The 72,089-nt window shown below is 36.0% G+C and overlaps 1 pseudogene; it reads right to left on the bottom strand.

The window, feature by feature from the left end:
* Window positions 1-21,828: 21,828 nt before the first annotated feature.
* LOC125281489 (acyl-CoA-binding protein-like) lies at window positions 21,829-49,174 on the bottom strand (annotated as a pseudogene).
* Between the last annotated feature and the right edge of the window lie 22,915 nt (window positions 49,175-72,089).

Raw genomic sequence — 72,089 nt, forward strand, 5'->3', positions numbered from 1 at the left:
ACTGATTGAATCTCCATCTTCAGAAACCTGAAGCATAGAGATGTTCAAGATATGAGTGATTTCTGAAAATTGAGAGTACTGGCAGTTCCTGGACCTCAAGAATTTAAAGAAAATATTGACTAACCATTTGCTATACACATGTAAACTTGTATAAAATCTTATTTCACCCTTCCTTCCGAATGAAATAAGAAGATAAATTAGAGGACATTTTACCATTTTACTTAACCCCAAAAAACTCCAGGTAGTTTCTCTCATGAAGATTACATTTCAGATGAAATTACTGATATCTTGAGGGGAGTGAAAATTCTCTGTAACTCTTCCTGCAGATATTGCATTTCCTAAGCAGTGATATTCATGTGTGCTGTGTCCCACATACACCCATTTCCCTTCTTGGCACAGGGCTTTACTGTGGCTGGATGAGGACATGTGACTATGTGACTATGTCTTGACAACAAACCTGGAGCACAAGTGATACAGGTCATTTCTAGGGTGGTAGGAGGCTAAGAGCTCTCTTTTATTCAGGCTTGGCTACCAGTAATATTTGAGACACTAAAACACTGAGGTGAGTATGGTCACCCTTCCTCTAGCATGCAATGAACATTAGCTTACACAGGAAATAGGTGTCTTAAGTCGCTCAAGATATTGAAGATACTTATTATTGCAGCATGAGGCAAACGAACCTGGCTGATGCAATTATTTATAGCAGAAACTTAAAGATTATTGTTAATAATTCTGATAATGGTGATGGCTTGGAGAAATAAAGACATGAAATATATTACATGTCTTACACATGCATGAGTCATACTAAAAAGCACCTAAGTGTTCTCCCAAGATTATAAATGTTGGACTGATAAAGTTCTGTCTTAACATAATCAATTGAAACTAAAAATCCATTAAATTCATCAACAACTTAGGCTCCTTTTAAATTTTCTTTACTCTTTCTGACATTAAAAAAAGTGGATGAACATAATGATCTTTAGCACAGATTTAAATGGGACACAATATTTACTTAAACATATTAAAGTATATCACATATTAACAGAAATTGAAGTTTCATTTATATTAACATTGTTAGAATAATATTAAATATACCAATTCTCATGAAGCTATTCCATTCTTTGGAGTGCTATTATAGATTCTAAGTCGATTGTATAGTGATAAAAGATAAAATGAAACTGTTGAATAGAGCAAGAAAGATGTTTCAATAAGTCATATTACCTGAACCATTTTTGAAATAAATAAACTTCCTGGTGTCTTCAATGTCAGATTTCCTTCTCTTGATTCATTTGAAATTAGGTCTTCTTGAAATTGTAAAACTAGAATCCACAGCATGAATGAAATTCTTACAAAATGATATTGAAAATGTTATTTATGTCAAAATTTTACTATTTTTATTCAAATGCATCAGAAAATTTTATGTATGCATTTTTTTCAAAGGTTCCTGGCTTTATTGATAAAGTATTCTGAATGTCTATGAAAAGTATATAGATGTATATAAAAATAATAATTTTTCCTTTTAAATTGAAAGTCTTGGCTCCTTGCTTATTAGGAATTCAAGAGGAGTATATTTTCTCAGACCATGTGAAGTTTAATGCCTGGATTATTACAAATCAAAATGATACCACTTACGTACTACAACTCAGTAAAACAGAGGACAATAATAATATAGTGCAAGTATTTTGAACACTTTTATGTTTATTTTTAGAATATTTTGATCTTGTAAGAAATCAGTAATCAACTAAAATTTATTTTGTGATTCCACACCTTTTTATACATTAGAGTACATGTCACAATTTATTTATATTTCATTATCTGAGTATTTAGAGGTCTCTGTGCTATACCATGAGCTGCTTTATGTCAATGACAATGTTATTTTAATTTTTTAATCCCTAAATCAAGTACTGTTGGATAACACTTTTTATTTATAAGCATTCAATGAAGTCTGTATAAAGAAAGATAAACCCTGAGGTTTCTTCCCTAGAATCTTATGACTAAAGTGTCTAGCCTTTCAGAAGGGCATACCATGTAGAAATGACCTTGCATTGTGGAAATAGGAGAAGTTATAATGGTCAGTAATGCATGGTTTCTGCTCAATTAGTACTTAAAATCTAGCAAGGAAGCAAATTTTTAATTTAAGTCTATGAGCTAATATGATAAGCCCTTTAATATAATGGTGTACTGAAAAGTTTGAAATTCAGAGAAAAGAGCAGCTAATTATTGCTTAAGTACTGAGAGAAGGCTTTATGGAACAAAGGGTTTTGCATTAAGCTTTATTTTTTTTAAAGATTTTATTTATTTGTCAGAGCAAGAAAGAGCACATGAACAAGCAGGGAGAACAGCAGGCAGAGGGAGAAAGCTGCTCCCCAATGAGCAAGGAGCCTGATGCAGGACTCGATCCCAGGACTCTGGAATCAAGACCTGAGCCGAAGACAGATGCTTAACCAACTGAGTCATGCAGGTGTCCCTGAACTGAGCTCTAAAGAATTGTGTGGGAAATGTTCAAAAGAGAATGTTTAGTTTAGACATAGGGAAAAACATACACAAAGGTATAGAGGTGTGAGCATGGCAAGTCCCACCATACTCATTATTAACCTCATAGCTCTGTAGTTTGGTTATGTTTGTAGGGATTGAAAAGGAACAAAGAGCAGTGAACAATGAGGCTTCAGCACTGGTACGAAGTGGAAATGTGAAGGGCCTTATATTCACATTGTGGAAACATAATTTTTAACTCTGCAGACAGTTCTACATTTTAGGAAGATTATCCCTGTGAGAGTAAAGAAGTCTTTGAATGTGGTGAACTTAGATGCACAAAACACTAACTAGAAAACTGCTAAGTGTTTAGGTGAGAGAGGAGAACCAAAACTAAAGCAGAGAAAGCAGGAACTAATTGGATGTGTAGTTTCGTCCTCAAAGATTGGATCAAGGAAAAAAATCAAGAAGAATAGTCCAAGTGATTCAAAGGGAAAGTTTGGGCAACTCACTATACCATGAGAAGAAGACATTTTTTACTAGGAATGCCTATAACTTTTCCAAATAAAGTTAGATTGTGGGAATTTTGTAGAGGGTCAGAATAATAAAAAGTGAAGAATACTGACCTGACAAGTCTAACAAGTGCCATTGTCCCGTGAGTGTTGAGATGAAATTTTTAAGAGTGAAGGGTGTGAAAACATTTCCTAATTGACAATAGTAACCCTAAAGCTCATTCAGAGATCTAAGTGACCAAATTGATGAAGAGCTAACCACCCTTCCCAAGGAGACATTCTCAAGTTTTCTGTGCACCTCATTATTTTGTCATTTTCTGTAAAATCTAAGATGCTTTGCCAAAGATAGTGACTATTCCATTGCCACTTGTACCCACACTAAATGTATAATCTGTAATGATTAAGTCTTAGTAGAGTTTAATGGATATGTTGTGGTATTTAGTACAATGAGAAAACCTGGTAATAAAAAGAAAAGAAAAGAAAAAAACTTGGAAGATAAATTTTGGAACACCTTTTAAGTACTTAAACTGAAATTGAATGGAACTTTGATAAAATGCACAGCTGCATTGGTCATGAAGCTTGACCACCAGGTGCTAAGGCCAAAAAAGTTCCCCTCAACTTGGATGACCTACATCATCTACTCATGTAGACAATATTAGAATATTAACAAACATCATTTTCTTCTTTTTCTAAATTGAGAAAACTTTTTTTTATAAAATCATATTACTAAGGCATGCAGTGTATTTTTCAAAATCTACTGAGGGAAAAAAGTGAAAATAATAACCAAAAAAATGCTCTGAAGAATGATTAGAAGTCAGTAAAAGAATAATTATGTAACATATCCTACCCATGAATCAAAAATAATAAAAGTAGAAAATATTTATTAAGCACTTACTGTATATCGTTTAATATGTAATGCACTTGAGACACAGAAATTAAACAAGACTCTGTGAGATCAGTATTTACATGAGTGGTTTCTTCATTTCATGATTTTACATAATCTAACATGAGATATGTGCACGTTTTTGCAGATTTTGCAGTATACATGAATTTGTCTTACAAATCCAACCTCATTCAAAGACTACAATTTTTACTTGAAAGAATGTTCAAAAATGTTACTTTCATTTGAAAGCATTTCTGTTAAATTAATAAATGGCATAATCTCATATCTAAATTCAATCTGTAATTTTATGGATTACATATGAAATAAACATATTACTTGCAGCTATTCTGTTAGGACTAATGTGTATTACTTTATGGAGAAAAGCATTGTTGCATATTCATCCACAGTGATTAATTTGGTTATTTATTGGCAATTTTTAAAATAGTGACTGTGAAGCCTATCTCAAAGTATAATTTTTAAAAACATGAGAATAGTTTAAGGTTATAGTCTACATCAATTCTATTTCAACATAATATTTGATCTGTACTTTTGGAGGTGAATCAAAAGCGAACTTCCTCTAATAAGCTAACTTAGATGAAATTCTAAAAATATTCCTTTAAGACTGTATATTACATTTTCCTTTTTTTTCTTTAACAGTTATTGAATTTTGGGTTAAAATTTTATCCTTTTGGTGTGAATGAAGAGATAGTTTTCACATAAGAACATGGAATATCTTTTGCCTATGAAAATATTTTAAAGTAAATTTGCTAATCCAAAGTTAAAGAGGTATATTTTAATAATAGTGAAATATGAATTAATGAGAATAACACTATGTTCTAGAGTTTGAATTCAGACTGTGCTAATGTAATTTGTTTAATACTGAAGTCAGTAATTTCAAATATTTTTTACAGAAAAAAAAGCATAAGTGTCCGATTACATGCAGTGTTTCAGACAATAGGTACTCTTCTTAATGTTTATCCATAGCTGAGTTCATGGAATTTAATCTATCTAGTAAGAACAAATCTTATAAACAAAAAAAATACAACAAAATTAATTCCCATATTTATAAAACATTCCATGAGTGACTATTATGTACTAAGACTTTTCCTAACCAATATAGCAATAAAGGTGATATTAGGCTTGAAAAAATAAATAAGCTTGAATAAAACATTATTCCTACAAATTTACAAGACATGGGAGAAGAACTTTATGGAGGTGAATTCATGGCAGTAACATTATCTTGTGATGTCAATTGCCATAGCAAATATCTATGAAAGCCACAAGAAAATTAGTGGTTTGGTAATAGTGAACGTCCATTTATCAATTAGAGTGTTATTAATGGTTCTACTTCTGTAAAAAAAAAAGTTATGGGATGATATAAAGCTATATAATTGTCTTAACTTGGCCTCTTTAGAAGCTGCAGAAAGAACATGACACAAATATTTCACTTTATATTCTTATAAAGAAGCAGAAGTAAAGGAACGGGAAGAGTAAACAAGGAAGGAAGACAAGCTAATGAAGGGTGAATTACTGAGTTAGTTACTATTGTTGGCAAATGGGATTAATTGTGCTACTAACCCTTTGAGGAACTCTGTAGAACATACCTCAGAACTGTTCTCCTAAACAATGGGGAGGATGGGCTTTTATTTCCTGATTTTGGGTTTCACATTAGTTGAGTTTTGTTCTCAGAGGCTCTAACTTCCTAGCATTTTCTGGCTGTGCCTACTCGAAAACTAAGCCTTTTTGAGCTTCCAAAAACATTGCATTACACTCACTGGAAGATCATTAGAAAATTGAATGCGAATAAACACCATGGTTTCACTGAAACTGGTGGACGAAGGAAGTGTGGCCCTGGGTACCAGGCAAGGTCTGTTACTATAATCCTGTTTAATGATTACATTTATTGTGGCCATTAAAAGTCATTTCAGGTATTACTTTATGAAATAAATAATATTCTTAAAAGCTACTATATTTGAAAGTTAAAACCAAGTTTTTAACATTATATGTCTCAAGTTTTATTTTCAACCTCTGTGACCCATATTATATATTAAAGTAAAAACTCAATTAATAAAGGAGTAACATTCCAATGACAAATACATTTTTTCAAACACGGCAAATCAAAACATATCTAGTCTAGTGTCCTAGAGGGCATTTTAGAGTATTAAATGAAGGGAAAAGAAAGAAACATAATGGTAAAAAATATATCATTAAATACACATTAAAATTTTTAAACACACTAAAATGTATCCCCCAAAAGTTGACAGAGCACTCTTAAAATATAAGGGGGGGGGGAGCTGCATTATCATTTGGGAAGATGGAGAGAGGGACCAGAGAAAGATTGGTTCTCCTTGTGTTGAGGTCAGGGTGAGGGGGTTTCAAGTATTAAACAAACTCAAAACAGAAATTTGAATTCAGCCACTATCAGTTTGCACCAATCTCCCCAGGAAAGCACTGACCTGCCTAGGGAGTGAGGAGGAAAGACCCCTGAAATGGAAGAACCATAACATCATATATGTAACCCTTAAAATAAAATAAAATGAAGTTTTCTTTGAAGTTAACTATATTAGCAATTCTTAATTTTAGTTGACTTTCTGTCTTCAAAATATCTCTTATTTGGTTTGATACTTCTTTACAAATGTAAAAGATCTGTCATTTTATCATTAAATTTATTTCCTTGCAGGGTAAACACCACACACAAATGTGAAAGAGCTACAAATAGAGTATAATTGGTTACCTAGATCCACTATGTCCAGATGTGAAAAGGTGAAATGAGACTAAAGAATCCTAAGATGACATCAAAAAGGAATATTCAGAAAGAAGAGGTTGCAAACAAAGGTTAACATTAAATCTTTAATATGTTACACTAAAGTTGACTTTAGAATCATGGATGATCTGAACCAAGAACTTCATTTGAAAGATGATAAAAAGAAGAAACACTAGGAGAAAAGATTATCAGGATCTTACATGTGAGTGTAGCTCAAACCAACACCAGATCCCAAAACCCCTTTTTCTTAACAGTATTCTACCTTCAATTTAACCAGGAGTGATAGACATCTTTCTGGGTGCATAATTTATCCACCCCTCCATCTCTCACTCTAGCAGTTATTGCTAATGCTTTTCTCTATCAATTAAACAAGATGATAAGTTTTTTTTCAAATTTTTATTATTTAAGTATAGTTGATTAAAATTGTAGGTTTATTTCTAACATTAATACTTTGATTTATATATTACCTTTATTTCTTTGTTTTAAGTTTTTATTTAAATTCCAGGTAGTTAACATACAGTGTAATGTTAGTTTCAGGTATACTATGTTGTGATTCCACACTTCTATACATCACCTGGTGCTCATCACAACAGGTGGACGGACTACTAAATTCCCATCACCTATTTCCACCATCCTCCACCCAGCTTCCCTCTGGGAACCAACAGTTTGTTCTCTATAGTTAAGCCTGTTTCTTGGTTTGCCCCTCTCTCTCTCTTTTTCCCCATTTGCTCATTTGTTTTGTTTTTTATATTTTACATATGAGTGAAATCGCATGGTATTTGTCTTTCTCTGACTCATTTTGCTCAGCATTATAGTCTCTAGCTCTATTTGTGTCCTTGCAAATGGAAAGATTTCATTCTTTTTATATATATATTTATATATATATTTATATTATATAAATATAATATATATATAAATATATATATTTATTAAATTTATTTTATATATATATATATATATATATATATATATATATATATATATATATATTACATGTTCTTTATCTATTCATCAGTCTGGACACTTGGGCTCTTTCCAAAATTGGGTATTGTAGATAATGCTGTTATAAACCCTGGGCACATTCACTTTCCTTTCTTATATAATTTCATATAAGATTGCTATCTCTGCAAATTATTATAAAGTAAGCATTCCTATTCTCATTTTTTGAATGGTGTACAATAAGTGAACAGCAGATAGGAGCTAGAACCACCACTGTGTAACTACTAAGACAGGCCCTTTATACTTTTTAATTGCACAATAATATAAGGTCTTATGGTGTCTTTTACTTTCCCCTGTCCCATTGACCCCTAAACACATTATTTAAAAGAACTATTTTTCACGTCTTTCCTAATAAGGGTTATTTATAATGTCAACACCTGCTTATTTATGCTAGAGGCTAAATCAGAACTTAGGGTTAATTTGGAGCACTTCCTGTCATCTTAGTGGTGGGGTGCCTTTCTCGAAGACAGAATAAGGCAACTTTTGATTCCAACTCTGCATACTGGGTAGTAGCTAATGATTTATTTTTGTGCCCCAGCTCCCAAAAGGAGGCTGGAGAACAGTCGAGCTGTTGTTTCTGACATCAGTGGTTTTGGCAATTATAGCATAAGAGAGAGAAATGGTCACAAGTTGAAAACACAAGCCAGTTTGCCCTTTTAAATACAGTTGCAATAAAAGAATTCACCTATTAATAATAATAAAGTGAGCCTAAAGTTAAAATTGTTTTTATAGCTTGATCTTGATATTGGTATTCTCTAAAGGAATGTTTTCCATATCATTCGCCAAAGCATTCTTTTCAAACATACTAAAACTTCCCTGTTAATTAACTTACGTATTTCCCCAATGACATTGAAGGGCTCCTGTTCAAAACTGGAGATGGGTAACAACTTTGTATTGGTGAAAATGAAGTTTCACTGTTTAAAATATAATTTCAAAGACTATATGGGGAAATGATAAAAGTTTATATTAAAGGAATAGTTAAATAAAATTCTTTCAAGTGTGTTTTCTATTTTCTGGTTAACTTTAAAATAATATTTAAAAGTTAATGCAAAACTATGGTTTTTACTTTACTATATAATCTTACTCTTGGCCTAGAAATTGGTAAATGCTGATGAAATATAAAAATCATGTCTTGTTCTGTTGAGTTAGCCTTGGCTTCACAGCGGTGGTTTGCATAAGTAGTTGGAAGTGTACACTTTTCTTTTCCCCTAAATCTGAGGTCACTATTCAGCCCAACTAACTAAATTTAATGTACAAACCTGTATTTAACTGTTAACACCTAAATATACAGCTGAGTTTTCAGCCATCTAACAGTAAATATTAACTTCCCAAACAATTGGCCTTAACATCATGTTTTGAAACCAGAAAGAATAAAAACAGATTTTTTATTTAAGATCTTTTAATCAATATCCAGTGATAGCTTGTTTGAGAAAACCCAGATTCTGACAGTTCTTTAATATTATGTTCCATATGTAACTGAAAAACTTCATATTAATTGACAGAAATGTGTAAGTCCAAATGGACCTAATGAGAAAATTATAATTTAATGCCTTAATTGACAATTTAAAATAATTTTACTTAACCGAAATACTAGGTTTAGAAAAGTCTATTCTAGAAACAAAGAAAAACATAAGTTGTTTGGGTTTCTGATTTATTCTAGTCCTGCAATAAGTTGAATAATCTTCTATGCAACACTGGACCTGTGGAGGGCCAACAGAGCTCCTCTAAGTGAGAATGACTTATTTCAAATAAATTAATCCTACATGGATACAATCTGTACACACACAATTTGTGAACATTTTTTAAAAAAGATTTTATCTATTTATTTATGTTTATTTTTTAATGATTTTTATTTTTATTTATTTATTTTTTAAAAGATTGTGTCTATTTGAGAGAGAGAGAGAGATAGCGAGAGAGAGCATGAAAAGGGAGGAGAGGGAGAAGCAGGCTCCCAGTGAGCAGAGAGCCCAATGCGGTGCTCAATTCCAGGGCCCCAGGATCAGGACCTGAGCCAAAGGCACACACCTAACCATCTAAGCTACCCAGGTGCCCAATTTGTGAACTTTGTGCTGATATTAGATACTAGAACAAATAGCACGTTATGAACTATCTGTCCAGTGTGAATGCCTTCATGGAAAAATTTGTCTGGAGCAATGTCTGAAACTGGGATTATCTCTATCATTTGAGATGCTAGGAAACTTCTGGGTGATTGCTGCTTTTGTGTTTTTTGAGGGGATGGGCTGTTGTGTCTCATGATTGGTAATGAGACTTACTGCTTGATCTGCAGATTTAGAACACATCAGAATACAAATTTTATGGTGATAAGATCCATTTTTTTAAGTGAGATATTTGACATTTGTTGAGCCAAATTAAACATTGATGAATCAACTATTGAAGGAAAAAAAGTGTATGAATGGTTTATACCTCGAATCTTGGGATTCCACCCTGGATATATCTCTAGATTTGTCTGCCCAAACACTGTATTTGTTGCTGCTAATGTGTCTCCTTGTCTTTTCCCATCAATTATTATCTTAATATTAGTGAATCTTTGATTTTCAGAAAGTCTATCATTAACCTGGTCATCATTATTTCTATCCTCATTTTATTTATTTTTCTATCCTCATTTCAAAAACTGGGGTTTTCATTGATAGTCATTGAATAAACACTTGTTAAAAACTTACCACATTTCAAACCCATTTCAAAGGAGATTCACAATGGAAAATATTGACTAATGAAGAAGGCATAGGGTCCTAAGGTATAGGGAGGCCCCCAGACTCTACTGTGGTAAGGGACTACATCTTTTGAGAAACAATAGGCTTCCAGTAGGGGGTTGGATTTTCTTTTTGTATCCCCCCTTCTCCTTTTCTGCCTATACTTCAAAATTGAAATAATGACCAAAAATGGCAGAAATTGAAACTTAATTCTACAAAAAATAGCACTTAAAAAGAAGCTTCTATAGAACCTTTATTGAAACTAAGTGGCTGAACACAACCCAAATAGTTCTACTTAGAAATTAAGAGACAGATATGCTTCTGTATCTTGGTAACAGATGTCTACAGTTAACAGTTGACGTGACATGAATTGTACTTTCAGTTACTTCAGTGATGGAGTCTCCATCTTTTAAAGATTATTCTACGTTGGCACCTTCACACTAACTTGGCCTTGCTCCTCTAAATGTCCTTGGCTCAGTAATGTTTTACAATAAACTTCTAAGCCAATGCAGGCAGAATCTTGGCTTCTATGGAACCTGCCTCTGCCCACTTCAGGATATGTGTTATAATAAGCAGATGTACTGTTTTTTCTTTATTAATAATTTAACATATTCTTTCATGTTAATGAAACCTCAAAGTTTTAATTCAACTCATTTTGTAGAGTAAACTCCAGTTTGTTTAAACACCTTTTATACCTGGGAAGTTGGCTTGTCTTTAAAAGCAGAAGAAAAAAAGAAAAAAGAGCAAGAACTAGGTACAAAGGACTAAAATTACAACATTGAAATTAAGTACCCTAGCTTTTGGATAATATACTCTCTGTAATTTTTTTTAGGGAGGAATAGTCCCTCTTCCAATAACATGTATTATTGAATGATAGTTTTATGTAGTGTATTCCTCGAGATTTTTCCTTAGTCATGTTAGCAGTGAAAAAAATTAAATGTTAAATGACTGACTACTTGTTTAACATTTCATTTTCACTGTTTTATTTCTCTATACCCACTTAATCTCACTTTACCTTTTCTATCAACAAGACAATCCCCTTACTTAATGGAACTCCCAAGTATTAAATTTCTCTTTATGTCAACTAATTTTATGCACAAATGTAAACTCAGAAATACATACCACAGTTAGTTGTCATTTAAATCATGTTTGAATTATCAGACTATTCTTCTGTCTTACTGAATATGCATCAAATGATCCTGGACTTTGCAGTGAGGGTGTCTGGGCATCACAAATGTGCCAAGACCTGAGGGTTCTAAGGTCTGTGCAGTTGGAGAAAGCCGAAGCTGCCCCAAACCAATTATTGACCTCTTCTTACCAGAGAATATAAAGGAGCATGACGAACGCAAGAGTGGTCTGCTGTCCTAGCTTGTGAACTAAAGTTACCTAGGAAACTTTTAACATTTCCTAATGCTGAGTCCTATCTCCAAAGATTCTGAAAATTGCTCCTAAATTTATTAAGAAATATAATACTTGGAATACTCTCAGATGTATATTAAGTGTATTCACTTTGGGGAAGAATATTAAGGAAAGAATAAATCCTTTATTGTTATGCATTGAAATTAAAAGACAACTTCTATTTAGTGCTATTTTAGGCAATTTGATATTTTAAAGGGAGACTTGAAGATGGGGATAATCTGACTACATTTATAAACTTGGTATCCATGGTTAGTTTTATTTCTACAAAGAGTTAATCAGGGTTACCATTCCTGAAACTAGAAAGTGACTCTACTTCTGTGATTTGTAAGTACTAAGCATTTTTAATTCACTTCTATAGGATGAGAAAGTATAAATTAATAAAGATGAAATACAAGTCCCTGAGTCCACTTGGAGTATCTGTTATACTATATAAAGATGTACAAAAATGTACTAAAAATTTAAGGACAAATAATAAAAAAAACTGTTTTAACACTTGAAACTTGGTCAAAGATTGGTTAACATGTCCTTTCCATGTCATATTGGAGCACTGTTTAACAGTATTATTTAAATTTTCTAGAGAACTATGCATTTGACTTTGAAATTAACTATTTGATCAGAGACGAGACACTGTGAAAGTACATATGAACTTGGAGACTTCTGCCCAGAAGAGTATATATTGCTAAAGACTATGTATTAATGCTCGTTAGGACATTAGCCAATTTGCAAGTATCATGGTAGTCATATTCTAAGATTCTTTTCTCAAAATGCCTGTAAATATCCACTTCTTCAAAATACTCTTTAATCCATCTTTATCAACATACTGGTTCCCTTATTAATCAGTTAAATACATTTTTAACACATGCCCAGTAGATAGACATTATTTATAAACATGTAAAAGTGAAAATGATAGTTCTTAAAAATCAACATATAATATACATAGACATTTGAAAGAATATAATCTATTTAATTCATTTCTTTTTTAGTGCATTACTAAAAGCATGTTAGGTATATGTGCATGGGTATCTTATTTTTCATGCATTTCAAGCTCATTTTCAGCATGAATTTATCATTTTTATACAATACAATAGATTTTTCAGTCGCAAAGATGAGGGAGGAATCTTGCAGTCCTACTTGATAACTGATTTCTTTTATGCACATCTAAGAGAAACATTGCCAGGATCAGACAATAAACAATCAGTCAATTAGTACATCCATGGTTCTGCTTCAGGAGAACTAGAACAGTGGCCCAGATCAAGCAGGGAGTCAGAAGCAGGTGATTCATGACCTGCCTCATTTGGGAGTGGAGGGGAAAGCATTGTTTGACTGGGATCTCTACTATATTGAAAGCAGTATATTGAAATAAGTTTAAAAATATGTCCAGGGTCCTACCTGTTAAATTCATTGGCCTTTTGAACATTTTTCTTGAAGTGTTTCATGAGATGCAAGTACTCTTCCTTTTACAACCTCTACTCCCTGACCTTTCTTACATTTGTCTATCTTTGTTCTCCACCTACCTCTTCGCATGGCAGTAATCCCTATTTTGTGTCTCCATGCTCCCCTTCTGTTCTCTATATTGGTGGGGACCATCACAACGTCATGATCATCATCACCCTAGCTACCCCTAAAGAGCCCATGGTTGCGCTAGACCCTTTAAATATACTAAATTGATGGTTGACATGTCACTGCAAGATACACATATACATGTGAGTCTGAGTGTGTGCGAAACCCATCTTAGATGAGATAACAAGCTTGGAGAGATTAAACCACATGCTCCAGAGCACATTGAGAAGTGACTACTGCCCTATGACTCACAGAGGCTTCACAAAGGGGCCTGCTAAGGCCGTGCTTCTTAAATTTTAACATCCGTACTGGTAACTTTCAGATCTTGTTAAAACACAGATTCTGCTTCACTCAATTCAGGAGGCTGCCTGATATTCTACATTCCCAGCAAGCTTCTTCATGAAATGACTACTGCTGGTCTGTAGACCACACTTTATTTTTATTTATTTATTTATTTTAAAGATTTTATTTATTTATTTGACAGAGACAGATAGTCAGTGAGAGAGGAAACCCAGGCAGGGGGAGTGGGAGAGGAAGAAGCAGGCTCCCAGCGGAGGAGCCTGATGTGGGGCTCGATCCTAGAACGCCAGGATCATGCCCTGAGCCGAAGGCAGACGCTTAACGACTGAGCCACCCAGGAACACCCGTAGAACACACTTTAAAGTAGCAAGGTGCAGGGTAAAGATAGATGAGAAAAATTGCCTACGATTCAAACTTGAAGTATTCAGGAGCACACTGTTGTTAAGAGTTACTTGATCTTGGTTGGCACATTGTCAAAGATTTGAAAAGATCAAGAGTGTCTTGGAAGGTGTGCAATAAAGGGTTAATTCAGCATACCCAGGGAGTCCCAAACCCGGCACATTCTGAAGGTCTTCAGGACTGTCCCTTGACCTATGAGCTCTAGGAACATCCTGCCTGATAAGAGTCTTTGTACACCTGAGACTTTAGACCACACCAGATAGTTTATGCTAACAATGTTTATGCCAACAGTGTGATTTACTAGGAACATCTGTTTCTGTGTGCTGGGGCTTGGCTCCCTGATGTATCAATGCGACTTTTGTTGGGAGGTAGGGAGGCTGGAAATTGAGTAGCTATGGGCGCTCTCTACAAACATGCTGAAGCCCCCATAAAGCCTTAGACACCAAGGTGGAGGTCAGCCTCCTGGTTGTCAACGGTTCACACATGTTGTCACACATCACTGCAAAGAGAGTTAAGTGCCATCATAAGGTTCCACTAAGAGGACAGCTGGAAGGTCACATCTGGTTTCTTCTATTTGCTTTGCTGATTTTAATCTGTATTCTTTCATTGTAATAAACTATAACAGAAAAAACAGCATTTCTGAGCCATGCGGGTTCTTCTAGTGAATCATCAAAACTGAGGGCAGATTTAGAGATCCCCACACAGAATGCACATATTTGAAAAAGGAAAAAAATGGCTGTAACAGACACTGTTGATAACTTGCACTCTATCCCCGGGGTCCACTGGGTATACCTGAAATTCACCTGTATGTAGCTCATTGACAGCTTTCCATCTCATGCCTGCATCTTTCTGATTCTGGGTTTATAAACTTCTACCAGTTTATTAGTGCTGCTCAGTCTCAGGCAGGAGCAAAGAGCATGTTACGGAAAGGGGCTTAATGTCTCTTAGGTAACCTTTAAGCAGTGGAAGATGAGAGTAGATAGGGAAATGTTCCAGTCTCCTTCTCCATGACACAATTTTGAAGTATGTTCTAGATGGACCCAGCAAGAGTAAGCACATAACAATGATCATTCACTCACATTGGCTTTTCTCCATTCTTTGTCTCACTTTCTCCACTTTCACTAATGCTTTCTGAGATTAATTTATGAATAAATACCTGCCCCCAAGTCTTTGTCTCAGAGTCAGCTTTAGACGGAACCCAAAACGTGGGCACTGGGTGTCACAGTCAGTTAAGCATCTGACACTTGATTTTTGGCTCAGGTCATGATTTCAGGGTTGTGAGATCGAGCCCCATGTTGGGCTCTGCACTAGGCGTGGAGCCTGCTTGAGTCTTTCTCTCTCTGCCCTGCCCCCCCACACACACTTGCACTCATGTGGGCTCTCTCTCTCTCATTCTCTCTCTCAAAAAAAGAAGAAACCCAAAACTAATTCAATAGTAATGGTAGTTTTGCAACTGGGCCGAGGGGAATCTGATTCCGAAGAAAGGGTATGTACCTACCTTAATGACGCCAATGGGAGAAGATTGCTTAATTAGGTAAATACCAAAAAGTAACATTGCTGGATTGTGTATAGGAAGCATATGTTTCGTTTTGTAATAAACTGCCAAACCATCTTTTACTTGGGCTGTGCCAATTGGCATTCCCACTAGCAATGAATGAGAGTTCCTGTTGCTCTACATCCTCGCCAGCATTTGGTGGCATCAGTGTTCTGGATTCGGGCCATTCTAATAGGTGTGCACCAGTATCTTGTTTTAATTTGCATTTCCTTCATGATATATTATGTGGAGCATCTTCTCATATGCTCATTTGCATATCTTCTTTGGTGAGGAACCTGTTAAGGTCTTTGGCCCATTTTTAATTCAGGATTTTTTCTTATTGTGAGTTTTAAAAGTTCTCTTATATTTCAGATAAGAGTCTTTTACTAAATGACTCTCACAAATATTTTTTTTTCTCATACTGTGACTAGTCTTCTCATTCTCTTGACATTGTCTTCCACAGAATAGAAATTTTCAATTTTAATGAAGTGCAGCTCATCGGTTCTTTCATGGATTGTGCCTTTGGTGTTGTATCTGTAATTTTTTAAACTGAAAACAACCGTCAAATAATTTTTATATTACTTCACATATGGTTTAAGAACATTACAACGTTATATTTCTATTCTTCTTTCTACAGTTGTTAGTTCTTTGTTCTCTTGTTATCATATATTTTTTCTTCTCTATATTATAAACCTTGTAATACATTATTAGTTTTGCTATAGAGGTCAATTGCCTTTTAACACTATTTGAAAATAAGAAAAATCTCTTTTATATTTATTATTTCCAATATTCCTCATTCCTTTGTAAAAATCTATCCTTTTATCTCCTGTTATTTTCTTCTTATGTATCATTTCTTCTAGTGTATGTGTACTTGTGATGAAATCTGTCACCCTTGTTGAAAAAATGGCTTTATTTGACTTTATTTAAAATTTTTCATTTATTTTTTAATATTTTTATTTGAATAGATTTCAAGATTAACTTGTATGTTTGCTCATTTTGCTTTGAGTACCAAAATGTTGCTCTATCATTTAATGACATGAATGTTTATGATGAGAAGTATTTATTATATTAGTTTCTTTGTCAATAACATGTCTTTTTTTTTCTCATTTTTAAATGTTTTCTCTTTGTAACTAGGTTTCTCTAATTTGGTCACTATATTGATGCTGCTTGGAGGCCACAGTGTTTTTGTTTCTTGTTTTTTGTTTTCTGGTGGCTTACAGTTTTATCACGTGTGACAAAATCTCAACCTCTGCTATTACAAATACTGTTTGACCTCTGCCATTTTCTGAGATTACAGGTATTGTTAATCCGTTTGATACTGTTTTAAGGGCATTGATTTTTTTGGTTTATTTTATATATATATTTTTTTTCTTTGTGCTAGATACTGGTGGTGACTACTGCTAGTTGTTCATATTCACTACTATTCTCTTCTATTGTTTAATCAACTACAATATTATCCAGTGTGTTTTTCTTTCCAGATATTATGCATTTTCTCTCTAAGTGTTCCAGTTGAATCTTTTTTTATCTTTCAGTCCCCTGCTCATAATATTTATGCTTTCTTTTAACATTTGTGTATTTTATAGTATATATAATAGCTGACAGATGTAACTTCTATTTCTTTTTTGCTAATTCAGTCATCTCTGTCATTTCTTCGTCTGTTTCTATCAGTTGATTTTTCTTGTCATGGATCATTTTTTCCTGCTTCTTTTCATTTCTGGTAATTTTTTAGTGTATATTGGTCATTTTGAATTTTGTGCTGTTGAGTGAAGGATTTCATTCTACTTCCTTAAAGAGAGATGGATTTTATTCTTATATGCAATAAAGGCACTTGGGATAAGTTGAATGATTTTTGTGCCTTGCCTGTAAGCTTGGTGGGTTCAGAGCAGCCTTGATTCTGAAGCTAATTTGTTACACTAGTTAGGTGTAATTCTTCTGAGAACTCGACTTGATAATCAGTGTATCTGCCACATGTCTTTCCTTCTGGCCGGAGCAAAGGTGAAATCTTCCCAGGCCAATTGAGCTCCAGGAATTCCTTTGGCTTATTGCTTTTGATGGTTCTTTTCCTCTCTCATGCAGGCACAGATTAGTACTCACCCGAAGACTCCAGGGGATGTCTCTGTAGATCTCCACAGTTCTCTTTCTGAAGGCTCTTCCCTGCTGTTAGTCTGTTTGCATATATTCAAGTGCCTTGGCTTCCCTAGACTTTGATCTCTGGCTCTTACGTTCAGCCAATCATGCTACTTCCTTTTGAATTTCACATCACTGTGCAGCAGGCTGCAAACAGCTTTCAGAAAGTAAACTGGCACAATCGAGGGTATAGCTTCTGATTTCCCACCTCTAATACATCACAGTCTTGTGCTGTCTGTTGTTTAATGCATGAAAACAGTTGGCACATATACTTTTTCCTGAATTTCTATACCCTCACAAGACTTCAGTGATATTGGAAGTCTCAGTGACTTGCTTCGACTGCCTACATGCCAACTGTGTCATTTCTTTATTCCTCAAATCTAGTAATTAAATCAAGGTCAGTCTCGGTGTTGACCATTATCTATATTTTTTTCTCTTAAAAGTAGCGTGCTAGTTTTATCTATAGATTCAGGTGTCCCTTCTTTTCTTAAAAATTTTCAATAGGTAATGTTTTCATTGTAAGTGCTTATTCCTGTTCTTTAAAACACCAATTCCTATTCTTCAAAACACCAGATGTTAAGTCTCCATTTTCATGTTTTAATATCTACCAGCATCTTATTAACCATCGCTATGCTTTTGTCATTTTTTTCTTTACTTTTTTTGATGAAGATTAATTTTTATGGATGATTATGTTGTACTTTGAGGATTGTGCACACTCTCTCCCTGCTCGAATCAGTTGATTTTGAGAAAATGTGCTTTCACGCTGAGAATTCATCTTGTCTAATGAGTGATGTGTACATAGAGATTTGCCCTCATCTTGCTTCTCTTGGCCTCTTTTTATTCTGTTGTTTGCTGTGCTACAACCCTGTGGATGGATGGGATGCCATGAAAAATGTAAAGTCTGTGTAAACCACGTAACAGCAGGACAGCCTATTATGACTGAACATTTTCTTTTTCTCTAGCTTTATTGAGATTTAATTGACAAACAAAATTTATATATGTTTAAAGTGTACAACATGATGTTTGAATATACATATACATTGTGACAGGATTACCACAATTGAGCTACTTAACATACCCAGCATCTCACATGGTTTCTTTTGTGTGTGTGTGGTGAAAATACATAACTACTCTCTTATCAAATTTCAAAGATAATAAAAAGTACAAAAGATAACAGATGTTGGTGAGGATGTGGAGATAAGGGAACCCTTGCGCACTTGGTGGTGGAATGTAAATCCGTATGGAGCATTATGGAAAACAGCATGAAGGATCTTCCAAAAATTAAAAATAGAGCTACCACATGATCTGATTATCCCACTTCTGAGTAGATATCCAAAGGCAATGAAATCAGCATACTGCAGAGATACCTGCACTCCCAAGTTCATTTCAGCATATTCACAATAACCAAGATACGGAAATAATCGAAGTGTCCAACGAAGGATGTGGTATTTACAAATCATGAGATGTAATGTGAGATTTACATTCAGTGGAATATTATTCAGCTTTAAAACACAGAAAAGTTTCCCATTTACAACAACATTACTGAAGCCGGAGGACATTATGCTAAGCGAAATAAGCCAAACACAAAAAGGCAATGACTATGTGATGCCACCTATATGTGGAATCTAAAAAAGTGAAACACATAAAAACAGAGTCGAGTGATAGTTCTCAGGGGCTGGAGAGAGGGGGTAAATGGGAAACGTCATTCAAAGGGTATAAAGCTTCAGTTACACAAGATAAATAAATTCTGGATATCTAATATGCAGTAGGGTGACTATAATTAATATTACCATATCATATATTTGAAAGTTTGTCATTTTAATTCCATTTTGTGTGGTTTCTTCTATCTATTCACCATGTTTTTGGTTATAGTTTCTGGTGTTATGGTTTCTATGAATTTCTTTCCTGTAATTCCTTAATATTTTTACTTAAAGTTCTTTTTTAAAAGTTTTTATTTAAATTCCAGTTATTAACATACAGCATAATAATAGTTTCAGGTGTACCATATAGTGATTCCACACTTCTATACAACATCCAGTGCTCATCACAACAGGTGCATTCCTTAATCCTCATCACTTATTTTGCCCATCCCTCCCACCAGCCTCCCCTCTGACAACCATCAGTTTGCTCTCTCTAGTTAAGAGTCTGTTTCTTGGTTTGCCTCCCTCTCTCTTTTGTTTTATTCATTTGTTTTGTTTCTTAAATTTCACATATCAGTGAAATCATATTGTATTTGTCTTTCTCTGACTGACTTATTTCACTGACCATAATACTCTTTAGCTCCACCCATGTCTTTGCAAATGGCAAGATTTCATTTTTAATGGCTCTGTACTATTCCATTATATATATATATATAATAATTTTTTTAATCCATTCATCAGTCAATGGACACTTGGGCTATTTCATAATTTGGCTATTGTAGATAAAGCTGCTATAAACATTGGGGTGATTCCATTATATATCTATATAGATAGATAGATAGATAGATAGATAGATAGATAGATGGATATAGATATAGATACATAATCCATTCATCAGTCAATGGACACTTGGGCTATTTCATAATTTGGCTATTATAGATAACACTGCTATAAACATTGAGGTGATTTATCCCTCTGAATTAGTATTTTTGTATTCTTTGGGTAAATACCTAGTAGGCAATTGATGGATCATAGGGTAGTTCTATTTTTAACTTTTTGAGGGAACTCCTTACCATTTTCCAGAGTGGCTATACCAGTTTCATTCCCATCAATAGTGAAAGAGGGTTCTCCTTCCTCTAAATCCTCACCAACACCTGTTGTTTCTTGTGTCACTGATTTTAACCATTCTGACAGGTATGTGGTGATATCTCATTGTAGTTTGGGTTTGTATTTCCCTGATGATGAATGATGCTCAAACATCTTTTCACGTGTCTGTTGGCCATCTGTACGTCTTCTTTGGAAAAATGTCTGTTCATATCTTCTGCCCATTTTTGGATTATTTGTTTTGGGGGTGTTGAATTTCATAAATTCTTTATACACTTAGAATATTAACCCTTTATCAGATATGTCATTTGCAAATATCCTCTCCATAAGTGGCCTTTTAGTTTTGTTGATCATTTCCTTCACTGTACAGCTTTTTATTTTGCTTTTTATTTTGATGAAGCCCCAACAGTTTATTTTTGCTTTTATTTCCTTTCCTCCAGAGTCACATCTAGAAAGAAGTTGCTAGGGCCAATGTCAAAGAGGTTACTGCTTGTATTCTCCTCTAGGATTTTTATGGTTTCAAGTCTCACATGTAGGTCTTTATGTCCATTTTGAATTTATTTTTGTGTTCAGTGCAAGAAAGTGGTCCAGTTTCATTCTTTTGCATGTGACTGTCCAGTTTTCCCAACACCATTTGTTGAAGAGACTATCTTTTTCCCATTGGATATTCTTTCCTACTTGTAGAATATTAATTGACCAAATGGTCAATGTCAGTTAACTTCAGGGTTTTCTATTCTGTTCAATTAATCTATGTCTATTTTTGTACCAGTACCATACAGTTTTGATCACTACAGCTTTGTAATATAACTTGAAGTCTAGAATTGTGATACCTCCAGCTTTACTTTTCTTTTTCAACATTAATTTTCCTATTCTGGGTCTTATCTGGTTCCATACAAATTTTAGGATTGTTTGTTCTTGCTCTGTGAAAAATGCTGGTGGTATTTTGATACGGATTGAACTAAATGTGCAGATTGTTTTGATTGTTTTGGGTAATATAGACATTTTAACAATATTTGTTCTTCCAATCTGTGAGAATGGAATGTTTTCCCATTTCTTTGTGTCGCCTTCAATTTTTTTCATCAGCGTTTTATAATTTGCACAGTAGAGGTCTTTCTCCTCTTCGGTTAGTCTTATTCCTAGGTATATTATTTGTTGTCATTGTTGTAGTTTCAAGTAACATGGACTGTTAATTGATCTATGGATAAGAACTACTCAGTGCAGGTCAGTAACCAGGTCAGCCCCTACTCTGTTAGAGTGATGTCCTGTAGAGTCTTCAGGACCTAAGTTAACAGGCTATTTGCATGATTTCATGTCATCTACAGGATTTCATGTCATCTACAGTACTAAGAAAACGAGGCGCTATATCAGTTTAGATGAAATGCACTGCTGGCAGTCAAATCCAGTCCCTTATATCCCATATTTTTTCTACAGCTCTCCTACTTTGTTGATGTAAGCTTTCATGGCATCTTCCTTGGAAGTCCCTTTCAGCTGATTCCAGGCATCCCACTTGGCCTTGCCTTTGAGATCCAACAGCCCAGGCCATTCTGTCTTTAGGTCACCCACAGTTGCTTGTTTGTAGTGGCTGTAGATGAACAATATCGCATCATCTGCTGGTTTGCAAGGATTCCAGAGAGTCCACAGAGGCAGCAAGGAGCAGGGAGCAATAGCCGATGATGTGACTCAGGTATCTTATTGTTTTTGGTGCAACAGTAGATGGGATTGATTCCTTAATTTTCTTTCTGTTTCTTCATTATTGGTGTATAAAAATACAATAGATTTCTGTACATTGATTTTGTATCCTGTAACTTTACTAAATTTGTGTATCAGTTCTAGCATTTTTTTTTGGTGGAGTCTTTTGGGTTTTCTATATAGAGTATCATATCATCATATCATCTGCAAATAGTGAAAATTTTACTTCTTCCTTACCAAATGGAATGCCTTTTATTTCTTTTTATTATCCGATTGCTGTGGCTAGGACTTCCAATACTATGTTAAATAACAGTGGTGAGAGTGGACATTGTTGTGTCTTTCCTAACTCTCAGGAAAATGGGGAAAAGTCTCCCAGTTTTTCCCCTTTGAGGATGATATTAGCTGTGGGTTTTTCATATATGTCTTTAATTATGTTGAGGTATGTTTGTTTCCTCTAATCCTACTTTGTTGAGGGTTTTTTTTTTTAATCATGAATGGTTGTGGTACTTTGTCAATTGTTTTTTTCTGCATCTATTTAAGTGATTTGTATCTTTTCTTTTATTAATATTGTATCACGTTGATTGATTTGCAAATTCTGAACCACGCCTTGCAACGCAGGAATAATTTCCACTTGATTGCGGTGAATGATCTACTTAATGAATTGTTGGATTTAGTTTGCTAATATTCTATTGAGAATTTTTGCATCCATGTTCATCAGGGATATTGGCCTGTAGTTCTCTTTTCTAGTAGAGTCTTTATCTGGTTTTTATATCAGGATAATGCTGGGCTCTTAGAATGAATTTGGAAGTTTTCCTTACTTTTCTATTTTTTGGAATAGTTTGAGAAGAATAGGTATTAACTCTTCTTTAAATGTTCTGTAGAATTCACCTGTGAAGCCATCTGGCCCTGGACTTTAGTTTGTTGGGAATTTTTCGATTATTGATTCCATTTCTTTTCTGGTTATCAGTCTATTCAGGTTTTCTGTTTCTTCTTGTTTCAGTTTTGGAAGTTCATATGTTTATAGGAATTTATCCATTTCTTCTAGGTTGTCCAATTTGTTGGCATATAGTTTTTGATAATATGCTCTTATAACTGCATTTCTGTGGTGTTAGTTGTTATTTCTCCTCTCTCATTTGTGATTTTATTTACTTGGGTCCTTTCACTTTTCTTTTTGATAAGTCGGGCTAGATGTGTATCGATTTTATTGATCTTTTTAAAGAACCAGCTCCTGGTTTCACTGAACTGTTCTATTGCTTTTTTGGTTTCTATATCATTTATTTCTGTTCTATTCTTTATTATTTCCTTCCTTCTATTGGCTTTAGGCTTCATTTGTTTTTCTTTTTATAGCTCCATTAAGTGTAAGTTTAGATTGTTTATTTGAGATTTTTCTTACCTCTTGAGAGAAACTTACATTGCTCTATACTTCCCTTTTAAGACTACTTTTGCTACATCCCAAAGGTTTTGGACCATGTGTTTTCATTTTCATTTGTTTCCATGTATTTTTAAATTTCTTCTTTGATTTCCTGGTTGATCCATTGTTTAGTAGCATGTTTTTAGCCTCCATGTATTTATGGTCTTTCCAAATTTTTCCTTGTGGTTGACTTCTAGTTTCAGAGCATTGTGGTCAGAAAAGGTGCATGGTATGATTTCAATCTTTTTGTATTTGTTGGGGCCTGTTTTGTGAGCTAAAATGTGATCTGTTCTGGAGAATGTTCCATGTGCATTAGAACAGAATGTGTATTCTGCTGTTTTAGGGTGGAGTGTTCTAAATGCGTCTGCTAAGTCCACCTGGTCCAGTGTGTCTTTCAAAACCAGTGTTTCCTTGTTTATTTTCTGTTTAGATGACCTGTCCATTGATGTAAGTGGGGTATGAAAGTCCCCTACTATTATTGTGTTATTATTAATTAGTTCCTTTATGTTTCCTAATATATATATATATATTCCCATGTTGGGTGAATATATATATATATATATATATATTCCCATGTTGGGTGAATAAATATTTACAATTGTTATATCTTCTTGTTGGATTGTGCCCTTTGTGATTACATAATACCCTTCTTTGTCTCTTTTTACAGTCTTTGTTTGAAAGTCTAGTTTGCCCAATATAAGTATTATTATTCCAGCTTTCTTTTGACATCCATTTGCATCATAAATGTTTCTCCACCCCCTCACTTTCAATCTGAAGGTGTCTATCAGTCTAAAATGAGACAGCAAATAAATGGGTCTTTTTTTTTAATCCATTCTGGCATGCTATGTCTTTTAATTGGAGTGTGTAATCCACTTACAGTCAAAGTAATTATTGATTGATATGTATTCATTGTCATTTTATTACTTGTTTTGTTATTGTTTCTGGAGATTTTCTCTGATCCTTTCTTGTCCTTGTCACTTTTGGTGTCTCCTTTTAACTCAAAGAGTCCCCTTTAATATTTCTTGTAGTGTTGGTTTAGTGGTCATGAACTCCTTTAGTTTTTGTTTGTCTGGGAAACTCTTTATCTCTCCTTCTATTCTGAATGATACGCATACTGGGTAGAGTATTGTTGGCTGAAGGTTTTTCCCAGTCAATATTTTGAATATATCATGCCACTCCCTTCGGGCTTGCCAAGTTTCTGTTGAGAAATCTCCAGCTAGCCTTATGGGTTTTCCCTTGTAAGTCAAGGACTTCTTTTGTTAGAATAGATATAGGTATTACCTAAGGGATACTTCAGGGAAGGGTGGTATGGGTATTGCAGTTTATATCATCTTTTATCTAGGTTTCTGTTATGGAATACTATCTCACTAATTTTTCTACACAGGGCAAATGCCTACTATTAGCATTCACTTTTCCAGAGATATTGTGACTCAGATTTAGTTTCCTGGGGCTATAGGATATTTGCACTATCAACTGTGAGTTAATGCTTTTCCTCTTCCTTTTACTTCTCTTTACCTCAGTGAGTTTCTTTCTTCTTAGAGCCCAGTGTATCTGAAATAAAAATGGTACATCAGCCTGGATTCTCCTTCGACTTCAATTTCCTTCCACTTTATGGTTACACAACACTGAGTTACTCTACAATGGCTTTCCTTCTTTCACCGTTACCAAACCATTCCATAAGATGTTATCATTTTAAGAAAAATTTTTTGAGTTACACTTCCCAGAATAGAGATAATGACATTTGGCAAAATGTTCATTCTGAAGATACATATAATATGAATGTGAAAGCATGGGGTTCCTGGGTGGTTCAGTTGATTAAACATCTGCCTTCAGCTCAGGTCATGATCCCAAGGACCTGGGATCAAGCCCTACATCAGGCTCAGCAGGAAGTCGGCTTTTCCCTCTCCTTCTGCCCCTCCCTCTTCCCACGCTCTCTCTCTCTCTCAAATAAATAAATAAAATCTTAAGAAAAAAAAATGAATGTGAAAGCACTCGGATCCTCCTTGTTTTACTTAAGATATCAGAATATTTGGCAAGGTTGCTCCACAGTTTGTGGTTTTGGGGTTATAATTCTTTCTCTGAAGATGTTATCTTTTCTTTTTCTAGTTTTGTTTTTGCCGTCAGTAAGTTTTAATAGAGAAGCAAGAGGTAAAATGCTTTATTCAATGCCTTATAGTGTCCATGTTTCTGAACACTCATTTTGAGATTAAATAATAATTGTAAATGTATGTGATTCATTTTCTACCCTTTTTTCTAGTCATTTGAATACATGAAAACCAAGTATAAATTTTTTTTTTTAAAGATTTTATTTATTTATGTGACAGAGAGACAGCCAGAGTTAGAGGGAAGACAGCAGGGGGAGTGGGAGGGAAGAAGCAGGCTCACAGCGGAGGAGCCCGATGTGGGACTCGATCCCGGTACGCTGGGATCACGCCCTGAGCCGAAGGCAGACGCTTTAACGACTGCGCTACCCAGGCGCCCCAAGTATAAATTTTCTGAACAATAAATCAAATCATTTGTTGATGTTCTGATTCCTATAATTCTATCTTCCAGCCTACCTCCACTTCCTATGACAACTACATGAATGTGAAACAAATGATTGACTAAAATTTTAAAAATAAAAATAAGTGGTTTTAAAAAATAAAAATAAATAAAAAATAAAAATAGGCAGTCTAAAAATTTTGTTGGGATAAATAGCTAAAGATTTTAAAAACTGAGTTTTCAATTTGTTTAAAAAGAAAAGGGTTTAAGAAAGCATAAATTTTGCTATTTTCAAGATTAATTTATATCTCCATAGATTTCTTATTTATATGTATAACATTAAAGTAAAACTTATTTCAGGGCTATCATGTTGAAACCATTTACATTTGTGTGTGTGTGCGGCGGGGGGGGGAATGTGATTCTTTTTTCCTAGAAAAATAGTTAATGAAGAGGAAATAAAAAATGAAATAAGGAAATCTTCATAAATCATAGTATAAATTCATGTCATGAGTGATTCAAATCAAGCACTACACAGGAGAGAGAGAACTGATTCATCCAGCTCAGAAATATTTGAAGAAGGAATTTGAAAAGGTCCTTGCAAAGCACATTTTGTGTGGATTGATGAAGACGTCTGGGCTTGCATGAAAGTTATAAACAAAGGCACAAAAGAATCAAGTTGAACAAAGGAAGAAAAAATGAGCAGAGGTTGACAGGCTACTGAACATGTATCTCACTCATATAATTTTCTTTGAATTATCTAAGCACATGAATAGTTTTTTTCATAGATTATAAACACCTCAAGCAACATGTCTCAAGTAGGGATTACCTATATCTAAGTGTATTTAAGATGCAATTTGAGTATATTTAAACTGCAGATTCCCAGTTCACGTTCTATACCTATTGAATTAGAGTCTCTGGGCCTGGAATCGAGTTGAATATCTGCATCTTTGCACAAAAAATCCAAGTGATTTCTGCCCACTAGGATTTTATTTTTTTATTTTTTTTAAAGATTATTTATTTATTTATTTGACAGAGATAGACAGCCAGCGAGAGAGGGAACACAAACAGGGGGAGTGGGAGAGGAAGAAGCAGGCTCCAAGCAGAGAAGCCCGATGTGGGACTCGATCCCGGAACGCCGGAATCACGCCCTGAGCTGCAGGCAGACACCTAACGACTGCGCTACCCAGGCATCCCTGCCCACTAGGATTTTAAAACTACTCATATCTTTGTGTCTACATGAGATGAGGAATGTTCACTACACTGATTGTGGAAACTGTTTCACAACATGTGTGAGCCCAGTCATTGTGCTATACACCTGAAATCTGTACAGTGCTCTATGTCATTATGTCTCGATAAATCAGAAAGGGGAAAATTACAAGCACTCATCCAAAGAGTAGGGCACAATCTCTTTAGTAATCTTTATTCAATCTCCTGTGCAATCTTCCTAAGATTCTAAATAAATATTTAAAAGTGGTAATGTTAAGATCTAAGATGTTTCCCAAGTGAAGCTGGTTTTCTTAGAAATGAGAAGTGTACTTGAATCTACATATCAGGAAAATGAAGCCCAAAAACTCTCCTTAAATTTCCAAGAAAGGCAATTTTCTTAATCCATACTCCTTTTAATAGTGCATCGGCTTTGGGCGTCTTGTTAATTTTACAGCTAATAAATCTATCAATGAATCTACAAATCCTTGTTAATAAATGACTATAATTTAGCAACATAGAGGTGATGCAGGAGGAGAGGAGTTGTATAAGTCACAAAATGACCCAGGAGTTTACGAACAAGTTGAGAAAACAGAAGAAAATTTGTAAAAGTAGAGATATTTGCATGGTATTAATTTTAAATGTTGCTGCTCTTCAGAGGCTAAGGAGGAACAAGATCTTTTTGTAGTAAAGCCAGGTTTCAATAAGTCACTGGGCTAAGATCTGGATTTAAAAGCTGAATAATTTGATTTACCCATTACAGAAAACACCAAAATAGTCACTATCCCACAATTTGGGGGAGGGGATCAAATATAAAATAGCATTTGTCTCATAATAATCTAGTACTTGTCATTTAGCTTCTTCTAGTGTAACATGGATTTCATAGAATATTATACTTCAATAGCATTTCATCAAAATTTCATTTTCAGTAAATCCAATTTCCTCATTCTTATAAAAGTTCCCCACAGTGCTAAGAAAACAAGAAACTGGCCTCTAGATGATGCCTGTTCTTGTTCACATTTATTTTTAAATTTGACCTTTCTTCAGAGGAAAAGTTCTGTTGTCATATTATGACAATACAAGGGGTATCTTTAATTTGAATTTACTTAACATTCTTTTCTATTAGAATCTCACAATATTGCTAATTTTTAACATCATTTTAAATCTGAGAGCCTGAATACAGGTTTCTACAGTTTTATATTTCACTTTTATATGTTCTGTTATTATTTGGGGGCAGGAAGAGTTAACTTACACTGCAATTTTAGCATAATCTAGAATGCAGTTAAAGTAAAAAAAAAAAGTTGATACATGTGCTTATTTCTCCTTTATTTTAGATTGCAGTCTTATATAGATTTAAATTAAGGCTTAGGAGTCCCCTTGATTCAGATTTACCTTTTCCTATTTGGTAATTTTGATGTATTAAGAACAGAAAATTAGGTAAAACTAATGACTAATAATAAATATGAAGATAAAGAGACATATTGTTGACAAATGGGGCCAACTTCAAAACTCATGCTCTTGGGACTGTTTCCTCACCTAAAAACTATATTGTAATTGATTGATCGATTTGGTTATAATTTTCCTTTCAATTATCTCCATTTAGCAATTGCATAGAATTGAAGAGCAAATGCATTACAATTGAAATTATTTCTACTACTACTTCTAATAAGGCAAACGCATTGCACTAAGTCCATCATGTATGCATGCAGTTACTCTAAGGTGTATTCAGGTAAATACCTCATGCATGAGTCCAAGGAAGGCAGTAGAGAGTGATGTTTCTCTATCTAATTCTCTTTTCTAGTAGATGCTAAAAGAAAACATTCTTATCACTGTGTATATGCCAGACCTAAGTGTTTGGGCATGTGTTTAATACAGGCATTTGCAGAAGTCCCTCTATCTAAGTCAAATAACAATAACTTCATTATTAATTCAAAATTATGTGTTTCACAGCATAGACTATTACTGAGAAGTTCCAGTATTGTATTTTAGACAGTAAGTAGATAGCCAAAATATTGGGGAATTCTAGGCTTGCATCTCAGGCATGGAAATATTTAGCAAATTTTTTTTAAAAGATTTTATTTATTTATTTGACAGAGATAGCCAGTGAGAGAGGGAACACAAGCAGGGGGAGTGGGAGAGGAAGAAGCAGGCTCCCAGCAGAGCATAGAGCCCGATGTGGGGCTCGATCCCAGGACCCTGGGATCAGGCCTTGAGCCAAAGACAGACACTTACCGACTGAGCCACCCAAGGCCCCATATTTAGCAAATTTTTGAGCTAGCCTAAGTATTTGTTCCCATACAATGCGCAATGATTAGGAAGCTTATCTTCTTAACACTGGAGAATCCCCAGGTGGTTCTCAGGACTCGGAAGCAGTCATATGACCGTGTACTCTCACCAACAATTTACAGAATGCAGCTTTACAAAACAGCAACATCAGTAAAGACACTGACCTTCTGAGGTGGGAAAAAATGTTAATTTTGGCCTGGAGTGTCTTAGCCCCTGGACAAGTCTTACTGTTTCCTAACCTGTAGTTTGCATACACTCGTGTGATAATTTTGACCATCTACACCCAGGAAACTTTCAAAAGATAGAGTCAGGAAATTACATGTGGAGGAATAATTCAATATGTACATTTTTAAATGACATTTTCTACAGACTGTCTTCAAAAGTTTAACACTGAAGTAGAATGAGACTGATCCTTTATTATTAAACAAGCTTTACAAATAACAAAGGGAATTATGGCATCTTAGCTGTAATGATTAAGAGAAATGTGAATGCTGATTATTCACTGATTATCCATAGAATGAATCATGCTGTTGTGTAGAACTTTGGCATGACACAGCTTTCCCTAAATTGTCTAAGAAGGAAATTGTTAGAATTTACATAGATCAGCCCATAAAGGTATTGCATAATTTTATACCTTTATAATTTAAGTTAGGATATAAAACAAAATTGAATTAAACCGTGATTGATAATAGTAGAAAATACGCAGCAGTCTAAGTATACTTCGGAGTTTTACATGTTTAAAATTATCCTGGTTGTGTGGTAGATTTTTAAACTAGCTGGTCTTTCTTCATCCTTGAATAAAATTATCTTGTTGCCATAATGTACCAAGGAGCTTACCAAGATGAGCTCAAAGCATTCCAGGGTTTGCTTTCATGAGTTTGATGGACGTTCTTGTAAAACTAGTGTTCTCTTAGTCACATGGCCAGCAGGTGTGTAGTGCTTTGTTTTAGTTCTATTTCAGCTGCTGGTGTGTTGCTTATCTCTTTGAAGTTTTCCTTTGAGAACTTTGAAAGAAATTGTGTTTCTCTCAGATTTCTTGTAAATCAGATAATCTCGCATTCAGTGAGGATCCGAAGACAATTGTGTGTGTGTAGGCTGATTTTCCAGCTCTGAAGTCAGGCTGGCAGGGTTCAAATCTTGCTCCCATTTTCTTCTGATGATTAGTTTGTTTCCTTACACTCTCCTTGCCTTCTTTTGTCATCTGCAAAATGAGTATGATGGTAATAGTAACTATAATTTGTCAAGCGAAGGGTAATTTAACTAATCAACTTACTTATAGCAGAGGTTGGTGCAAAGCAAGTACGCAATAGGCATCATTAGTATTACATTATTTTATTTTGTCTGACGGGTCAGGAAATAGCTATGAAATGCTTAATCTTAAATAAGGAACATTAATAGAAATAGAAATTAAGAAAATATACTTATTGGAGCAACCTATTAAGAATATAAAGTTTCAATCTAATTGTTTCTTAAGTGGATTTGAAGCACATGAACGTATACATATTTTAAAATACATTATTACAGGTGTGCCTGGGTGGGTCAGTCAGGAAAGCATCTGCCTTCAGCTCAGGTCATGTTGCTGGGATCAAGCCTCATGTCAGGCACCAGGCTCAGCAGGAAACCTGCTTCTCCTCTCCATCTGCCCCCCACCCCCTGCTCATTGTTCTCTCTGTCAATAAATAAATAAAAAATATTTTTTAAATGTAAAAAATAAAAAAGAATAAAATACATGATTACATAGTTGAGGAGAAAATACTACCTCTTACAGCAATACCTAGCACATTAGTAAAAACTAGCAATTGAATACATCCTAAAAATTAACACAGATTATAGTTTACTGACCATAAAGAAAAAAGACAAATATAAGAAACAAACAAACAAACAAAATACATAGTGTCAAGAAAACGCCAAGACTGCTCACCTACTCTTTTAACTATTCTTCAAACTTAGCATTCGTTTCAATTAAATGAGATAAACTGTGTTGAAATGCATAGAACAGTGTCTGGCATCTGGCAGGTATTCCAGAATGCTCATCTCTGTGCTTTGCTCTCAATTGCCTGGGTTGTAGCATTATTAAGACCAGTGACATTTTGGCACCACTAGGCTAATTAGGTGATAGTTTTCTTTTACTCACTATGGAATTTGTACATCCTGAAGTTAGTGCTCACCTGCTGTGTGGGTGGGTTACGTGGGATGTGCTAGAACGTAATGGTTAAAAGAGAGCATTCAGGAGCCAAACCATTTAGATTCATCAGATTGGATCATTTATTGGCTCTGAGAGGTTAGGCCATTTATTTATCTTTCTGAGCTCTCACTTGTGAGAATCAGAAGGGTTAATATATAAAGTATCACTTATAGATTCTCAGCTCAATAATTATAATGTTTGCCATGATTTTATTACTATTATCATTACCATCATTATTAATCACTTCAAGCATCCTTACTGGACAAAGCCAAGTAGAAGGACTGATATCCTACTACTCAAGGAAAAAAAAAATATGAGCGCTAAAAGGCATTTAACTCTCGACACTTGAGTATTTAAAAGAGTTCGCTTTATCTCTTTGCTCATATTTTCTTTATCATTTAGTCTTTTTTTTTTTTCCTTTACTCAGGGGTTTGGTGTTGGGTAGTGGTTCTGCTAGGCTGGTCAAGGTTCATACCACAGGCAGTGGATTTTATCCAGATAGTTCCTGGTTTCTTCCTTTTTTAAATAAATCAAATTCATGGCTGAGGTTGATAAGAGGGCTTCTGTCCATTGGCAAACGGCACTGTAGCCACAGGCCTCTTATTAAAGCTTGAGAGAAAATGGTGATTACTAGTGTTTGTGGCCAAATTTTGTGCATGCCTGCCCACTGGGTTTGTTTGGATACCAGGAAATTATGGACTGTATGATTTGAATTAGGGTAAGATATTAAACCTTTGGAGCCATTCTGTAGCAGAAGACTGTGTTGTAAAAGAATATTGGACAGCACCCGTTTGACCAAGTCAGTGAGCTTAGCTTAGTCATGAGAATTCCAAGTGAGTTTCCTGACCTTGAGATGTAGACACAGTGCCAAGGAAATATCATCAGGAGACCAAGGGTAGATACTGATCTTTATTTTAATGAGAGGGTTTTAGTGCTAACGTAGTCATCTAACTCAACCCCATCATTTCCAGGCCTTAAACATTCTAGCTGCCTGTCTCACGAAATGGGAGAAGTTCCCTCAATATTATCATCAGAAATGTCACGTCATGCCTGTCCTTCCAGTTCAGCTACTTAGCTCATTTTCTTTCTTTAAAAAAAAAATTGTTTTGTTGTTTTATTTCGTTTTCCAAAACATGTTCTTCAGTTAGTTATGGCTAGTAATAGCCCTTCATTGGGCTGGATGCCCGGGGTTCCATTTTCGTACGATTTCCACGGCAATGTGCTGATGCTGACTGTACTGCATCAGTATTACCCCCCACTCCTGGTGGCTTTGTTCTTCCTTTGTTAAACCACTTCCTGCCTTTTGTGGTTGCTTTGTTATCACCTAGCAAAGTAACTAGTGTCACCTGGGAAATTAATTGCAAGGTCAAAGTGCTTTAATGGCTTTAATCCTTAAAAGACATAAAATGTCTTTTCACAACGTTTCATGCGTGAGAGAAAGGACCACACCACCAGTTAACTCCATGGGTAATGAATTGTCTGTAGTAATGGGCAGGGCATCAAGAGAGCTGTGTGTCCTGCCATAGAAGTAAGAGAGCAGATGCTGAGGCAGGGCCCAGTGGTCCTTTTTCAGCCTATGTGGATTTCACATGCTAGAACAGCTATCGCCTGTTTTCTTAGGTAAAGGGTATTGTTTTATACAGCCACAAAGATAACTTTTACCAGGAGACTAAATACAGATCAGCTATTATCTTCTCTTATTAAGAGTGTACTACAAAGAACTTTTGATTAATTTTTTTGAGGCAGTGGGGTATTCATTCATTTATTTATGGTTTCATTAAGCTTGTGTTTTAAGATTTTAATAAGAACTTGATGAACTTCTTCCTTTCTTTTTTTTTTTTTTAAAGATTTTATTTATTTATTTGACAGAGATAGAGACAGCCAGCTAAAGAGGGAACACAAGCAGCGGGAGTGGGAGAGGAAGAAGCAGGCTCCTAGCAGAGGAGCCTGATGTGGGGCTCGATCCCACAACGCCAGGATTACGCCCTGAGCCGAAGGCACGCTTAACCGCTGTGCCACCCAGGCGCCCCATGAACTTCTTCCTTTCTATTTAAGCCTTAACTTTCTCTTTAAAAAAAAAAATGATTTATTTCTTTATTTTAGGGAGAGAAAAAGAGCACGTGCAAGATTAGGGGGAGGGACAGAGGGAGAGACAGAATCTCAAGCAGACTCCATGCTGAGCATGGAGCCTGATATGGGGCTCGACCTCATGACCTTAAGGTCATGGCCTGAGCCAAAACCAAGAGCCAGACACTCAACCAACTGAGTCACCCCGGTGCCCCTAAACTTTCTCTTTTTAAGTCCTGCATACAAGCCATAATCTCATGTAATGTCTTGCTGGATGGCTATACAGAGGATGGCTTATTCTTGCATGGCTTTGTGCTAGGATTCAGATGTCCAGTGCCCATCCCCAAATTATGTCTCAACCTGGGACAGGGTGGCCTTGGTAACATCCTTATTACTGTCCTTCATATGTGTATTCAAAGCCACGGTTTCTCAGATTGTCAGTGAACCATGCTTGCTACTTGTCAGCAGACATAAGAGAGATTTTCACAAGTCAATGCCAGCCTGACATAGGACCCAGTGGTACAATACATTGTAACAGAATCCCATGGATTGTGGGTTTAGTATCCCTTGCAAAACATCTTTTTTTGACCCACTCACTGTGACTTGGGTAGTTCTCCTATGCCTGAGCAAGAATATGAGTGAGTGGATCCCTTCAGGACAATTATTTCTATGTTTCTCTGTGTCCTTTCTTCATCATGAAAGCTACAAAGAAAGCATCGGAGTAGGTGGGACAATGTGTGTTTGTTAGTCTGGTTCTTTTAATAATAAGGTCACATATCTAGTATATTAATTCCCTAGGATGGCCTTAACAAATCACTACAGACTGTGTGGCTTAAAACAACAGATATTGACTGTCTTACAATGTCAGAGGCCAGAAGTCTGAAATCGGGGTGTTGAAAGACCATGTTAAAGTCTCATTTCCAGATTAAAAGCCAAACAGATAAAAAAAAAAAAAACCAAAAATCTTTTTGATATGAGTTGTCCAACCAAAGGCACAAAAGGTCAGCACACTTTCTCCCATCTTAATTCTTCTCTCTTGATACAAAACAGGGGCCTTCCTAAAGCAAGCAGCTACCCACAGAATGGCTACTGTCGATAATAAGAATACTGAGAGCGAGCCCCCTCAGAACAGGGGTCAGAGGCTGTACAATCCCAACTTCAACTACTTTCATGAAAAATCAAAGAGCAAATATGATCTCCATGCCTAATCTGAGCAAGCAGGACATTCTCTACAGCACCCTTCCTCCATGATTGGGACTCAGACTTCTAATACGTCTTATGCAACTCCTAAGATCAAAAGAAGAGTCTTGGTCCTCTTAGCCCATCTCCGTAGGTTAGGGTGCTTCATATTTTCAATTCACTCTCTGTAACTCCATTTTTTTGCCTTGGGAAGCTGACTTTGTGGGCTGCCTCAAGAGGCAGCCTTCACGCTGGCTTCCGATGGACTTTAAGCTACCCATAAGAAGCATTAGCAGCAGAATGGAGGATGGGAAGAGTGAGGGGGTATTTATTCCTCAAGTTCTCTCCCTTGTGGGTTTCAGTAGGCTGAGTGTGTTGCTTTACCAGAAGCCGCAGCTCCTGTCATGCAGCTCACTGGGCATAGTTTCTTTCTCAAACAGTTCTGTTAAATGTTCCTTCCTGTAACTTTTCCAGGCCAAGGAGTAACTTTTCCTTGCCAAAGTTTACTGGGTTGTCCCTATTTGGTTTCACTAAACTCTGTCATAACTTTGCGATTAGTCCCTTTATTAAATACTCATCAATTACCTAATTTAAATATCTCCTTTCTTTCCTTCCTGCACCCGGACTGATAAAGATTGCTAGACCAGAAGAAAGGGCTTTCATTTTATTGATTTATTCCTGCTCAAATGGGAGCTTATTACACATCGAGTCAACCACTTCTTTCTTTTTCCCCTTTATGTTTATTTAGATATAATTTACATTCCTTCAAGTTCACACTTTGAAAGTGTAGAATTCAATATGTTTAGTATATTTGCAAGGTTGTGCATGCGATCACCACCACTCTCTACCCACAGCACATTTTCACCATCCCCCAAAGAAACTCAGTACTCACATTCACTCGCCATCCACCCTTGCCATAGCTCCTGGAAACACTAATCTACTTTCTGTAGATTTGCCTCTTCTGGACAATTCATGTCACAGGGTAATGGAATATGCAGCATTTTGTGTCTGGCTGCTTTCACTTAGCATAATATTTTCAAAGTCTGTTCGTGTTCTGTCATGTATTAATGAGTACTTCATTCCTTTCTATTACCAAATGATGTTCCATTATATGGATATACCACTTTTTACTTATACATTCATCAGATGATGGGCATTTGAGCTATTTTCACTTTTGAGCTATGATGAATAATACTACTATGAACATTAATGCATAAGTATTTGTGTAAACAAATAGAAAAATATTGTCAGTTTTCTTGGGTATATACCTAGGAGCAGAATTGCTGGCTCTTATGGTAATGCTACATTTAATTTTATTTAGAACTTCCAAGCTGCTTTTCAAAGCACCTTCATCACCTTACATTCCCATAAGCATTCTTTTTTTAGGAATATGAAATTTCCCAGAAGAATTCTCACTTCATCTAAATTACCATAAGAACACTCATAGCATTTCCTTATAGTTTTTATTTCTATAATTTCAATAGTGATGTTCCTCCTTTCATTCCAGATTTTAGTGATTTGAATCTTGTCTCTTCTTATAATGGCCATATTAGCTAAAGCATAGTCAATTTAGATCATCTTTTCAAAGTATCATCTTTTTGGCTCTGTTGATTTTGTATCTTATTTTTCTATTTTCTGTTTTATTTATTTCCACTCTAATCTTTACTGTTTCCTTCCTTCTGCATCCAATAATTCAACCAGTCTTTGCTAAGGGTCTTTGTATGCAATTGGGGCACACCTCCAACACCCAGCCAGGCAGTTGAAACTCTGACTTCCTCTTCATGTCCTGCTTTCCCAGAGCCTCCTGGTCAGCCGGTGGTGAGAGCGTAGGCCCTTCTCATATCTTCTTGAAAATAGGTTCTCTGCTTAGAATGTATGCCACCATCTCTCTGTATGTGGATTTTTAGATCCTCAGTAACGTCCCACAACTTTTGAAAGCCCTTTTGAAGGTATCTGGGTGGCTCAGTCACTTAAGTGTCTGCCTTCTGCTCAGGGCACGATCTCAAGGCCCTGGGATCAAGATTCGTAACGGCCTCCTTGCTCAGCGCGGAGCCTGCTTCTTTCTCCCACTCTGCCCCTCCCCCTGCTCATGCTCTCTCTCTCTCAAATAAATAAATAAAATCTTTTTTTTTTTAAAAAAGAGAAAACCCATGTTGACATCTCATTCTATAACTTTCTCTTTTAAGCATTATGGCTACTTATGATTTGTTCTAACCATTATTCCTTGCCTCGGGCTTCCATAACGTTAAAAAATTGCCTCTAAATATTTTCAACAAGTATCCCAGAGAAAAGGCTTTTCACACTGGGTAAGCTCCAAGTTAGGTCACATGAAGATAGAATTATAAGTGGGGTTTCCCACTGAACCACCTACCAGGTCAAATAATGACAGTTCTCTGGGAATGACACTTGTGGTTGCCAGACTGCCAGTAGTCATGATTGAGAGCTCTTTGTTTTAAGTCTACCAGGGTACTATAGAAAGGGACATGAGAATAGAGCAAATTAAAACACCACAAAGCTCACAATTCTTTCCGATATTAAGCCAACACACACACACACACACACACACACACACACACACACACACACACATGTCTGGAGTCTTGAAAGCACTTGGTTAATTTCTAGAGTTTAAAAAAAAAAATGGTTCTGAGTGTTTCTGCCAGTTATTTCATCGCCTGTATGAAGGAAATAATTTTCAGATGCTCTTTCTCTACCACTATCTCTTTCATATCACAGTAGAATTTAGTATCACTAGAAATGAAAATATTTTTATTAGCCCTTGCTGGTAAGGACTAATTATAAGATAAAAAGAAGATTTCTTTCACATATATGATTTAAATCCAATTTATAGTTAAGACTTAATCTCCAGCTTAATATCTTAGGAAATGATCTTCAATATTCATAAAGCCATGATATTTTCCTAAGTAACATAATTTAGCTGTAACTAGATACAGTTCTGATCCTTAACTGCTTTTCCTCAATTCATGTCTTTCCCCTAAACTCCCTGATAATTTAAAATTATCTGACTCCTATGATTATCTTCTGTTTGAAGTTTAACACTCCAGCATATAAGTATTTAGATGTAAATCTCCTGTAAATGAGGATGGCGGCCACATGTTAATCTATGAAGCTGAAACAGGATTCTTTTCTCTCTCTCAAACCTACAGGTTCCTGGTGAGCATTTAAGTGATGGCGTTTGCTTTGGCTACATCACGTCGTACTAGTTTCAAGTCTTTTCTAGGGTATGATTTCTGAAATTGCATATTCTAAACCTAGAAGGCAATGCTCATATGCTCCAAAGTGGATTCTGTGCATATTTTTTATTTGATAAGCCCATTTTAGTAATGTATGTTTTCCTTTCAGGCACTGGTCAAGAATTTAAAGCCAAGATTTTCATGAAAAACATATCCATGTTTAATTCCTGGTGCGTTTTTGACAAAAGGAAAGTAGTTTCTGCAGATGAACATCTATGTCATTATTTTTCCATAAGCACCATCAAATGTCCTATTTCATCATTTTTTAAAGATTCCTTTAATTATTTGAGAGAAAGAGAGAGCACAGTGGGGAGGGGCTGAGGGAGAAGGAGAGAGAGAACCTTAAGCAGACTCAGCACTGAGCATGGAGCCTATAGAGGGACTCAATCTCAAAACCCTGAGATCATGACCTGAGTTGAAATCGGGAGTTGGATGCTTAATGGACTGTACCACCCAGGTGCCCCTTTTCTGGCATTTTTAAATTAGGGTTTTCCTAGGGAATTATCTTCTAAGAGCAATATGATACTGACTTCCCCTTTTCCCCTTAACCACGGAGTGCGATAGAATTTTCAAACTTCCTTATAGGAATTAGTGAATGACTAATTATGCTGTAACTATCTCAAAAGAGAAATTGTCTGCCACTATCACCACAACATATGGCATCCCTGCCACCGGCATTACTATGATAACTACTAAGAGAAAAATTGATTCTTTTATGTCAATAATAGCTGCCTAAATGATAATCACTCGTTTGATAAACATTAGACTATCAGCCCCATCTGTTTCACTCAGCACCAGGTTGCCAGACCTAAGCACAATTCCTTATGCATAATGGTGCCCAGTAGCATAGGGTGAAATGACTCCAGTGCTCAAACTCTATTCCATTAACTCAAACATAATTTGCCTCTTGTGCAAGGGATCACACTCTCCTGTTTCCATGTTTTTTCCCATTTAACAGTAAATATCTGCAAGATTTTGCGATTTTCAAAAAGAGTTAAACACTCAATTTTCCCGCCTGAGACTCTGGTAGTCATACTTTCTTATCATAGTTTTATTGATAATCACATTTAGACTTGGAGAACTTGAGTGGGATTTATCCAAGAGTCACAAGGTGAGAAAATGTGAAAAAGAGGATTCAATCTCAGGGTTTATGACTCCGGAGGCTTTGTGTATTTCAATCTACCCATATGTTTTCAGTAGCATTTTTCAAAATTTGCAATGTGTCTTCCTAATATTTATCTTATATGGTCCCTTGATTTCTGCTCCTTTTCCAGCTTTGGATAAAGATAAGGTTTTGCTGATCTAATGTTGCATAGTAAATCACTCCAAAATTTATAACTTAAAAAAATTGTATATATTTTAACACACATGAACTGAGTTGAGCTGGGTATTTCTTGCTTGAGGTATCTCCTAAGTTGGCACTCAGAGAGTGGCAGAGAGTAGAGTCATTTGAATGTTCCACTGAACTGGACTGTCCAAGAGAGCTTCCTCAATTACATGCCTGACACTTTTGGTAAAATTTCTGAAAGAGCTGATGGAAGAGCTTTCTTTTTCATAGCTTGTTTGAGTTTCCTAAGAGCTTGGAGTGTCAGAGTAGTTGAATTTTTAAATGGCGGCTGGCTTCTCATAGAGTACACATTACAAGAGAGCAAGGAAGAAGCATGTCACATTCTATTGTCTATGCGGTACCAGGTCTGGTTCATTGTGGGTGAGGACTATACAAACATGTGTGAATACCGAATGGTAAGGTTTATTTAGGACTCTCTCTGGAAGCTAGCCATGATAGGCAGCATAAGATAATGATGAACATATGTATCTAGAGCTGCGTGACCACTTTCCTTACCTGTAAAGTAAGTTTAACTTATTGGATGACCTTGAGAAAGTTACTTAATTTTTCTTGGCCTTAGTTTCTATACCTTTTGAAAATATAACAATTACTTCCTTATAAGGTTGTGTCATATTTGGATGAGATAATCAACAAGAATAAACTGCAAACTGTAAAATGTGACCTCATTTTTTATTAATATTGGCATAGGAGCTTGGCTTCTCCTCTTTGAAAACCAACCCTTTCTTTACTGATAATTTCTCTATCCTCAGAGATGATAAACTTTAGGTCAAATTGCATCATGTGAACCCACAGTCCACCTCCACCACCACTGAACTCCAGGATCACATGTACTCAAGAGACAGTTTAAACAGCCAATTCACTTTCCAAAGCAACCATCTCTGACTAACCATCTCTCCCTCCCCTTCTCTATACCAAATATGCCTCAAATCTGGTAAAAACAACAACAACAACAACAAAAAAAAAAACCAACCAACCTAAGACCTTGCCTGGACAAGGTCGTAGATTCACCACCTTTACCTAAAATCATCTCAAGAATTATTCCATAAGCTTCTTTTTGGGTCCACATCTTTGAAGTAGGTAGATTCCAGTAACCTGAGTAGGAAGTGATACATATTAAACAGCAAACACAATCACAGGAGTTGGTTTTCACCCAATTCTTTAATTATCATTATTGTTCACTCTCCATTAAGGGAAAATGAGGACCTGAAGGGATAGAAAATAGGACAGTATCAGGTACATTTATTAGGAGGAGAAAGGCAGAAAAATGGAGGAGCAATGAAATGCATATGTGGAAACTTATATTTTGAAGATAGTAATATAATAGAATAAAACTCAGTATAAAAAGAACTTTTATACTCTGAACCAATCCTTAAGGCAAAAGTTAACCGTTGCTTTTCTTTCACTCATTGCACTAAAAGAGATATCTGAATCATAGCTCCTCCTTTGAAACCAATGCAGATGGGAATGATTCAGTACAGAGAGAAATCCTGGGGAAGAACCCAGAGAGACTAATCTTTAGGAAAATGTTCTCTAATAATAGGATGGAAGTGTTTGGTCTTTGGTAGGAGCACTGACAAACTAACCACTCTCAAAGGAAGGAAGCCAAAGGATGTGACTTCAGATGCAGATATGTTGATAAGATTGATGGTGGAAGCATCAGGAAATTCTCCTTTGATTGATTTAATTTTCTTAGTGAAATGAAAATGCAGGCCATCATCAGAGAGAAAAGGGAAGAAGTGTTGGAGGTTTAAAGAAGGAGAGGAAAGTGTAAAATTCTGATGGATATTGATGTCAAAAGGACCAAAAAAGGGGATTAGTGTGGATGGTGGGAAAAAAAAAAGGGTTTTGCTTTTCTCAACTCTGGAATTACATGCTACACTGGCCTGGAGCTGCTAATAGCCATCTTTCCAAACATGTGGAAAAGTGTGACTGAAAATAAAGCCAGCACTGAGAAAAGCAGCCCATATATAGAATAAGGGATATAAAATTCTCACGATACCTTTCAAGGACATGGAAGCAGCCAGGCTTGAATACAGAACTCCTCCTGAGCTTGTCTAGTGTATGAGTGCACAAATTCTTTCTTTGATTAAGTTTGTTTGAGCTTTTTGTGCTTTGGGGACTAGTTGTGGGTTTGTTTGTTTGTTTTGGTCGTTGTTTTTTGGGTTGGATTTTTTTGGGGGGGTCTCTTGCAGTTAAAAGAGTACTTAATATATCAGATAATTGAGGAGTACTAGGTCTTAAAAATAAATTCTTAAAATGACAAAAAATGCTGTATAAAAGGATAATCTAGCAGCTCGGTTATTGGAGTGGGTTTTAGAGTCAGAAAACTGCATTTGAATCCTGGCTGTTGTCCCTCTTAATGAGATGTGTAAACTGTGGATTTGCTTAATCTCTCTGAACTTCACATCTTCATCTGTTAATTGAACATAATGATGGTAAGAACTACCAAGTAGTAAGTCCCAAGCATTATACCAATGCTTTATTCACATTATCTTAATCAAGTCTTCCAATTCTCCAGTGAAGTGGGTATTATTATCTTGGTTTTACACGCAAAGAAAGTGAGATTAACAAGGTCAATAATTACCGTAACATCCACAACTAGTAAGGTGGCATTGAACCCATAGTTATGCTGCCTCAACCCTAGAATGCCTTTCACTTGCAAAAAAAAAAAAAAAAAAAAAATGTCTTAGCTTGGACAATAAACTATATAGTCACTGTTGCAAGTTGGATTTCTCAAGAAGCAGGCTCTGAGGTCAGAGATAAGCTTGCAGGAAGTTTATTGGGGAATTGTCTCTGGATCTCTACTAGACAGAAAAGGAAAGGAAGCAAGATCAGGCAGAGAGAAGAAGAACAAGAGCCTCAGGCAATCCCACATGGAACTCCGAAGCTGGAAAGGCCCTTTGGAGTTTTTATATCTGGAGCAAGGGGGTCTAAGCTGTCATAGCACCGCACCATCCCACTCAGTGCATAGGGTCCAGTCCCCAGAAGGGGAGTGATTTTGGGCAAGAGAGTACTCTTTACCTGAAGACAATTTCTTGAGAGACCTGACAGCTGAGAGCTTTTCTGCTGGCAGCATTCCCAATAGCGGGGGGAATAAGTCCTTCAGGAGAAAGGCCAGACTTCATAACAGGATCCATCACAGCTGTAAACGTTCCTTACACATGAAGCACTGCTTCCAAGCTTTTCTGAGGATTAATGAAAGTATACCTACCCTGTCATTAAGAGCACATGGTATATATTTATGTATATGTATATATACATAGTTATGTACATATATATGTGTATATATACATATTTGTATTATTCAATAAATGGCAGCAACAATTATTTTATTAAAAATATTACAGTACATTTCTGGGCACCTAGGTAGTTCAGTCAGTTGAACGTCTGCCTTCAGTTCAGGTCATGATCCCAGAGTCCTGGGATTGAGCCCCACATTGGGCTCTCTGCTCAGTGGGGAACCTGCTTCTCCCTCTCCTGCTGCCTGCTTGTGTTTGCTCTCTCTCTCTTTCTCTGTCAAATAAATAAATAAAATATTTTTAAAAAATAAAAAAATAAAAATTATGTAGTACATTTTATAATGCACTATCTGTGGCATATAATATATTACAATAAAATGAATACTATTATTATAAATTTATCACTTTAAAACAAGAAGTCTGAAATAAATAAGAGTTTGTGTGAGTGGGCAAGATGTATGGCTATCAAATTCACTATTGAAATCTATTATTGTCATACTCCAAAGCTTTTGAGACCATCAACCTCTTTAAACACAAAGAGGGGAAAATGTTTTTCCCTTACCTTATTGTTGTCTTGTTTAAGAACAAAACCCAAAATTGGGGTAGACAAGAAGAAGGTCTATCTGGGAACCCCATTAAACAACTTGGCTGACCATGTCTGTGTTCTTGCTGTGCTATTTGTTAACTCTACTCCTAAAAATCTGTGGGGATAACCAGAGACTTTAACTAAGCATATTAGTAGTAAAAGTTAAAGTCCCTCTCCAATTACTCTGACCTGATTTCAAATAAGAACAGCCCATCCCTCCAGGGGCTAGGGCCATTGGAGTATATACACCCAGAACCACATACTTGGGATTTCCAACCAAAAAACTTTAAAACTTTTCCTTAGCATCTTAACATCCTTCCGTAAGGGGCATCTTAGGCACTGCGTTTGCTAACGACCTTCATGTAGTAGCATCTTCTGGCAACAGGTCAAACGTTGGCTGCCCCTCCCTTGCTCCAAGTGTGCCTGGCTACTTCTGTTGTCTCTTGAACTTATGCTAAACAAGACCATCAGATTAGTTTTTAGAACATAGGTAACTCTTACAAGTTTGGAAGACCTAATTGAAGTCAATTTATATACTGCATGAGTAAGTTTGAAAGAAATGTAATGTTCAATTAGCAAATAATTTATTGATTTTTTAAAAAAGATTTAATTCATTTATTTGAGAGAGAGAGAGAGAGAGAACCCGCATGTGTGAGTGGGGGAAGGGAGATAGGGGAAGGGAGAGGGACAAGTAGACTCTGCACCAAACCCAGAGCCCTTTGTGGGGCTCAATCTCATGACCCTGAGATCATGACCTGAGCTGAACTCAAGAGTTAGATGCTCAACTGACTGAAACTCCCAGGCACTTCTGGCAAATAATTTAACTATTACTTAAGTTTTCATTACTTGAACTCACATGCATTTTGTCTCAATTTTAATCCCTGATTTACAAATTTTTCAGTGGTTGCTTTGGATAATAGGTATGTTTTGGAATGTACATGTGAGTTTTCCAAAGGAAAGTAAAATGAAAGGTGATATTTTTTTCTTGGAGTAGAATTCATACAAGTCATGTATATAAATAAAATTGATATAAATTTCCATATTAGCTCTGATTGATGGGGAAAAGATAAGATATTTTCAAACCTACCTTAAAAATACACATACAGTGGATTTTACTCTCAGGATACCTTTTCATGATTTCCGTGCCTGGGAGAAAACATGGCGTTATTAATCCTTGTGAACCCTTGACCCTCGTTCCTATAAAGACAGTAAGAACAAGTCTCGGTTATTAAAGAAATCTTGACATAGACACATTCTTTCTTTTATAGTGAGAAATAAAAAGGATTTCCTTTACTCTAGGGGGAGGCTATTAAAGCTTAATATTACAATGTTCTCTAAGGGGGGAGAGAAGTTCGTTTTTACACTCCAAGGGAAGTGTACGGTTCACTCAAAATTACACAAAAAGTGTAGTTTTTTCACATAAATGCACAATATGGAGGCTATTTGTGATGTTATAAAGAGTAATAAAAAGTAAAAGCAAAACACGTCTGCTAAGAATACAGACTAAGTACTCTTCCTATAAAAGAAAAAAATGAGAAAAATTCTTATTAGACTAGCTTCCAAAAGTTTATTATTTTAATTATTGTATGAAGGTGTCATTTAATGTTATAAAGAGTAGAATTTAGTCAGGTAACAAACCGTTCAAGCATGTATAATACATCCAAATAACTTATTTTACTACAAATGATGACAGGAACTGACAGACAGATAACATTTACTATCAATCTTTACTTGAGGAAGTTTAATATTGGGATGTTGTAAAAAGTGACGGGTAAATGTTATTTAAGAATGTGTCTTTGCTTCTTCCTGTGGTTTTACATCCAAAGATATAAAAAATCATAAATGCTGAATTTATTTTGTTACCGTAACACAACTATGTGTCATGACATGATTGTTTTGCTATTAATACCAATTAATCAATCCATATCTATCTTTTTCATACTCCAAAGCCAACTCAATATCACAAAATATTTGTTTGCCAGACTACACTTTGTTTTTCAGACACAGCCTTCAGAATTTGCTGATTTATTGTTTGATTATAGTTTTCCAAGAGAAGAAAGAAAGAAAGAAAGAAAGAAAGAAAGAAAGAAAGAAAAGAAGAAGGAAGGAAGGAAGGAAGGAAGGAAGGAAGGAAGGAAGGAAGGAAAGGAAAAAAGAAAGGAAAGAAAAGAAAAAAGGAAGAAAAGGAAGGAGGAAGGAGGGAAGGAGAAAGAGAAGGGAGGAGAGATAGAGGGGGAGACGTGGAGGGAGGGAGGAAAGAAGAAAAAGAGATGACCTAAATCACTAACCAATAAAAATCCTGGTATTGTATGTGAGTTTGCCAGCTATAACTGGGAATCTAATTTTTAAAATTATTTTTGTAACTGGGAACTTAAAAAATATAGTATCTCTCAAATTCAGTCCAAAACTACTGACTAACACTGTTCTAGAACTAGACAAGGTGGCAGACAATTCTTGGGAGAAACTGCCTTCTTGTACCTATAAACATGATATTTAAAAATAAACAAGTAAATAAAAATCTGCAAGTGAAATTTTATTATTCTTTGGAAGCGAACTTCATCGTGACGTAACAGCCATCCCTGGCTTCCTCTTTCAGCAGGGTTAGTTCTGTATTACGCAGGAGAATGAATGCCATGAAGAAATACATTGGTGGACAACAAAGTGGGAACTGAATTGAAGGGATACTTTAGAGTGATTGGTTAAGACAATCTCGAACTCCTTAGCATACTTCTCTTTTTTCAAATTCATATACCTTCTTAACATTCAAAAGCAAAAAAAAAAAAAAAAAATCTTTTGGATTCGACATTAGATTTAATTATTCTGCTTTGCTGTGGAGGGTCATATTTTAGTTTCTGTCAGACCAAAATTGATGAAGCGAAATTCTAAAACTCACGTGAAAAAAATGATCCAATGTTCCTATATAAAAATAACCCTTTTTCTTTTCTTTTTTTTTTAGTGACAAAGAGAAATACTCATTTTCTGAAAGCAGAGAGTCATGAAACAAGCAGAACAGAATGCAACTTTGTATTAAACCATTTTGTAAGTATCATATGGTCAACAATGCTTTTAGGTGTGTGTGTGGGGGGGTTGGGTTTTTTGTTTGTTTGTTTGTTTGTTTGTTTTTTGGTCATTTTAGACAAGTGTGCTTTAGCTCTATTTTGCTGACCTTGCATCTAATGCTTCTTTCACCTACCTCACCAAATGAAAATAGAAAAATTGTTTAGCTAGGGATGGCTGGGTGACTCAGTCGGTTAAACTTGGGTCATGATCCCAAGGTCCCGGGATCGAGTCCTGCATCTCTTCTCCTTCTCCCTCTGCCTTTCCCCCTGCTCGTGCTCTCTGGCTCTCTCTCTCTTTCTGTCGAATAAATAAATAAAATTTTAAAAGAAAAAATCATTTAGCTACTGAAAGGTACATAGAGAAAAGGAAATAACTACTCATTATTAACCTTGAACCTTGACATTGCTAAGTCACCAGTTATTGGAGATTTGGTTCTGTAATATATCTAAAATGCTTACTTTTTTTTTTCCCAGAGAAGAAAACCTTTTGAAACTGAGATATGGTACACTGGCACTAAACTAGGATTACATTTGTTGTTTCTGTAATAGCATTTTACATTTGACATTCCAATCACTATTTTTTTTCTGCTTGGAGGTGGTTTACTTAATCATTTTAGGCGATTAGCTTTCATAAGAAATGAAGGCCTGCCAGCATTTATGTAGTTTCCCCAAGTTCATTTTGGCCTCAGGCTTGTATTTATTCTTATTGAACTCCCTAGCTGGGATACCAGGTGAATACCTGGGAGAAAGAGAAAATTAATTCAAAAAGCAATAAAAATAAAATAACTAATAAAAACACAAAAGTATGCAGCATACTGGGAATCTTGTTCCATGAAAAAGCCAAGTCGTTCCTCTCCACATGGATGAGTTTTAGCATTTCCAACAATTAAATGAGTGTCATTTTTATTAGAATTTCTGTCCTCTGAATTAGGACAAAAGTCTTTTCTCCAAGAAATATTTGGCTCTATACATCGGTTTTGGCATACACTGTAATACAAAACACAAGAACAAAATGCTTTACCCTATCATTACAAAGTTTCAGCCTTATTTCTTCCCATATAGACACCAGTATTAAAATGGTGAGGGCTCATATACTCTGTGGTCTCTTTAGTCTTAGAGAAGTTTAAATAAATTACATAAAATTCTGTGAAAGGATCATTGGTAATTATACAAACAATCTAACAAGAAGTCAGCAAGCCACAATAGTGGTTCTCTATTTCTTTTTTCCTTTAAAATCTATATAAACAAATTTATAATATCCTTTTGGAGTCTAATTAAGGGTTCCACCCCATTACAGGCCAGAATCCTTTTACTGTGAAGAGGTCAAAAGCATTTCTCTCCACTGTGGCAAATGTAAATTTAATTACCTAATGCTAAGGAAGATTTGCTGGCAAAGATCATCGATATGCTGGTAAAAACCACAACAGAAAAGACTCTTCTCTCCATAGTGGGATTGGAATAGCTACATCTCCATTACTTTTATCTTTTTTTTTTTTAAAGATTTTATTTATTTATTTGACAGAGAGAGAGAGACAGCCAGCGAGAGAGGGAACACAAGCAGGGGGAGTGGGAGAGGAAGATGCAGCCTCCCAGCAGAGCAGGGAGCCTGATGCAGGGCTCGATCCCACAAACGCCTGAGCCGAAGGCAGACGCTTAACGACTGAGCCACCCGGGTGCCCCATACCTTTATCTTTATATGTAACCTGTATCTATCCAGGTGCAAGTGCTTGAAACTGAGGAATGGCGAGCGGCCCACAGTCTCAGATTATAGGTTGCATTTGGCCAAAAGAAAGACTTAGAATGGCAGATCTTATTTTTCTCTTGATACTCTTTCCATAGGCTTGCATATTGTCTGAAAGGTTTGCATATCTCTCCTTTCATGATATTGATATTTAGGGAGTTTACATATCCCCAGTTCTACCACATAGACGCAAACTCTTCACATTTTCTACGTTTTTTTTTTTTAATTCACTAGTATTTACCTTCATGTTTCCAAATAACCTTTAAGAAAGGTTTAACTCAATGGTTACTCAAACTTTTCACATTTCCAAGAAATGCCCATATTGAGCACTGCCCATGGAGCAGCTCTTGAAAACTAAGCCCTGGGCCACTGTGAGTAGGGGAAATAGGGACACTCGTATTTGTTATCCTTTGCCTCCTAGACTCATATACTCTGTCTTATTGGTTAAATGACCATGGGGTCAAGTTACATTCTGCACCTCCAAGGACAGTACCCAACCCATGAATATTATCTTCAAGTTTGAGCTTAGCTTCATTTTTAAAAGTCTATCGCAACATTTTCCCGGGCCACCCTTTTTTGAGATTTGTGATGTTTAGTATGGAATGGCTTGAGTCCATTTTTATACCATTCACCATGAACTTGTTTTCATTGCCCGTCGTTTTATAATACAGAATCCCCTGTCAGTATGACTTTAACCCTCCGGTTAGTGGTACTATCTTGGGCACTTAGGTGAATGAGGAAAGCAAACTTTTACATGGGTCCTGCTGAGGACCCCTGCTGACAGTTGTCGTGGAATGAGTCTAAAGTAATCAACTTGTAACTAAGTGGTTGGTCGTCCTCAGGAAAGAAGGTTCCAACATAGCCTCTGGTGATGGCAGGAACAATCACCTGCAGCAGCAGTAGCCGTATCAGCTTCGTGATGGGGAACCCCTATCAGTGGGCTTGCCGGCAGCCGCCATGGCTACCTCCATCACGAGCCCATTGTGCATGCGTGGTGTTGGCCAAGGAGAGCTGCTGGCTGACATGTGCTGAACAAGTCATCCTATCCACCCAGTTATTTAGGGTGTACTCTCAGTCTACTCCCAACTTCTGATGGGCATTGATGTGAGATAATAATTCACACATTTTAGACCCAATCCAATGTGTTTATCTACATGATTTTTCCCCCCAAATCAGGGAAATCAATTTAGTGAAGACCCATGTCTGTTCTACTCTTGATTCTCATTCAAGTACTGCGACTCTACCATGGCTCTTTCAGCTCAGAGCACTGTGATTCTTCCCTTGAGCTAGGAGAAGAGTATTTCGGACAGAGGTAACAACAAGATTAGACTCTGAGATTATATATAGCTTTCCTGGTTGTTTGAGTAACAGGAAGGCTAGTGTGGCTGAATGGAGTAACTAAGGGGTTGAGCAGTAGAAGGAGAAGCCAGAGAGGAAATGGGGCATAGTAACTCACTACTCCTGGCACTCACTTCCTCTCGTTCCAAAATCCATCACAGAATTATGCTGACCATATAAGGCTAACTAGAACTGACCTAAGTTGTCACATGACATGCAGTGTTTCTATTCTTGCATCTAAATCGGGGGTCTGCAAACTACAGCTCAATGGCAAAATCTGGCTCATCCTCCTGCTTTTGTAAATAAAGTGTTATTGGAACACAGCCAGGACCATTCATGGACAAATTGTCTATTGTGATAGGGACAGTGTGGCCCACAAAGCCTAAAATGTTTGCTCTCTGACCCTTTATAGAAAAAGTTCCCTGACCCGTTGCCTACATTACAGACAGTATGCGATCCTCTCATTAGTAGAGACATAAAAGGCAGTACGATTTTGTAAATTTGCCCTTGGCCTCAGTCTTATGCCTTATGTCTGAGGTCCTGTTTTCGTAAAGGGCGGAGCATGCCAGCCTCTCCTTTTTCTTCTTAATCGCCAACTGATGCTTGTGAAGGGACTTGCTTTCTATCTGTGGCCTTTTGTTCCTGGCAAATACTTTCTCCCTGCCCGAGTACTCTACTCTCTGCCTCAGAGTTTTCTGAATACTTACGTGGAATGCAAACTTCTGTTAAATTTTGGCTTGCTCTGCTTTGATTTTCAAAAGGCCCGTGTCTGGCCCTACAGTGCTTTCTGCTCTACGGGGTGTAGGCTGATTTTGATCTCCGGGTGTTTTCCATCCGGGCTTGTCTTACTACAGGTAATCAGGCAACAACCCAAGGTACAACACAGACAGTAAGTCTGCTTTGTTTAAAGACATTATTCTGTTCCTATAAAAAAGACCTCATTAGAGCGTAACTTGGTTTTGGTTTATTCTTGACAAGTTAATCTAATCGAGAGCTCTGCATGCAGATGTGCTTTCTGGTTACTGTCTTGGCTCTTCATGCAGTTTTGTTTTGTTTTTTAACAACTTTCCATTTGTACTGACCGACCTCGAGGTATGATCAGTAGAAACCACAGTTTCTTTGTTACTTGCAAAGGCCTTGGAAAATTTAGTGACAGTTATAATGGGCTCATTCATACACAACATGCGAAGGAAAAGGAAGCTGAGCAGTCGTCCACAGCTGCAAAAGGAACACAGAGAGTCTCTGCCGTTGTTTGTAATCTGTGACCTGACAGTTCAGTCCCAATCGTCATCAGCATCAGGGTCCTCAACAAAGCCACAAGTTTACTCGGTTTCAGAAAAAGAAAGCTGATAGCAACTGAATCCTTTGAAACCCTAGTTTCTGATCATATTGATCTGGCTTTACAACCTGTATCATGGGGTGCCTGGGTGGCACAGTCGTTAAGCGTCTGCCTTCGGCTCAGGGCGTGATCCTGGCGTTATGGGATCGAGCCCCACATCAGACTCCTCCGCTATGAGCCTGCTTCTTCCTCTCCCACTCCCCCTGCTTGTGTTCCCTCTCTCGCTGGCTGTCTCTATCTCTGTCGAATAAATAAATAAAATCTTAAAAAAAAAATAAAACCTGTATCATAATATTATCAATTTTATATAGATAGTAGTATTAGTCTGAAACAGTCTTCACAAGTAATGGAATGAGGGCTCGAGGACTGTATTTGTGAGAAACAAAGACAATGTCCCTTGATAACTTTATCGTATACAGTTATTGGCTTCAAATCTGAACAATTTCCATAAATGCCCCATTTTGTTTCTTGAAGATACAACAAAACCTTTGCTTTACAAACATAGTCATCAGATTAACCCACAGTCCTCAAATTAAACATACACCATGTAACTGTACTGCATAAGCTGTGTGTACACACATTTTCACTGAAATCACCAAATAGAAAAACATATTTATTACATTAATGGTTTTTATTAGTTTCTTTACAGCCAAGTATCAAGATGTTTCTATAACCCAACATAATAGCTAAGGGAGAATAGTGCTACTCAGAAGTTTCTGCGTTGCCTCAATAAAGTAGATGTGATGAGAAGAAAGAAACTTAAATTGCTAATTCAAACTTAAAAAAAAAAAAAGTCTCGAAACCCCAAACCCTTTCATGCAGACCATGCATTTGTTAGTAGGCTGTTTTTCAGTCTGGGGAAATGATTAATGTTTTCTCCTCGGGTGGAGGATTTCCATTACAACTACATAGGAACTCTGGGGAAGCCTCTTTTCAATGCCAATATTGTTTATTTTTGGAAATCCTTATACATTCTTTGCTATTTATGGAGGGAGAGATTTAAGTGAGTAGGGAATGGTTAACTCTTGCAAATGAGAAGTAGTTTTGTTAATAGTGTACCTTTGCTTTGTGAGGCTTGTAAAAGTTTGTAAAGCAAAGTGTGAAATGAATGTTACTATTTTTCCATCTACAGATACGTGCACTTGTATGATGTTACGTTAAATTAGCTAATGTTTATGTAGAATCAGTTATATGCCAGGCACTTTACACGCATCTTTATTTTTTCCACTTAGTTGATGTCTTATTCTTAAAAAATAAAACCTAATGTCCCTATTTGACCAATAAATAAATCATGGTTGAGGTTCTTAAGGGAACTACTCAAGTCAAAAGAGTAGTAGAATCAGACATAACTGAGTCAGACTACAAAGCCTATGCCCTTCTCCCAGACTAGGGTAGGTATTAAGTATTCTGTCCCAATTGCTTAAATGTGGGCATGAAGTCCAAAGTATATAATAATTTTAGTTTTTGTTCTCACATATTTGAAACCCAGTTAGTGCATTTCCATAACTGAGAGCATAATGGTAAAAGAGAAACTTGGAATTTTCAGTTTCCTTTGTATTGCTGACCTAATATCATTTTACAAACAATCTGAATTTACCAGCATGTTGTATACTCAGTAATTATGTTTTGGTACAGTGCCTTTTACCTGCAATCTACATTTTATGAAGGACATTTTTGTAAAACGAAGGAGGTTTTAATGAGTAAGCTACACAGAAATTTTCACCTCACACTTAACAATGAATATTACTGTTCTTATAATTTGCACTTCTCAGTCATAAGACATCCCTTTGTGGTTGTCATAATTGGTCTAATGAATTTCTAAAAATAAGTGAAAGTCTAATTTGATCCGGTGCCCATGAACAATCCACTCATTCACTTCTAAATCACTGACCTGATTTGTAGACGAATCATGCCAAAATGAAGTCATGCTTTTCTATTAAGTGTGTTGCCTCAGTGAAAGCTTTTGAATGGCCTGTTCTTAGGGTTTGAAGTGGGGATTTCCAGTGACAAAGAAACACAATTTGATCTCATAACCCTGGACACCACAGACTTATTTTAAATGATAGAAATCTAAGACTGGAAGAAAATCTGAGTCAACATCCAGGCAGTGTTGTTTGCCCAAAGAGAAAATTATTGCTCACCTTCATTTGAGCAGTTTGGGAACATGACAGGATACTCAACAGGGGGCAGAGGTAAGCATTCAAAGAACTTCTCTAGCTGGGCAAAGATCAATACATCTGAAAGTCTAACACTCCTCATCACAGAATTATTCATCCAAATGTTCCAGGGCAAATATTCCTTTATGTTGAAACTTTCTACATTGGAAAGTGTTAAAGACCTTTAAGGAAGGGCAATTTTAATTGTATTAAGACGCTAATCTCTAGTTGGGAGTGTGTGCGAAAGATGTATGGAGGGACTTGTAATGCATGTTCAAATGATGAGGTTATAAAGAGAGAATACTCCCACACCGTCTGTATTTTTCATGGCTCCCTGAATGGCAGGTGAAAGTAAAAAATGTCTTTAATTTCCATATTTCATCTTTAGCAATCAACATACTGGTGTCATAATTGGGCATCAACTATCATATTGATTATGAATACTAATTGTACTGGTATAAAAGATGAAGAGTCATTGAATGTTTCCACTTAGGATAAACTTTTCTTACACCAGTCAGAATTTTGTCAACAATTTCCAAAATCAGATTCTGAAATCTGACACTCTCTCTCTATATATACACACTCGCCCCTCAAAGCCCACAAGAAGGGATGATGTTAAGATTAAAAGATAAAGCATAATAAATATAAAAAGTTAAAAGATTTTTTTCTTGACAGGTTGGAAATAGAAAAATCCCACGTTTTTTCTTTGTATTAATTAAAACATATCTCTAATGACAGGAAGAGTTATAAGAGAATACTATGAGCAATTATGCATAAAAAATTAGACAACCTAGATGAAATGGACAAATTCCTAGCAACACATAAATTACCTAATCTTACTCAAGAAGAAATAGAACATCTCAACAGACCTATCATCAATAATCAAAAACCTTCCAATACAGAAAAGTCCAAAATAAGATGGTATCACCAGTGAATTATAGCAAACATCCAAAAATTAATTAACACCAATTCTCCTCAAATTCTACCAAAAAATAGAGAAGGGGATGCTTTCTATATATGAGGTCAGTGTTATCCTGATATCAAAGCTATATAGAGACATTGTACCAAAAGTAAATTAAAGACCAGTATTTCTTCAGAATGTAGGTAACAAAAAGAAAATTAATAAGGCAATCTCATTTACAATATTATTTAAAAGAACAAAATATCTAAGTATAAATTTACCAAGGAAGTGAAAGAATTGTACAATTAAAACTATAAGGCATTGCTCAAATAAGTTAAAGAAGACCTAAGTAAATAGAAAGATTGAAAGATTTAATATTGTTAGTATTCTAGTACGAGCTGAAGGAAATAAAACTGAGAGTCCAGTGATAACAATGGAATAAAACTGATAGTCCAAAAATAAATTCATACATATCTGGACAATTAATTTTCAACAAGGGTCACAAGTATAGTCAATGAGGGAAGAGTAGTCTCTTCATCAAATGGTGCTGGGACAACTGGATTTTCCCAGGAAAAGAATGAAGTTGGGCTCTTGACTCATCCATATCAACTATCGATTCAAAATGAATCAATGAGGGCACCTGGGTGGCACAGTCGTTAAGCATCTGCCTTCGGCTCAGGGCGTGATCCCAGCATTCTGGAATTGAGCCCAGCATCAGGCTCCCCCACTGGGAGCCTGCTTCTTCCTCTCCCACTTCCCCTGCTTGTGTTCCCTTTCTCGCTGGCTGTCTCTCTCTGTCAAATAAATAAATAAAATCTTAAAAAAAAAAAAAAAAAAAGAATCAATGACCCTAAATATAAAATCAAAATCACAAAACTCGTAGAAGAAAACATAGAAGTAAGTTTCCTTGATTTTGAATTTGGCATTGGATTGTGTGGTATGATGCCAAACACATGAGCAACAAAAGAAAAGATAAGCAAATTGAACTTGATCAAAATTAAAAATTTGTTTGTATCAAAGGACATTATCAAGAAAGTGAAAAAATGACTTAGAGGATAGGAGAAAATATATGCAAATCATATATCTAATAAGGGTTAATATTCAGAATATATAAAGAATACCTACCACACAGCAAAAAAAAAAAAAAAAAAGACAAACCAATTTAAAGATTGGCAAAAGACTTGAATAGACATTTCTCCGAAGATATATAAATAACTAATTAAGCACACAAAAAGATGCTTAACATCGTTAGTCATTGGGGAAATGCAAATCAAAACCCCAATGAGATACTAATTCACACCTACAAGAATAGCTATAACTAGAATAAAAAGAAAAATTACAAGTGTTAGTGAGAATGTGTAGAAATTTGAACCTCCAGATATTGCCGATGGGAATGTAAAATGGGGCAACTGATGGAGAAAATAGTTTAGCAGTTCCTCAAAAAATTAAACATAGACTTACCATGTGACCCAGGTGTTCCTCTCCTGGTATATACATAAAATAATTGCAAGCAGAGGTTCAACAGATACTTTTATGACATTGTTCATATTCACAACAGTAAAAAGATGGAAGAAACCCAAATGTCTGCCAAGAGATGAATGTATAAACAAAATGTGATATATACATGAAGTGAAATATTATTTGGCAGCAAAAAGAAATGAAGTTCTCATGTATGGTACAACATGGACAGATCTTAAAAACAATTTTATTTATGATAACATTAAAAAGGAAAATGTGCTTTAGGAAGAAGTCTCATAAAAGAAGAAAAGGTTTATACTCTAGAAACTAAAAAAAAAGAAATCATTGAAAGAAATTTAAGATGGTCAATAAGATATCCCAGATTTATGTATTAGAAGATTATTATTAAAATAGCAAAACTCCAAATTAATCTACAGATGCAATACATTCCCTATCAAGATCCAAGCTTCTCTTTTCAGAAATTGACAAGGGTATACTCAGATTCATGGGGAATGTGAGGGACCCCGAATAGCCAAAGTGATCCTGACAAAGAACAAAGTTGATAAGCCCACGCTTCCTGATTTTAAACTTACTACAAAGGCATGTTAAATAAGACATTTTGAATTAGCATATGGATAGATATGTAAATAAATGTAATGTAATTTAAAATCCAGAAATAAATTCATGTATTTATATTCAGTTGTCTTTTGATAAGGTTACCAAAGAAAGGGAAAGCAGTTTTTTCAACAAATAATGTTGGGGTAAGTGGAGAACCACATGCACAGTAATGAAGCTGAACAGCAGCTTCCCATCATACCCAAAAGTTAACTCAAAATGAACCATGGACCTATATGTGAAAATGAAAACTATGAAACTTTCAGATGAAAATATAGGTTCTAAATCTCTGTAGCCTATGTAAGCCAATGACTTTTTGATGTAATACAAAAGCACAACAAGAAAAGAAAAACAATAGATGAATTAGACTTCATGACTATTAAAGTTTTGTGTTTCAAAGGATAACATCAAGGAAGTGAAAAGACAACCCACAAAATGGGAGAACATACTTGCATACTGTATATCTGATAAGTGTCTTTTATTTATCTTATAAACAACTTTTAACATTCAACAATGAAAGGTAAATAATCTCGTTGAAAACTGGTCAGTTTTAAACATTATGCTATATGAAAGAAAAATTTTTGGATTCATCAGTATAAACATAAAAGTTAGAAGTAATGACTACTTGTATTAATCAGGGTTCTCCAAAGAAATGGAAACACTATATATCTGAGTGGAAAATGTGAGGGGATGGAGAGTAAAGAGAGAGATTTATTGGAATTGGTTCATGTGATTATGAAGACTGAGGAGTCCCAGTATCTGCCATCTTCTATCTAGAGACCTAGGAAAGCCAATGGTGTAATTCCTGTCCAAGTTCAAGGCCAAGGGAAGCCAATGGCTTAAATTCCAGTACAAGGTCAGGAAAAGACCAACATCTCAGCTCAGGCGGTCAGCAGGAAGATAAAGAATATTTCTTCTACCTCTGCCTTTTGTTTTATTCAAGTCCTCAACAGATTGGATGATGCCTACCTTCATTGGAGAGGGCAACTTATCTTACTGAGTCTCCCATTTCAAGTGCTCATCTCATTCAGAAACTCCCTCACAGCCATACCCCAAAATAATATCTAATCTGGGCATCCCATGGCTCAGTAACATTCACACATAAAATAAACCATCACACTACTGAAATCTGATGAATTCACACATTGTAAAGAATACCATCATCATGTTAAAATAATTCAGCCTAAAATTCTGAAAAACTCTAAGACACTAATAAGATTTTGGAATATTTCAATGAAGCTTAAAATAGTGTATCTCATTTTATAGTTGCATATTGCTATTTTTTTTTAAATGCCATGGGTTGGAAATTCTATGCCTTGTGTTTTAGTTTGCTAGGGATGCCAGAACAAAGGATCACAAACTGAGAGCTCAAGCAAGAGAAATTTATTGTCTCACAATTTCTGAAACTAGAAATCTGAGATTGATGCATTGGCAGGATTGATTCCTTTTGGGGGGTGTGAGGAAAGAGCTTGTCCCAGGTCTCTCTCCTCGTCTTTTAGATTGTGGTCTTCATGTTCACATGGCATTCTCCCTCTACTGTGCCTGTGTACAAGTTGTCCCCTTTCTATAACACATCAATCATACTAGATTAGGGCCTACCCTAAATGACCTTATTTTAAATTAACTAACTAAAGTTAATTAACTTATTTTAAATAAACTATTTCCAAAGAAGGTCACCTTCTGACTTACTAGGTGTTTGGACTTCAATATGATTTCGAGGTAGGGCACACAATTCAAATCATGACTTGTTGTTAACGTAATTTGTCAGTGTTTTTCCTCTCTAAAGGGTTCCCTCCACTTTCAGATCAAGCAGCAGATTTTTCTCTATTACTTTATGTAATTACTTGTGTACTTCTAAGTGCTTTTTTTCCCCTGTTGAATCCCTTTAAAAGTGTTTTCATATTGTATAAACATACAATTTTCACATAGCACTCTCCTCCCTATTTTCTTCCTTTATACTAACATTGGGAAAAACTAGAAGGGTGATTCATTCAGAAGAAAGTCAGCATCCCAAATCTAAGAGGTAGTGTGGTATAACAGTTGGCAGCATGTACCCTCTGCAGTCATGTACCTTGAGTCTGAATGCCAGTAACAACACTGCCTGGATGTGGGACTCCAGGTAAGACGCTTATCTCCTCTGTGTTCTATTTCTGTCATCTATGAAGAAAGAAAGATACGACTAACTGTAAGATAAACTGGTTTGGAGGAACAAGTCAGTTGTTATATGAAAAGTGTTTAGAAAATGTCTGGCTTATACAGTGCACTCAATAAAAGTTAGCAATTATTTTAAGAAAGCACCTATTACTCCATTCACATTTCCTATAAAATTAATTGAGTCTTATTAAAATTCAAATACATATACATAAACACATTTCAAGGAAGCCTGGGAAAGACTATGTTTAAAATTTTGGATCCTTAACAAGGAAAACCTAAAGAAAGTATTTTAAGCTTGATATATCTTAGCCTAAATTGGACCTTAAAGTAATTCATGTGGTACAATCTAAAAGCAAATAGCCCAATCTTTGGAAAATTTGCTGATGTTATTGGGTTGTGTCTTTTGGGAATCACAGGGCCAGACTAAGGACTGGAGTACAAGCTAAAGTCAATGATGACTCAAGGGTCAATCATCCCAAAAGATGTCAATGTGGCGTTAACAAGGGGGGGAACTATAACTTGCTCCTCTCTGAGGATAGCGTCCCTTCTCTGAAGAGTGAAGATGCCTCAAATGCAGCCAGCGGTGGTGAGCAAGCTTGCGCTGGGCTTGGGAAGCCGGTCATAAGCCAAAAAGCAGGCCTGGGAAAATGCCTAAGGATCATTCTATACCTGGAGAGCCTTCCTTCCTTCATCACTGGTGTGCAGGTTACAGATACTCACCCGGTGTTTCCATAAGCTATCAGAGCATTTACCACACTCTCTAGATTCCTAACTAAATATTTTTATGGGTGTGTTCCTAATTTTCCACTCTGCTCTAGGAATGTCATCTCCTGAGAATAGGGGCCATGAGTGTCCTGTTCATCATTTTATCCCCTGAACCTAGCACTACACTTAGGATATCATAGCTACAAAAAGTTTCTGCTTATTGACTCATCATTGGATCTAGGAAAATCATAAAACAACTGTTATTCCTACAGAAAACATGAATTAATTGATCGGTCATCAAAAAATGGCCAAGGACATAAGAGTTAACATTTTAAAATATCCATAATCCATTTGGAACTATAACTAAGTCATCACTTTAAAGGGGATTCTATCCTTTACAAACATATTTCTTTGATGTGTTTTGATCACATAACGCTTCTAACATATTAGAGAATTTGATTTATAAAAATTGTTTAATTTTTTGATTTTATAAAAATATTGATAGGATGTAGTTACGTATGATACAATAGAAAATATGTTTTTACACATTTATCCACAATTTTGATAACAAATTCAACACAATAAGTGTGCTGGTACCAAGAGTTTTAAAAATGAATATATTTTATGAAAAGGTAATGCTTGCCCTTAGCAATTAAAAGACCATAAAAGCTGACAAGTTAAAAATAAAATTCTCTTATTTTTCTCCCTCAGCTAACTTAGCAGTCAACCATGTCACTAGCTTTGTGTATGCAGGTTTGCGTATGTGTCATTTATGGATTTTTCCATAGAAATCCTGTACATGTAAACGAATTTTTTTATACACGTTTGCACGTAGCATACGGATTTCTGAAACTGTACCTTACCCTCTACTTTCTATCAAGTGAACAATGTATATTAGCAAAACTTACATATTTACATAATATTAGAGTATTATGCTATTTCATTATTTTATATTGCACAAAAATTATAATTCTCATTGAACGGGTGTGACAAACTTTTTTAACACAACTGACTTTGATAGATGTTTATGTTTCCAAACAAGGTAGTAATGCTTTTAATTTTTTAAAAATCACATTTCCATTATTATTAATAGAAAAAATATGGTAAGAGTATCTTAATAGCCTTCTCTAAATCTTCATCCCAAATGGGGATCAATAAAACATCCTGCTACCTACTGTAATAAAATTCATTGAAATAACTAAAATTTTGTATTTTGTGGTTTTATTTACTTTGAGGTTTCTGTAATAATTTGATCTCTGCTCCTTGCATAAATAAGTTAGATTTTCCAAATACTATCATTCCATTTTACCTATTTTCACTAAAATACTTAAACACTCTGAAGGAAGTATCTGGGAATTTTATTTGCTAAATTATTTCTTATGTTTATGTTCTCCTGTTTTCTTACCTTCTTCATTTTTCAATCTCTGATTCTCTTAATTAAACTCTTTTATTCCTCATAATTATACTCTCCTTTTTCATTAAAACGTCTTATTTTTAAATTTTGATAAAAAAAGTTATGCCTAAAGTCGATCTCATTGAAATTCGGAAGACTTGGGGGCGCCTGGGTGGCTCAGTCCTTAAGCATCTGCCTTCGGCTCAGGGCGTGATCCTGGCATTCTGGGATCGAGCCTCACATCAGGCTCCTCCGCTGGGAGCCTGCTTCTTCCTCTCCCACTCCCCCTGCTTGTGTTCCCTCTCTCGCTGGCTGCCTCTCTGTCAAATAAATAAATAAAATCTTTAAAAAAAAAAGAAAAAGAAAATCAGAAGACTTAAACAGTAAAACAAATAAAAATAAGCATACTGTTCACCCTTTACAGTTCAGATTGGAGGGAAAAGGTCAGAGGAAATGGAAAACATGAAAACAACACACTTTCAGGCTGAATTTTGTATAATGATTCTGTCAAGTTTCTTGTGCCATTTATAAGTGGAAAGTGTGTTTTAGTCCCACACAATGCTGAATAGAAGCTGCAAAAAAAGTACAGATGTGCCCAGGAACAAACACATGCTTGTTAGGTTTCATTCACTTGTATCTATTCTTCAGTGCTCTTTGTCTTCTGATAGTCTCAAACTCAGGCTAACATTTTATAACACCCCTTACTGGTTTACAATGGACTGGCTGAGTTAATTCTAATGTGTTAACAGTAATTTACATGAAATGTCTTTGGATAAACAATATAAAGTATTTACAGCGTATGAAAGTCTAATTAGCTAGGTTAGCTTTGCTTTATTAAAATGTGGCATTTAACTCAATATACGCAATCAGTTATACTGGATGACTATATGTATATTCATAGCATTGGCTGATTTTTTTTTAAGACATCTGAACGTTTATTAAGCTTTTACTATATGGTTCAAAGTTACACACTCTTCGATCACAGCACTCTTTTTTTCTGTTATCAAAGAAGAAAGATCAGTCTAACTTAAAATGGAGAATTGCCTTTTAAATCATTGCTTTTAAGTCATGGCCTTTTGGCTAAGACTATGTGTGAAGAAGAATTGTTTTGTTTATATGCTCAAATGCTAACTTCAGGGGCGCCTGGGTGGCTCAGTGGGTTACGCAGCCAACTCTTGATTTCGGCTCAGATCATGATTTTGGGATTGCGAGATAGAGCCGTGGATCTTAAGTGGGCAGCCTACTTAAGATTGTCTCTCTCCCTTTCCTTCTGCCCCTCCCCTGCTCATGCGTTTCATGCTCTCTTGCTCTCTCTCTAAAAAAAAAAGCTAACTTTAAGTTACACCTTGAATTAAAATTAAGAACAAAAAAACTGTAAAATTGTAAAATTTTCTGCCAATACTTTAACATCTTTGGTAGTGCAAGTCATAAAACATATATCACAAACGTGCCTATTAATGGATGTTAAAGAGCATCTTGTTGTATCTGTTAAGGAGTTTACTGACACAAAAGGAAGGGTTTTTAATGAGATACACAACATGATTCTGCCAAAGAAAATAGTTTTATTAGGACCAAAAATTTCTCAAGGCTGTCAGAGATATAGAGCTGCCTCTAAGCCTATCTAAAGATCCCCCTGTGACTCTTTAGCAATCACTTCCAAATAAATCAGGGAAGTAGAGTCATCTGTCCCATTCCGATAAGGCCTATTCTGCCTTAACCACCACATAGCCATATTTTATGAACAAATATTGCTATTATTTAAAATTGCAAATGATTGGAAAGTAGTTAAATAGCCAATGATTTGAAAAGTAATGTCTAAATTCAGCTACATTTAAATATTTAAATATTGCAATATGTTGTAGCCATTAAATGTATGTACTAAAAAATATTCCCTGTCCCAGAAAGTATTTGAAATTATGGTGTATCAATAAGTCAAAAAAACAAAAACAAAAATAAAAAGTCCATACACCACACATGACTGCTGAAAGAGTCTAGAAAGCCAATGGAAAAATTAAACTATATTCATTAATCCTAATACAAAAATACTGAGTGATTTTAGTTTTTACTTCCAATTTTTTTTTTTTTACAAAATTGTCCTGAATTAATGTTTATCACTTTTCTATAGAATTTCATTTTAAAAGGTATGCCTCATGGATAGAACACACTATCTAGAAACATTGATCAGGCTGAAGGAAAAAAACTATGCCAGAGTTTCGTTTCTTAGGAAGACAGCTCAGAATAGGTAACCTTGGGCAAGAGATATATAAAGCCTGAGGCTTGATCTGAAACTGAACTTTTTGTCACATGCTTTACCATTTCACTAGTCACTCACCTAATACTGTTATAAGGAAGATATAAGAATGATTGAACTTTCCTCTCTCCATTTGCACCCACCACTGTTTCTAAGAAATAAAGCTACAGTGTAGCAACTGACTAAAGAGAAGGCCGTGGCAAGGTTTTCTAGAAAAGCATTTGATTCTGGTCTGTGTATATACAGAAATGCCAGCCTGAGTTTCTCCACGATTCCCTTGATATAAACATGCATCCCGGGATTGGGAAGTCTCTTAAGGGGTAGTTAAGTCATGAAGACAGAGGTATACTTTGAAAGCTTTAAATTTCTAAATGCACAGAGTAAGCTTTTTTTTTTTTTTTTTTTTTGGAGAGAGAGAGAGAGAGAGGCACGTGAGTGGAGTGAGGGTTGGGAGTTAGTAGGGGAGGGGCAGAGGGAGAAAGAGAGAGAATCTCCTGGCAGACTCTCTACTGAGTGCAAAGTCCAACTCAGGGCTCCATCTCCTGAACCTGAGATCATGACCTGAGCTGAAGACAAGAGTCAGATGCTCCACAGAGTCAGCCACCCGAGTACCCCCAGAGTAAGCTTTTTAAAGAATTACTCTCATTCATGTGACAATTGAGATAACACAACAAAGGAGCTAAACATTCATTAAAACAACTAGAAAACAAGTCTTCTTCCTTCCATATTTTCTGATGAGAAGTACACTACGAGCTTATCCTTGTTTCTCTCTACCTAAGGTTAATTTATTTCCCTCTGCCATCTTTGAGGATTTTCTCTTATATTCTGGTTCTCTGTAGTTTTAATCCCATGTACCTAGAGTTATGTGGGCATTTAGGACTTTGTTGTTTTGTTTTGTGTTTATCCTGCTTGGTATTCTGAGTTAATTTGAAATGTTGATGGTGTCTGTCATTACTTTTGTAAAGTTCTTAGTCACTACTACTTCAAATATCTCTTCACCCATTTTCTCTCTTTCTTCTTCTGGCATTCCAATTGTGAATGTGATAAATTTTTTGATATTGTTCCACAGTTCTTTTGCATTCTGTTCTATTTTTTCTACTTTTTTTTTTCTCTTTGCATTTCCATTTGGGAAGTTCGTATTCAACTATCTTCAAACTCCCTGAATTTTTTCCCTTCAGCCATGTTGACTCTCCCAATAAGCCCACTAAAGCCATTCTTCATTTGGGTACAGTGCTTTTAATTTACATTTCCTTTTTTTTAAATTCTTTTTTATACTTTCCATCTCTGTGCTTCCATTCTTCATATTTTCTTGCATGCTGCCAACTTTTTCCATTAGAATCCTTAACATACTGATCATAGCTTTTTAAAAGTTGATTGACTGATAATTCCAAGATCTGTGTCTTATCTCTGCCTGGTTCTTAAGATTCTTTTGTTTCTTCAGACTCTCAGTTTTATATCTCTTGTCTTTTACATACTTTGTAATTTTTTGTTGAAAGCAAGACATGTTGTATTGGATAATAAAAAAAATGAGATAAGTAGGGTTTTAGCATTAAGGCTTATGCTAATCTGGTTTAGTATTGGACCGACTGTATTAAGTGTTTGCTGTAGCTGTAGGTGCCAGATACATCAAATTGCTCTAGTGTTCTTGTTTTTAATTCCAAATTGACTTGGAACTTCACTGAGTACTCCTCCTCGGAAGTCTGTGTCTTCCAGATCTTTCTCCTATACTCTATTTCTATTACACTGAAGACTTATTGGTGTGGTAAGGTGTGGCGGAGGGAGAATAATCTTCCAAATAAACCTCGGTCTTTTAGTGGACCTGTGTCTTGGGACAGTGACCTTCACAAATTTCTGCCAGTTTTTTTTTTTTCTCCTGTTCCCCTATTTTCTTCCCTGGTTTGGTGTTCCCAATACATTTCTTTAAAGTTATGAATCCTGTTAACACTCCCCCCCACCCCTCACCCCCCATCCTTGGTTGAAGCAGGAAGGCTTGAGGAGTTTGGCTCGTGAGGAATTCTGCCTCCCCATTCTTGATAATGTTCTAGCAGAGCACTCACCTCTGGAGCGTACCTTTTTGTTGTTTCTAAAGAACCTGAGTCTCTGTCACAATAGACTCTGCCCCTACCTTTGCCAGAGCCATGGAACTTTTCTCAAATCTTCATGGTAAGACTTGGATAGAGCCCTTGGAGGTAAATCCATCAAAGCTAAAGAAGGGGCTCCCCAAAGAGTGAGGTCCCCTGAGAGTTTCCCCTGATACTACCAAATTCAATCCCCAGCATTTTGCCAGTATTACCACTTAAAGTTCCTATCAGTTTCCGGTTCCATCAGCTATTTTTTTTTTTTTTTTTCAGATAAGTATATACTGGTTGTATCTCTCTGGATTTTGGGGTGGTGGTTTGCCTTGTGAACTCCGTTTTCTGATGGGCCCAAAATAAACTGTTACATCTCAGTTCTTCCAGCTTTTCCTGTTGTGAGGTTAGAGTGATGTCTTATAGCTCTTTACATACCAGAGCAGAAAGCAGAAGTCTTCTGCAGATTTATTTTTAATCATCTAATAATTTTTTCTGCAGTCACTATGTATCCATTCTGAAAATTCCATTTAGCTTTTCATCAAGCTGCTAAATAACTAAAGAATTATTTGCTATGGAATAGATATGAAAGTAATTATTCTCAAGTGCTCCTGATACATTCATCTTCTTAATTGTTTTCCCTTTAGCCCAGAATAATGAGGAAGAGAAATCAATTTCTATTCCTGTAGCAGTTTTCATTATTTGGACATTGCTATGTGCTGACTCACCACCATCCAACCTCACTCCAGTATGAAACACCAGGATGATGTATCTCTTTCCCCACCCCACCTCAAATCTCGGTGCTTTTCTTCTTTTTTCCAGCATATTTCTGAATGAAAAGATCTACTTCAGCTTTTATCCCTTAATTGGTTATACTGACCCACAACAAAGAAATTATCTCCTAGTACATTTCCTGCCCATAACGTCAAACCCAATACAGCAGATCTCTTTATTATCCCTCACTAAGCTCTCTTGTTTCCTTCTGCTAAGCATTTTAACAAGATGACACTTCCTTGGGGTTGCATCAGCCCCTGATAAATATGCATTCCCAACAAAATCCATGTTTTAGAGAATTCTGTTGTCTTCAGCAGAAAATTCTTTCTTTGACACTCAGTTATGTCTCTTGATATTGATTGCAGTTTTTTTCAATCTCCTTAATATTATTGTCATTTGTTAGTTTATATGTCACTAAACTGCGACCTAAAGAGAGGATAGTTTTCTCCTCTTGCAAATGTATTACATTAAAAACTATAAACTAGATCCTCAGCTTGCCATTTCATATTTGATGTAGGACCCATTTAATGGCACCTCTCTTCCCTGCTTAAAACTAGAACCATTTGAGAAATTAAAAAAAGGGTTAAGGCATATCAGGGGGACTGGATGTTACCTTCATTACTGATCAAGCCTATATTGAAGAATGTTGTGTATATCTCTAGGCAACTGCTTTCTGAAGTGAACCTTGGCATTGAACAAACATTAGTACTCAGCAGGCCTTTTAAGCTCTGTGGCATGAAGAAGAAAAAGAAAGACTGCCATCTCCTCAGGAGCCCAACTCAAAGAAAGGAGGAGGAACAGGCTGGTAACTTCATTTCTCATAAACTCACCCAGCAGGTAAGTTATTCTACCTCTTCTAAAACACAGTGAGCCAAGGAGTTCTTTCCACTTAAAAGGAAAAAACAAAGCAAGAGTGTCCCCATAACACAATAGTGGAATTAATTTAAACACCTATATATTGATATACTGACTTCATCAATAGAAAATTTAAAAATAATAAATTTTATTATAATCAAAACAACAAAAAATAACAAATGTGATTTCCATTCTTACCATCCTGTAGGTATAAATAACATCATTAATAGAAAGAAAGCACTGATTCATGACCCAACCTACATAACACAGGACAAGAAGCTTCTGAAGAGCCCAACTCCTAAGTATTCTGGGAGTCCTCCAGCTGTGAATTAACACGTGCTCATAAATAAATCCATTCTGACTGTGGGCTTCTGCTATCCACCAGTCATTGCAGCTTCCCCCCCAACCCCAAGTATCTATGGTCTGCAGGCCTCTGCTGCTGTCCCATTAAGACAGCAGGGTCTCCACTGAGGATTGGCTTTTGCTCCATTTCCTTCCAGATGCTACAGATTTTCTAAGGACCACCATCTGTTGGGTATCACCATCAGTTTGCATCAATGTTCCACAGTGTTAGCCAGGATAGAGTAAGGTCAGGCTAGGTCCTGCTGTAGTAACAAACATCTTCAAAGTTCCAGGTGTTTAATATTATGCCATCTATTTCTCATCCACATCACAGACTGATACAGGACTTGGGATTCCAACTCCCCTCCCTCCCATGATGTGGCTTACCTCCAAAATAAAATGATATCCATTAAAGGGAAAGAGGGTATGGGTGGTCATGTATGGGGTTTAATGACTACTTATGGAGTCACATGAAGCCAGTGGTGTGTTGGAGCCAATGCAAACTGGTTTTCAAGGGTAAATTTTGTGTATCTCTTCCCAACTCCAAGTTTACTGATATCACATTGATAGCTCACTATAGGCCATTAAGTACTTACACCAGAAAAGTTGACAAATACTACAAGCAATATCTTTTTTTTTTTTTTTTGCCCTTTTTAAATGTTCCCATGTTGCAGGTTTACCAACTGCTACCACACACATCATTTCCACTCTCCTATTGGCCAGAACACAATCACATGGCCTCACTTTAATTGCAAAAGAGAGTGAGAAACGTAGTGTTTCTACATGCCCAGGTTAAAGAATGGCTATTAGTGAACACCTGACCAGCATTTGCCATAGTGCCTAAGCTGTTAGATCATTTGTGTTGCAATGAGGGAGCAATGTATTCCTGTTGGTATGTTTCACTGTCCTAGGATATATAGTTTTCTATGGAGTCTGTTCATGCCACAATGTCTTACAGACTTTGTAAATGAAACAGCCCTTTAAATTTCTTCCTATACCCCTGATTCATTGAGAGTTCAATAAAGAAAACAAAAACCATTTGTACATTTTAAGCAAGAAAGAACTCAGTAAAAGTAATTAGGTGCTTACTAATTCATTGGCTAAAAGAGTCTGTAACTCATTGGGGACAGCCCATAACAGATAGATCTCATGAGCAAGCCACCATAACTGATCCAGAGAGAATTAAACTAGAGCTGCTATCACTGCCATAATAACTTTTATTGGACACTTGTAATGTAGAGTCAATCACAGAAATTTGCATATCTCTTCAAACAGTAGTCATAGTGGGAAATGGTCTCCCCGTCACTTCCGTATTCAAATGAGATGCCAGTGGATCTTTTAGCAAACTGAAAGTGTATCAAACAATGTAGCTATCAGATGATCTGGGAGATGTAGTTTTAAGCTGTCTAGCTTCCTAGATACACTAAGGAATATAGAAGGAGGTAAGAATGAAAGTAAGCACCATTGTACAATATTCAGCATAAGTATTCTTTCATCCAGTTTTAGGCACCAGTCAGAAAAGATGTTGTCCCTTCCTTATAGCCAATCAACACAAAAATAGATTCTCAAGGACCGCCTACTTAGATTAACTATTTAAGTAGGCTGTAGGCTCAATGGCTGCTGTATGGATTTCATTATTTATTCATCAATGTCAAATTCATTTTTAATTTATAAATACACGATATTTAAAGTCTACCTTACTCCAATATCTAATTGGTGGTGGCATTCCAAAATACATACAATGAAAGTGAAACAAAGGGGGGAAAAAACCAACAGGATTGAAGAAAATATACATAGAAAACAAAATGGTATCAAGGAGGAAAGTTTGCTTTTACATATATGGCTCATAAATTCATAAATTATTATTAATGTTGGGATGCAAATTTCACTCTTAGTTCCATAGTAACTAACATGAAAATGAAAAATGATCATCTACAGATGGTACATTGTCTATGAAGGTCCATCCAGGTCTACAACATGATTTGCAGAGCCCAGTGCAAAATGAAGATACAGATCCCTTTGTTCAAAAATAATTTAGAATTGGAAGACAACAACAGTAAATCATTAAAACCAGGAGTAAAGCCCAGCTAAGGTGGAGCCCTGCCCTAGTGCACAGGTCACAGGTCCATGAAGCCAGCTAGCCCTGGAGCTTATCATTTCCCCCACAGGAACAAAGTTCTTCCTAATGTTTATAGCTAAAAAAGAAACTCTCACAGCAGTTTCCATACAGACACTTAACTAATACAGCGACTAATAATAATAAAAGCAACCCAATCTTTCCTAAGAATTTGCCATATTCCAGACACAGACAGTTCTAGAAAGCATTCCCCAACTTCTCAGTGGAAATCAAAGTAAGTCAAGGCCAGTACCTTAAAGCACAGAGCAGAGATGCCAGTTCGAGAGCAAAATCATATGGTATATCTGACTTTCTAGTTTCAAAAGCAAGGATCAAAACCTCAGCTACAGAAATGGAACTTCTGCCAGATTTCCCATGGTCACTCCTTTATACACAATTTCCAGGGGTCAGAAACCATAGCCCATGTGCCAAGATCTGACTCTGTTCTTGTTTTTGTACGGCCCACAGGCTGAGAATAGTCTTTACATTTCTCAGTGATCACCTTTTAAGTGGTATTGTAAAAACTTACATAATATCCTCACTGTGCCTCTTGGCCTGCAAAATCTACTATCTGATTCTTCACGAGAAAGTTTGCTGAGGCCCCTGACTTATTCCATTGGACTATAATTAATGATGTGTTCGTTTTCACTCTATACACATATTGCCATTTTTATACTTGTTCCTTTTATGAAAACTAACATTTAAAACTTCCCCAAGTCCAAACCACTCAAATGTTTTATTATTACTGTTATTATTAGTTATTGTTATTATTACAATTATTATTATTTAAACTGTCAAAATATGCTATGTTTCTAGATCATTCCCAGACATTTTCTTATTTCATTTTATGGCTTATTAAATTTTAAGGCTTTTCAATAAACATCCTTATATTATTATACACTCAGATTGCATCTTTTAGGTATAGGAAAGTCCTGGAATTTAAATCAGGAAATATTAGTTCATGAAGTGAATTCAACTTTAACATATTAGGTCTTGGGGTAAATCACCTCAAATCACTTGATTCTCCATTTTTTCATCAGGAAATTAGGAATTATGGCATAATTTAAAGACACCCTAAGCTTTGACTTAAGAGCTATGTATCTGAATAGTTGCTTCTTTTTTTTTTTTTAAGATTTTATTTATTTATTTGACAGAGGGAGAGGAAGAGAGTGCACAGCAGGGGGAATGACAGAGGGAGAGGTAGAAGCAGGCTTCCGGCTGAGCAGGGAGCCTGATGTGGAGCTCGATGCAGGGGTTCGATGCGGGGCTGGACGAGGAGCTCCCAGGACCCTAATTCATGACCTGAGCTGAAAGCAGATGCTCAACTGACTGAGCCACACAGGGGCCCCTGAATAGCTGCTTCTTCCTGAGACTCAGATCTTCCTACAGGCTTATCAAGTTGTTCTAGTACATTCCATCAAGGCAAGTAAAGCAGATTTTATTTTATTTGGTAGGCTCTCAATTGTTATATTATGGATCAAAAACAGTAATAGATGTGAAAAAGTCTTTTTTTTTAAAGATTTTATTTATTTGTTTGAATGAGAAAGAGGGAGCACAAGAATGAGGGGCGGGGAGGGGCAGAGGGAGAGGGAGAAGCCTACTCCAGGCTGAGCAGGGACCCAGCCCTTGGGCTCCATCCCAGGACCTGGGGATCAGGACCTGAGCCAAAGGCAGATACTTAACCCACTGAGCCATGCAGGCGCCCTGTGAAAGAGTCTTTCTATATGATAGAAACTACACCTCCATCTAATGTTAAATAATGCCTTAAAGACATTTAAATAATAATCAAGTTCATGGTAGATGACATCTCTCAACTAGCACAGTCTTGTATTTATTTACTGTTTACAGGAGCCACAAAGCCATCATAGTTTCATGCTTTGCTAGGAATTAAAATGTTAGGTGTTTTGCTTTGTTTTTCCTATAAACATTTCACTGCATAAATCATATGCAGTTAAAAGAATACATGAATCAGATGCAAACATTATTGAGAGCGTCATAGGTTTCTGTTACAAACTCAAAACATGCCTTTAAGCTTAATTATTTGAAATAATAAAAATTCAAGCTCTCTGAGTTGTATACTGGTTGATCTTTGTTCTCTAAAATTATATTTAGTGAACAGTTATACTTGGATACAAGAATGTGCTTGTAGTTTCAAAAGGACACTGAGAATTTTTCTTTACTATTTCTATTTGTGCCTGAGGGCAACTTTTTCTTATGGGTACACATGCTGGGGACAATAACCAGGATAAAATTGAAAAAATTAAAATTGTCCATATTTTCTATAGCTTCTCCTTTCAAATATGCCTGCTAATATGGTTCATAAAATGTGTGTGCTTTGAAACTCTTTGCATTATTTGCATAATTATTCACATAATTCACTTAAAGTTACTAATAATTATTTTACATTAACTTCAGTTACTAAATAAATTATACTTTGGTAATGGACAATAATTATAACACCTATAAAAACATAATTAAGGAAAATATGTTCATCAACACATAATCATTTATTCACAAATATTAATTAAATAAATAATTAAATAAAATTCACTTGACAGAGATTACTGAGTATTCTCAAAGTGGTAAGCAATGAGATCTGTCTGGAAAGGCGGCAAAAACCATGACATAATCAAACGCTTCATGGAGCTTCCATTCTATATTAGGTGTGGTATAAAAATGAGAAATTTCTAGGCAACAATGAGGCCCTACATCCTCGTTTTGAAATTTAAACTCCCAAGTCCTTTAAAAGGTGAAAGAGTTTGACCAATGCAAGAACTATTCAGGAGCTATGTTATGATTAGAACTTTAAAATTTAGCAAAATGCTTTGGGAACAATGGTCAGTTTAATACCTTGCAGGGAGTTCGTTAATGGGGATCCTTTAAAAACAAAAGCCAGAAAAAAATAAAAGTAAAAACATACGCCAGCTCATATTACTTTTTTTAATATTTTATTTATTTGTTGTTCAGAGAGAGAGAGACAGAGCACAAACAGGGGGAGTGGCAGGCAGAGGGAGAAGCAGGCTCTCCACTGAGCAAGGAGCCGAAAGCAGAACTTGATCCCAGGACCCTGGGATCATGACCTGAGCCAAAGGCAGCCACTTAACCAACTGAGCCACCCGGCATCCCAGGTCATGTTGTCATATTGAAAATCCTGCAACAGCGCACTATTTCTCTCAGGTGAAAGCCAAAGTGCTTGAGAGAGTCCTATATAAACTGCCTTCCCCTTTCCTTTTATTTCTTGAATTTCAACCCTTACTACTTTTCCTTTTCTTCTTCTAATCTGACCACATTGTCCTTGCTTCATTCAAACACACCAGTCACACTCCTATCTCAGGCCCTTTGCATTGAATGTTTCCTCGTTTGGAAAACTCTGCGGAGATATCTGCAGAACCAGCTCCTGCACAGCTTTCAAGAATTTTCTCAGCTGTCACCTCAGTGAAACCAATCCTGAAAACTATCTGAAACAGCATCCTG

This window comes from Ursus arctos, unplaced genomic scaffold, assembly GCF_023065955.2.
Source record: "Ursus arctos isolate Adak ecotype North America unplaced genomic scaffold, UrsArc2.0 scaffold_4, whole genome shotgun sequence".
Taxonomy (NCBI): Eukaryota; Metazoa; Chordata; class Mammalia; order Carnivora; family Ursidae; genus Ursus; species Ursus arctos.